We start from the raw sequence: 65,299 nt of genomic DNA on the forward strand, positions 1-65,299 counted from the left end.
CTGGGTGTGACAGGCCATGGACAGCGTCGAAAATCTGTCGTCTCCATCCTGTGGGAACGACTGGTCGTGTCTGGCCTGTGGAAACATCACATAGGAGTGTAGTGCCAGCAGTACCAAAAGCAACATCCTCCAACCTCAGTCCTGTCTCAGCCGTCCTCAGCGCCTGAACGTCTGGATCAGAAATTTGATCTGCTGCCATGCCATCATAGTCCACACCAAATTGGACGGCTCCAGCAACCGCTCGGGAGAGGCAGTCAGCCAGCAGGTTGTGCTTGCCTGCCACATGTTGTATATCTGTGGTGAACTCCGATATGAAGGAAAGCTGGCACTGCTGGCGAGCAGACCACGGCTCTGCCACTTTAACCATGGCGAAAGTCAACGGCTTGTGGTCCACGTACGCTGTGAAACTTCGGCCCTCTAACAGGAAACGAAAGTGTCGGATGGCGAGATAGAGGCCTAGCAGCTCCCTATCGAAGGTACTGTAAATCCGCTCATTGGGGCGCAGCTGTCTGCTGAAAAAGGCGAGCGGCTGCCAGGCCCCATTGACCCACTGCTCATGCACCGCTCCAACTGCATAGTCAGAAGCATCACTAGTGATGGATATCGGAACATTGGGTGCGGGGTGTGCCAGCATCGTTGCATTAGCCAAAGCTGCCTTGGCATCATCAAATGCTTTATTCCTATCATCAGTCCAAATCACTGCGTGCCTGGCCGCTTTACCCTTCAGGGCCTCATAAAGGGGTCGCATTAGCTGTGCTACCTGCGGAAGAAAGCGGTGGTAAAAGTTCACCATGCCCAAAAACTCCTGCAGAGACTTCACTGAGAGTGGGCGTGGGAAATTTGTGACAGCGTCCACCTTTGAAGGGAGAGGAACTGCACCGTCCTTAGTAATGCGGTGTCCCAAGAAGTCAATAGCCATCAGCCCAAACTGACATTTGGCTGGATTTATAATCAGGCCATGCTGACTGAGTCGCTCAAAGAGTGTCAATAGGTGAGACGTGTGTTCTGTCTTAGAAGTACTAGCCACCAGTATATCATCCAGATAAACAAATAAAAAAGGTAGGTCCCTCAGTACTGTATCCATCAGTCGCTGGAAAGTCTGTGCTGCATTTTTAAGACCGAATGGCATCCGAAGGAATTCAAAAAGGCCAAATGGTGTGATACCCGCTGTCTTGGGTACGTCCAGTGGGTGCACAGGCACCTGGTGATAGCCACGGACTAGGTCCACCTTGGAAAATATGACTTTACCAGCCAGACGGGCAGAAAAGTCCTGGATGTGTGGGACAGGTTAACGATCGGGTGCCATCCACCGCCTTGCTTTGCCACAATATGCAGCGGTGAAGACCATGGGCTACTGGAACAACGAATAATTCCAAGGCGCTCCATGTTCTCAAACTCAGCCTTAGCAATAACCAGCTTTACCGGGTCTAGGCGCCGGCTCCGGGCGTGAACTGGTGGGCCTGCTGTAGACATATGATGTTCCACACCATGTTTGGTGGTCTTGGATGAGAAAGTGGGCTTTGTTAAACTTGGAAACTGTACTAGGAGGCGGTGGAACTCATCCGTGGCCGGTACAATGCTGGACAGTCCCACAAAGTCTGATACTCCGAGTGAGCAGGCATATGAACAAAAAGTCACTGCATCAATTAGGCGGTGGCCCTTGATATCCACTAACAACCCATAAGCACACAGGAAATCTGCCCCTAGCAGGGGAACAGTAACTTTTGCCGTTATAAAGTCCCAGCTGAAACGTTGGTCCCCAAAACACAGCTCCACGTACCTTATTCCGTAAGTGCGGATGGGGCTGCCGTTGGCAGCTTGCAGCGGGGGCCGTGCCTGTCAGTCAGCATGTCCACTCTTGATGCAGGCAAAACGCTCTTCTGCGCCCCCGTGTCGAACAGAAAGCGCCGCCCAGATACTGTATCCTGAATAAACAGCAGCCTGCATGTCCGGCCGGCGCTCATGGCAGCTAGTGGGCGCCGGCCGAGCCGTTTCCCGTCCTGTTGAAACTGCATGGTGGGCAACACCTTTTAGCTTTCAAACCAAATCGTGCATGGTAAAAACACAGGTGGGAGCTTTGTTGCCGCTTAACCGCTGCAAGCTGACAACGGCCATCTCCCCCTGCCGCCATGGACAGTCGCAGGGTGAGTCCCACGCAGCCGTGCAGCTCTGTTGCCCTGCCAGGAAAAACCTATCAGCTTCCTCAGCCAATGCCCGGCAATCCGTGATGATACTGTTGGCCAAAGCAGACCGTACCTGAGTCGGCAGCTGCTGCAGGAACAGCTCCGTGAACAGAAGATCCGGCTTGTGGCTTCCCAGGAGAGACAGCATCTTATCCATTAATTCTGAAGGCTTGCAGTCGCCGAGACCGTTTAGCGACAGAAGCCGGCGTGCACGCTCGGAGTCAGAAAGCCCAAAAGCCTTCAATAGGTGAGCCTTCAACGCACCATATTTATCTTGCTCCGGAGGATTCTCCAGCATGCTCACCACTCTGCCCGCTGTCGCGCTATTGAGAGCCGCAACGACATAATAATACTTCGTGGCATCTGCTGTTATGTCTCTCAGGGCAAACTGCACCTCCGTCTGAGCAAACCATGCCGATGCTTGCGTTTCCCAAAACTCCGGGAGTTTAAGCGATACTGAGTGCGTCGCCATGTCCGTCTCTGGATACGTCCAGAGAATGTCAAGGTCACCAATGTAGGAGTCGATGGGATGAAGTAGTCCGGAGATCTCTCGTTTTATGCACCTCTCGGCGTGCGTTTTATTTCACAAACATTTCAACAATACAGAGCACTCACGGGTGTCACCCAACATCCGCTTTTAACCATTCCCAGTGCCCTTGTTACCTTGGTAACCCCACAGCGTGCAAACCGCATAGTGCAATCAATTAGTGTAAACCAATGTCACAGCCTTTGGTGAATTCTGTCTTATCACGTGTCCACTACAGTTGCTTTAAACCCATAATTTTGTACAAAAACTGCTGTGGACTCTCCCCGTCTTGCTGTTTAGTATTACTTAAGTCTTGGAAAAGCTCAGTACTGTTTTTGTCCCTGATGTGGGCGCGGAGAAACCGCTTTAACTCATCAACAGTTAAATCACTTTTGTTAGTTAACATATCTCTGAATGAACCAGGTTTTATGATCTTAATCACAGTGCGGATTACCTCTGACTCTGTAAAACCTTCTTGTACACCTTCATCCACTTGTTTACAAAGACTACTATATGACATGTCAGAACCAACATCAGAAATTTGTCCACCATGTAACAAACTCTCTGCGAGGAAGCAGAGCTGCAACATCATTAACCCTTAGTACCTGATCTCCCATACTAGTGGATAGACTCACTCTACCAGGAAGAGCACCACCAACACCGGTGGAGAGTGACTTGGCCAGCATTGAAGTGGTGAGGTTCTCAGCTGGCATACCAGTGTCTCTTCTCGTGGGCGATGTACGTCGGTGAATGTCTCTGTCCATGTGTGGTGGATGTGTGGAACTGTATGTGGTCGGTGGAGATGGATAACCGTCTAGATCAGGGGTGGGCAAACTTTTTGACTCGCGGGCCACAATGGGTTCTAAAATTTGACAGAGGGGCCGGGCCAGGAACAGATGGATGGAGTGTTTGTGTGAACTAATATAAATGACATGTAAAAATCATTACATGAAAGGATTTGGCCTTTAACAGGTAGCAAAGCATTTATTTGCATGAACAATACAAAAAAATGTCGTAACGTGACTGATCAAACATCATGAAAACATCTGAGGCCTGCGCCCAAACCAATTACCTCACTTGAACTTCTTTATTATCGACATTAACAGGTTAGAGCAGCCACGCAGGCTGTGTGTCGGAGATTTGGCTCCAACCTCGCTGCAGCAACACATCATCACTTTCAGTTTCAGTGGGAACAGTGTTGTTGATCTCCCATTTTTGCCAGTGCATCCAAGTCTGGAGTTATTTTGGTTGTGGCAATTCTCAGGATAGATCTGAGGTGCTGATCCGTTAACTTTGATCTGTGACAGGCTTTGTTAGCGTTCATGATGCTGAATGTCTGCTCACACACATAAGTCGAGCCAAACAAAGTCAGCATCTTCTATGCAGTCCTCCGGAGGTTTGGAAATGTGGCTCTGTTAAGTGAAGCATAAAAGTCATTCAGTTTAACAGAGTTGAACTTCTCCTTTAGGATGGAGTCAGACTGAAGATCTATCAGTTCCAACTGCAGCTCCTGTGGTGCTTTTTCAGGGTCTTGTGACAGGGGACAGGACACCAGCTGAAGGGCTCACAGGGCAAAGCGAAAAAGTGAAGGGAGCACCGTATCTAACTCAGCAATGTAAACAAACCCTGAAAATGGCGCTGACGGCCCACAATGCATTGCGAGATCATGTGCCCTTTCGAGCCCTATACACCACACTCCCGGTCAAAGTGCACCATCTAATGGGGAAATGGGGGCATTACAGGAGAAAGGTAAAATTTTATTTAATAATAATAATAATATTTGGACAAGTTCGGCGGGCCGGATTAAAAAGCCCAACAGGCCGTATACGGCCCGGGGGCCGTACTTTGCCCATGTCTGGTCTAGATGGTTGTGGTCAGGATGAGGGGGAGTGGAGCTCCCCTGCTGGTGGCTTGTTGAATCTCAGATCTTAACTTCACCCACTCCGGGGTCCGTGGCCAGCAGGTCACTCAACATGTCGTCGAAGGCAAGGAGTTGGGCCATGCCTTCATCCTCCAGGGCGGTCAATTCTTCACCTCTTATATAGTCAACAATCAGGTCATACAGTTCTGGTTCACTCAGCTCGTCAACTCTGCTAGTTGTATCGATGTAACTTACAACTCTCCGTAACTGGCTTGCACTCAAATCAGACAGTCTCTTCTGGATCTCGAAGACCAGCGTCCGCCGGGGGGTGACAGTGGCCATGATGACGTTACACAGGTGGCCTCTGCTCTCTGGATGACTCACTTGACTGCAGCCTTCCCTGAAGCACTGGACACAGGTTCACGCTGTCTTGGCACCCACTTCACCAGGCGTTGTCGCTAGATCATCCCGGACGAGCCCCCAATTGTTACCGGCGCCAGACCTAGGGGAAATCTGGACCGGCAGCAAGGGTTACACAGGCTAGGGAGCGCTGCGTAACCAATAGATACATAGATATAGTCTCTGTGGATTTAAGAAGGGAGGAGACTAAGTTTAGCGTCTTGCTCAGACTGAACTCATTTATTATCAAATATCACAACTTATAGATCTTCACACATCATTCATCTCAATTCTCCATTCAGTCTCACTCTCTTGTTAAAATGCGTTCTGTTATCATTATACCCAAAATAATACAAAAATGAAATGACAAATACATAAAAACTAATTAACAAGACTGAAACACATTCACTTAACATAAATTCCTACACTGGCTCATACACACACTACTCTGATTACACACAGACACACACACAATGAATCTCTCTCATACACACACATAACATAAACCAATTCCTGTTTTTAGCACTTTCTTCAATCATACATATCACCATTTTACACTCTGCACACACACACTTCACTCATCAGCGGCATCTAACAAAATGGCGTGACCAGGCTGTGACCGGTAAAGTGAAGCTAGTTAGCATATAACATTTCACTTGTGAACATGCGCCAAGAGCTGGCCACAAATACTTTTAGCACATTTTAGAACAAATGTTACATTACAGAACCGGAATATCTGTTACACGGACTTATTACACCAGTGGTTGAAACTTAAGTTCAAAGAAAAAGTACGTGCACCCGCCATGACGAAGCACGTCAGGACGACGAGTAACCAAACTATATATTTTTGTACTTTAACCACACTTCTCACTATCATCATCACTCATCTAACAGCCAACATAACATCCACACTTGACTCTGAAACTAAATTAAGTTATAAAACTGAGTTTTGTATTACCTGTGGATTTAAGAAGGGAGGAGACTAAGTTTAGCGTCTTGCTCAGACTGAACTCATTTATTATGAGCTGCGCATGCGCTGAGCTTGTGCTTACGGTCTCCCTTCAGGATCCACCGCTGTACCAACAGCACCACCTACTGACGTGGAGTATAATTGTCATGTGAAACTGTTAGAATAGTTCAGTTGTCTTTCAAAAAATAGGGGGGGGGTATCTGTTAAAATAAAATCTAAATGCATAGTATTTTCAACCTATTACACTCTCCCCTGCTTTAAGAGATGTCTCCGGGCATCTAGAACCAAACTAACAGAAGTAAGGTGCACCTGTCAAAAGTCTAGAAAGTCTGATTGTCAATGGTCAGTCTGTCGCAGTGTCAAAAATGTAAATTAAGTCACAGTATGTCGTCACCTGACTAGTATGTCCATATTGGTGCAGGGTAGTAACAGGGTTCAGGGATAGCTGGGTAACACGACATGGAGTAAGGAATGCAGGCAACCATCATGTTTACTCCTGGCCTCCAGGGCTGGTATGAAGGCTGTCCAAAATGGTTGTATGTGAGCATCTCGCGAGGTTTCATTGCTCAGGTTGACCTCCTCACCGATGGCATTTCCTCCTCTAGCAGCTCTGTGACAGGTTCACAGTCTCCTTGCTCCTCTACCACTGCCTCCATAATATCATCCCTCACTTGTCCCTCAGCTGGTGGTGTAGTGGCCGGTATTGCTATCTGTACTGACCCTGGCACTGGAACCGGATCAAGTTCATGTGGCTGTTGCATTTGAACTGTCTCAGTCACTCGTCTCACTGGCTGAAATTCAGGAGCTACAGCTCTGAGTTCATTCCCTAGTTCGGACCGGGCACTGACTTTTCTCATTTCATACGCAGGTATTGACCTTAGACAATAAGTGTACTCTTCCTCATCATCTGAATGTTCAGACTCCCTGTCAACTGTTTCACTGGGATGAACCTGACTGTTTCTCTGTTTCTGTCTTTTCTCGGGAGCATGCTGACTCTGTTCCAAGGGTAAGTCATTAACAGGTAACAGAAGGTTGCGATGCACGACACGAAGCGTTCGCTCTCCTGTTTCTGGCTGAACTCTATACACAGGTCCATCTCCAATCTTTTCAACAACCCGATGAATTTTCTTTTCCCAGTAAGAGCGAAGTTTACCTGGCCCACCCCTCTCTGACAGATTTCTGACAAGCACCCTGTCTCCAGGCTGCAGCACCATGCCTTTAACATGCCGATCATAGTACTTCTTCCCTTTAGCTGAGCTCTTTCCACTGTTCTCTGAAGCAATCTTATATGCCTCTTGCATGCGAGATGCCCATTTCTGTGCATACTCCTGTCTAGACTGGGACTCTTGTTCAGGTTTTAAATCAAAGAGTAAATCAACAGGCAAGCGTGGGGTTCTGCCATACAATAGAAAGAATGGTGAATAGCCCGTTCCCTCATGTCTGGTACAGTTATACGCGTGAACTATATGAGGTAGATGGGTTTTCCACTCAGCCTTTTTCTCTTCCTGCAGAGTGCGAAGCATCTGCAGTAGTGTCCTATTTAGACGCTCGACAGGATTCCCCTGTGGATGATAGGGCGTAGTTCGAGAATGAGATATTCCTGCTAGTTGTTGGAGTCTCTGGAAAAGATTGTTCTCAAACTCTCGGCCTTGATCATGATGCAACTTTTCAGGATACCCGAAGCGTGGGATAAAGTCAAAGAAGATTTTCTCAGCTGCTGTCCTGCCTGACTTGTTCTTGGTTGGGTAGGCTTATGCAAAGCGAGTAAAATGATCTACTAGGACTAAAATGTACTCATAACCACCTTTACTCTTTTCAAGATGGAGATAGTCAACAGAGATGAGCTCAAAGGGGGCACTGGTTGTTATTGAACCCATAGGTGCCCTCTCTGGAATGTCTGGCTGCTTCTGTTTAATACACTGGCACTGGCGAATGACGTAATCTTCGATTTCACGCTGCATAAAGGGCCAATAAAACCTCTCCCTCACCAAGTGGATGACTTTATCTGCGCCAACATGTCCCATATCATCATGAAGATGTTTTAGTACAGTAGATTTAAGCTTACTGGGGAGAACCAACTGTTTCCTTTGCCCTATCTGCCTGTACAATATTCCCTTGTCAAGTGTAAGTCTGTTCCACTCGTGGACTAGCCTGCGTGTCTCTCTACCCATTTGTCGCTTGTCTTTGTCGTTAGGATTCCATCCTCATTTTTTCATGTTTATCACCTCACAGATGGGAGCATCTTCCTTCTGAGCAGCATTGATGCTTTCAGAAGTGATAACTGGAATGCCTTCATGAGGTTGTTCATCCTCAACCGGATTCATCTGCAGTGCGGCCACCAGGGTACATCACTGTCTTCGGCAGCTTTGTCCCCCTGCCAGATGGCAGAGATTACATCTGGGGGCATTGTCTCTGTGTACTCTTTAAGGTGGTTGTGAAGTGGCACTGAATATCTTGACAGGGTGTCAGCGTCTGCGTTTGACTTGCCTGGCCGATATCTAATGGTGGGGTTCTGTTAATCCTAAAGAGGGATAGCTGTTCATGTCCTCCCACCGAGCAGGCCAACCACAGAGGGAATCAAACACCGCCCTGGTTTACACAGCTGGGGACGAGCCATGGTTTTGCTGATAACCTGTTACCCCTGACAGAGCAAACAGCATCTGTCAGAGCTTATCTCTTACTTGTGGTTGTCTGATAAATATTTGTTTCACCCACCCAGCGGTGTCCTACAGCGTTCAACTTGGCGGTGCTCAGGATGTAAGTAAGGGGGTTATTATCCGTATATACGGTGAAGGTGGGGGCATAATAAAGATAATCTCTAAATTTATCACAAATTGCCCACTTCAGCGCCAGGAACTCGAGCTTGCCTGAGTGAAAGTGATAGTTCTTTTCAGCCGGCGTGAGGGTCCTGGACCCGTAAGCAATGACACAGAGTTTCTTTCCCTGTTGTTGATAGAGCACAGCTCCCAGACCTTCATTTGATGCGTCAGTGTGGAGGACAAAGGGCAAATTAAAGTCTGGGTAGGCCAATATGGGTGGACTGATGAGCATGTCAACAAGGCGCGACACCACAGCACTGTGTTCTGGTGTCCACTGGACAGGGGTCTTGGATGATAACTGACCACTTTGTAACACCATTGGCTTGGTCTTGTTAGATCTAACTGAGCTGGCTGTCTGGCTAGACTCACTTTTACTGTCTATGAGTTTAAACAGTGGCCTGGCTATCCGGGAAACGTCCTGTATGAAGGTTCGATAATAGCCTAGAAAACCTAGAAGAGCTCTGACCTCGCCTACATTTTTTGGCTCTCTATCCTTCAAATGTTGAACTGCCTCAAGATGTTTAGGGTCTAGGCTCTGGATACCTTCACTGGTCACTAGGCGCCCTACATACCTGACCTGACTTTTAAACAGCTCACATTTGTTTGGGCGTAGTTTAACACCATGCTCTCGCAGGCGGCACAGCACCTGCCTCAGGTCATCAACGTGGTCACGAAAGGTCTTAGAAAACCAAAGAACGTCATCCAAGTATGGAGAGCAGCACTCATCTCTTAGACCATCGAGCACTCCCTCCATGCACCTTTGAAATGTGGCTGGGGCGTTGGTAAGGCCAAATGGAAGGCGGATCCACTCGTACAGGCCCCAAGGCGTTCTGAAGGCAGTCAGATGTCTGGAGCTCTCATCAACAAAACCTTGATGGTAAGCACTGCCTTGGTCGAGTATTGAGAACCAGGAGTAGCCCCCCAGGTTATCTAACAGATCTTGGATGCGTGGAAAAGGGTGGCGGTCCGTGACAGTTTTGCGGTTCAAGCCCCGAAAGTCAACACACAGACGTAAACTTTTGTCCTTTTTTCTGACACAGACCACAGGAGATGAGTAGGGTGAGGTGGACTTTCTGATCCAGCCATGGTCGAGCAGGTTTTGGACATAGTCCTTTACCTCTTTGTACAGGGGTTTGGGAACTGAGTTGTAGGACGCTTGGACTGGTGTTTTGTCCTTCAGGTGAATTTTCAGTCGTAAGTTTGGGATGCAACCAATCTTCTTTAGCAAACACATCTGACTCTTCATACAACAGGTCTCTGACCATCTTTTGCTCATCCTCTTCAAGATGTGACACATCTACCTGAGGGTGCCATCTCTGTTTTGTCATGTCCGGTGTTTCATGTCTCTCACTCGCTTCTCGCTGCTCATCTGTTTTTAGCTGAGCTGAGTAGACATTAACAGTTGGATGTGGCTTTGAACCACCTAAAAAACGGTTAACTGGTGTCACTGCAGTAACTTCCTCCAATGTGCCTAGAACTGTTCTCTTTGTGAGGTAAATATCATGTTTAGTGGGGTTCTGAATGGAGATTTTAACAGCTTTTGTGGACCCACTTGGAACATCTACCAAAGCTGGCAACAGCTCTAACCTTTCAGGACAGTTACTCACTAGGTTAGGTTGAAAGAACATAGTCCCGCCCCTTGGCCACTCTCTGACTCTACACTTAAGCTCACAAATCTGCCCCGCAGGAATGTTTAGACCTCTCTTCCCTGTTCCCATGCAGTACTCATAGGCTATTGCATCAGGAGTAAGAATCTGGAGGTTAGAAACTAGCGCTTCCACTGCACTATCACTGATACTTAAAGCTTCCTTAAGCAAAGCGGAAATATCTGTCTCATCTTGATTTGTTTCGATTATCTCAGCTATAACATTACTGCCTAACAGAGGACAGTTCAGGCTGTTGCTGCTGATTAACAGTGGCACTTGTATTTTGACCTGTCCATAATTCTCACTACAGACCTGAAGTTCAACATCTACCCAGCCATCAAAAGGAACGTCTGTGCCATTAGCTGCAGTGATCTCCAAAGGCTGCTCGGAAAAGAGGGATTCAAGTGGCTGGATTCGAACATTGGGGAGTTCTTTGTCTATCCATGCTCTCTCTACCATAGTCACATGGGACCCTGAGTCAAGCAACATTTCTAGAGGGACTCCATTGATAGCACATGAGACCATACATTGCTTTCCTATGAGATGTGCTAGGCGCTTTCTTAGTGGTGGTTGGGACGGTGTTGGCACTTCCCTACGGCTGGCTGTTTTAGAATTACTGGCTTGTGCTGTGGGCTCCTCAGCTGTCACGGTCACTGGCTGCCCCTCTCCAGTGACCTCATCCCGTTTCCCGACACCTTTCTCTGCAGACAGCCGATGGCACGATGACCAGCTTGGCCACAAAAAAAACAGTGAGGGCAGCTCACCTTGCTCTGCTGTATACAGTTACTGCATCTGCCCCTGGTCTCAGATGATGGAAGCTGAGGACGGGCTGCTGGTGGGCAGGGGTCCGCAGGTGTCACACTGTCAGAAGGTTTTGCAATCTGGGCGAGATGTTTTGTCAGTGCAGTCAGTTCTCTAATAGCGGTTAGCCTGTAACTCAGTGTCAACTTTCACTTGTTTGTCTGAGTCACTACTGTCAAGCTGAGCTGTACTTACAGTCACTGGTCGAGGTTTTGCTAGCGCCCAGGCGCTTTAGTCTTTCTGCCTCTTCACTCGTAGACTTAGTGATTTGATCTAAGAGGAAGTCATCACTAACCTGTAGGTCCGTGAGAAAGGGTTTGAGGTCATGTCAAATATGGCTGTTTTTCTCATTTAACCCCTGGTATAGTGTGTGCAGAAAGGTACCCTGAACCAGCCTTTTGTCATAGCTAAACTCTGCACCAGGCTGTTGTGACTCAAATAGAACACGTTGTGTAGGAGTCGATGGGATGAAGTAGTCCGGAGATCTCTCGTTTTATGCACCTCTCGGCGTGCGTTTTATTTCACAAACATTTCAACAATACAGAGCACTCACGGGTGTCACCCAACATCCGCTTTTAACCACTCCCAGTGCCCTTGTGACCTTGGTAACCCCACAGCGTGCAAACCGCATAGTGCAATCAATTAGTGTAAACCAATGTCACAGCCTTTGGTGAATTCTGTCTTATCACGTGTCCACTACATACGTCCCCCCAGAATTCACACACAAAGTTAACGTGTTGGGGCTCGAATCACCCGACCTGCACGGCTCCGTAAAACATGAGCAGGGGATGAAGTCGGGGGTTTAACTGGAGGAACACGAAGGGCTGTGCGGTGGCCCGGGGGGTGAGCAGGAGGGCGCCCCCGCCGTGGAGGCTTAACTACCTCAGAAGGTTGAGTTAGGTCCAAGTGGGCAGGTTTCAGCCGGTCCACCGATACCTGTTCTGGTTTACCGCCAATGTCCACGATAAAAGTTTTGGTCCCAGCCTCAATGACACGAAATGGACCGTCATAGGGACGTTGAAAGGGCCCGCGATGAGCATCCTGACGAATGAACACATATCCCGCAGAATGAAGTTTGACAGGGATATGAGAACGAGGGATGCTGTGTTGCGATGTGGGAACTGGTGCGAAAATATTGGCATTGTCCAGGAGCGTAGCTCGTTGTTGTGCTGCTGACCAAGAAACTGTAGTGTCAGGAACAAAGTCCCCAGGGACTCTCAATGGCTGGCCATAAACCAACTCGGCAGATGAAGCTTGTAGGTCTTCCTTAGGGCCGGTCCTAAGCCCCAACATGACCCATGGAAGCCTGTCGACCCAGTTACCGTCCTTGAGGCTGGCGCGTAGAGCAGCTTTCATAGTACGGTGGAACTGCTCGCACAGCCCGTTAGCCTGCGGATGGTATGCTGTGGTGCGGTGGAGCTTCGTCCCCAGGCTCTCTGCCACAGTGTTCCAGAGCCCAGATGTAAACTGCGGGCCCCGGTCAGAAGAAATGTCAGATGGAACGCCGAACCGAGCGACCCAGGTGATGATAAATGCCCGAGCCACATCAGCTACTGCTGTTGAAACCAACGGGACAGCTTCTGGCCGACGAGTGGTTCTGTCCACCATGGTGAGAAGGTGTGTGAACCCCTGAGGAGGTGGGCAGGGGCCCAACCAGGTCCAGGTTAACATGGTCGAACCTTCTTTTGGGTACTAAGAATTGTGCCAGGGGAGCCTTAGTGTGGCGGTGGACTTTAGAGCGCTGGCACACCACACATGTTTCAGCCCACTTCCGCACATCCTTTTTAAGACCATGCCAGACAAACTTTGCTGCTACCAACTTCTGTGAAGGCCTTTTTCCTGGGTGTGACAGGCCATGGACAGCGTCGAAAATCTGTCGTCTCCATCCTGTGGGAACGACTGGTCGTGTCTGGCCTGTGGAAACATCACATAGGAGTGTAGTGCCAGCAGTACCAAAAGCAACATCCTCCAACCTCAGTCCTGTCTCAGCCGTCCTCAGCGCCTGAACGTCTGGATCAGAAATTTGATCTGCTGCCATGCCATCATAGTCCACACCAAATTGGACGGCTCCAGCAACCGCTCGGGAGAGGCAGTCAGCCAGCAGGTTGTGCTTGCCTGCCACATGTTGTATATCTGTGGTGAACTCCGATATGAAGGAAAGCTGGCACTGCTGGCGAGCAGACCACGGCTCTGCCACTTTAACCATGGCGAAAGTCAACGGCTTGTGGTCCACGTACGCTGTGAAACTTCGGCCCTCTAACAGGAAACGAAAGTGTCGGATGGCGAGATAGAGGCCTAGCAGCTCCCTATCGAAGGTACTGTAAATCCGCTCATTGGGGCGCAGCTGTCTGCTGAAAAAGGCGAGCGGCTGCCAGGCCCCATTGACCCACTGCTCATGCACCGCTCCAACTGCATAGTCAGAAGCATCACTAGTGATGGATATCGGAACATTGGGTGCGGGGTGTGCCAGCATCGTTGCATTAGCCAAAGCTGCCTTGGCATCATCAAATGCTTTATTCCTATCATCAGTCCAAATCACTGCGTGCCTGGCCGCTTTACCCTTCAGGGCCTCATAAAGGGGTCGCATTAGCTGTGCTACCTGCGGAAGAAAGCGGTGGTAAAAGTTCACCATGCCCAAAAACTCCTGCAGAGACTTCACTGAGAGTGGGCGTGGGAAATTTGTGACAGCGTCCACCTTTGAAGGGAGAGGAACTGCACCGTCCTTAGTAATGCGGTGTCCCAAGAAGTCAATAGCCATCAGCCCAAACTGACATTTGGCTGGATTTATAATCAGGCCATGCTGACTGAGTCGCTCAAAGAGTGTCAATAGGTGAGACGTGTGTTCTGTCTTAGAAGTACTAGCCACCAGTATATCATCCAGATAAACAAATAAAAAAGGTAGGTCCCTCAGTACTGTATCCATCAGTCGCTGGAAAGTCTGTGCTGCATTTTTAAGACCGAATGGCATCCGAAGGAATTCAAAAAGGCCAAATGGTGTGATACCCGCTGTCTTGGGTACGTCCAGTGGGTGCACAGGCACCTGGTGATAGCCACGGACTAGGTCCACCTTGGAAAATATGACTTTACCAGCCAGACGGGCAGAAAAGTCCTGGATGTGTGGGACAGGTTAACGATCGGGTGCCATCCACCGCCTTGCTTTGCCACAATATGCAGCGGTGAAGACCATGGGCTACTGGAACGACGAATAATTCCAAGGCGCTCCATGTTCTCAAACTCAGCCTTAGCAATAACCAGCTTTACCGGGTCTAGGCGCCGGCTCCGGGCGTGAACTGGTGGGCCTGCTGTAGACATATGATGTTCCACGCCATGTTTGGTGGTCTTGGATGAGAAAGTGGGCTTTGTTAAACTTGGAAACTGTACTAGGAGGCGGTGGAACTCATCCGTGGCCGGTACAATGCTGGACAGTCCCACAAAGTCTGATACTCCGAGTGAGCAGGCATATGAACAAAAAGTCACTGCATCAATTAGGCGGTGGCCCTTGATATCCACTAACAACCCATAAGCACACAGGAAATCTGCCCCTAGCAGGGGAACAGTAACTTTTGCCGTTATAAAGTCCCAGCTGAAACGTTGGTCCCCAAAACACAGCTCCACGTACCTTATTCCGTAAGTGCGGATGGGGCTGCCGTTGGCAGCTTGCAGCGGGGGCCGTGCCTGTCAGTCAGCATGTCCACTCTTGATGCAGGCAAAACGCTCTTCTGCGCCCCCGTGTCGCACAGAAAGCGCCGCCCAGATATTGTATCCTGAATAAACAGCAGCCTGCATGTCCGGCCGGCGCTCATGGCAGCTAGTGGGCGCCGGCCGAGCCGTTTCCCGTCCTGTTGAAACTGCATGGTGGGCAACACCTTTTAGCTTTCAAACCAAATCGTGCATGGTAAAAACACAGGTGGGAGCTTTGTTGCCGCTTAACCGCTGCAAGCTGACAACGGCCATCTCCCCCTGCCGCCATGGACAGTCGCAGGGTGAGTCCCACGCAGCCGTGCAGCTCTGTTGCCCTGCCAGGAAAAACCTATCAGCTTCCTCAGCCAATGCCCGGCAATCCGTGATGATACTGTTGGCCAAAGCAGACCGTACCTGAGTCGGCAGCTGCTGCAGGAACAGCTCCGTGAACAGAAGATCCGGCTTGTGGCTTCCCAGGAGAGACAGCATCTTATCCATTAATTCTGAAGGCTTGCAGTCGCCGAGACCGTTTAGCGACAGAAGCCGGCGTGCACGCTCGGAGTCAGAAAGCCCAAAAGCCTTCAATAGGTGAGCCTTCAACGCACCATATTTATCTTGCTCCGGAGGATTCTCCAGCATGCTCACCACTCTGCCCGCTGTCGCGCTATTGAGAGCCGCAACGACATAATAATACTTCGTGGCATCTGCTGTTATGTCTCTCAGGGCAAACTGCACCTCCGTCTGAGCAAACCATGCCGATGCTTGCGTTTCCCAAAACTCCGGGAGTTTAAGCGATACTGAGTGCGTCGCCATGTCCGTCTCTGGATACGTCCAGAGAATGTCAAGGTCACCAATGTAGGAGTCGATGGGATGAAGTAGTCCGGAGATCTCTCGTTTTATGCACCTCTCGGCGTGCGTTTTATTTCACAAACATTTCAACAATACAGAGCACTCACGGGTGTCACCCAACATCCGCTTTTAACCATTCCCAGTGCCCTTGTTACCTTGGTAACCCCACAGCGTGCAAACCGCATAGTGCAATCAATTAGTGTAAACCAATGTCACAGCCTTTGGTGAATTCTGTCTTATCACGTGTCCACTACAGTTGCTTTAAACCCATAATTTTGTACAAAAACTGCTGTGGACTCTCCCCGTCTTGCTGTTTAGTATTACTTAAGTCTTGGAAAAGCTCAGTACTGTTTTTGTCCCTGATGTGGGCGCGGAGAAACCGCTTTAACTCATCAACAGTTAAATCACTTTTGTTAGTTAACATATCTCTGAATGAACCAGGTTTTATGATCTTAATCACAGTGCGGATTACCTCTGACTCTGTAAAACCTTCTTGTACACCTTCATCCACTTGTTTACAAAGACTACTATATGACATGTCAGAACCAACATCAGAAATTTGTCCACCATGTAACAAACTCTCTGCGAGGAAGCAGAGCTGCAACATCATTAACCCTTAGTACCTGATCTCCCATACTAGTGGATAGACTCACTCTACCAGGAAGAGCACCACCAACACCGGTGGAGAGTGACTTGGCCAGCATTGAAGTGGTGAGGTTCTCAGCTGGCATACCAGTGTCTCTTCTCGTGGGCGATGTACGTCGGTGAATGTCTCTGTCCATGTGTGGTGGATGTGTGGAACTGTATGTGGTCGGTGGAGATGGATAACCGTCTAGATCAGGGGTGGGCAAACTTTTTGACTCGCGGGCCACAATGGGTTCTAAAATTTGACAGAGGGGCCGGGCCAGGAACAGATGGATGGAGTGTTTGTGTGAACTAATATAAATGACATGTAAAAATCATTACATGAAAGGATTTGGCCTTTAACAGGTAGCAAAGCATTTATTTGCATGAACAATACAAAAAAATGTCGTAACGTGACTGATCAAACATCATGAAAACATCTGAGGCCTGCGCCCAAACCAATTACCTCACTTGAACTTCTTTATTATCGACATTAACAGGTTAGAGCAGCCACGCAGGCTGTGTGTCGGAGATTTGGCTCCAACCCGCTGCAGCAACACATCATCACTTTCAGTTTCAGTGGGAACAGTGTTGTTGATCTCCCATTTTTGCCAGTGCATCCAAGTCTGGAGTTATTTTGGTTGTGGCAATTCTCAGGATAGATCTGAGGTGCTGATCCGTTAACTTTGATCTGTGACAGGCTTTGTTAGCGTTCATGATGCTGAATGTCTGCTCACACACATAAGTCGAGCCAAACAAAGTCAGCATCTTCTATGCAGTCCTCCGGAGGTTTGGAAATGTGGCTCTGTTAAGTGAAGCATAAAAGTCATTCAGTTTAACAGAGTTGAACTTCTCCTTTAGGATGGAGTCAGACTGAAGATCTATCAGTTCCAACTGCAGCTCCTGTGGTGCTTTTTCAGGGTCTTGTGACAGGGGACAGGACACCAGCTGAAGGGCTCACAGGGCAAAGCGAAAAAGTGAAGGGAGCACCGTATCTAACTCAGCAATGTAAACAAACCCTGAAAATGGCGCTGACGGCCCACAATGCATTGCGAGATCATGTGCCCTTTCGAGCCCTATACACCACACTCCCGGTCAAAGTGCACCATCTAATGGGGAAATGGGGGCATTACAGGAGAAAGGTAAAATTTTATTTAATAATAATAATAATATTTGGACAAGTTCGGCGGGCCGGATTAAAAAGCCCAACAGGCCGTATACGGCCCGGGGGCCGTACTTTGCCCATGTCTGGTCTAGATGGTTGTGGTCAGGATGAGGGGGAGTGGAGCTCCCCTGCTGGTGGCTTGTTGAATCTCCGATCTTAACTTCACCCACTCCGGGGTCCGTGGCCAGCAGGTCACTCAACATGTCGTCGAAGGCAAGGAGTTGGGCCATGCCTTCATCCTCCAGGGCGGTCAATTCTTCACCTCTTATATAGTCAACAATCAGGTCATACAGTTCTGGTTCACTCAGCTCGTCAACTCTGCTAGTTGTATCGATGTAACTTACAACTCTCCGTAACTGGCTTGCACTCAAATCAGACAGTCTCTTCTGGATCTCGAAGACCAGCGTCCGCCGGGGGGTGACAGTGGCCATGATGACGTTACACAGGTGGCCTCTGCTCTCTGGATGACTCACTTGACTGCAGCCTTCCCTGAAGCACTGGACACAGGTTCACGCTGTCTTGGCACCCACTTCACCAGGCGTTGTCGCTAGATCATCCCGGACGAGCCCCCAATTGTTACCGGCGCCAGACCTAGGGGAAATCTGGACCAGCAGCAAGGGTTACACAGGCTAGGGAGCGCTGCGTAACCAATAGATACATAGATATAGTCTCTGTGGATTTAAGAAGGGAGGAGACTAAGTTTAGCGTCTTGCTCAGACTGAACTCATTTATTATCAAATATCACAACTTATAGATCTTCACACATCATTCATCTCAATTCTCCATTCAGTCTCACTCTCTTGTTAAAATGCGTTCTGTTATCATTATACCCAAAATAATACAAAAATGAAATGACAAATACATAAAAACTAATTAACAAGACTGAAACACATTCACTTAACATAAATTCCTACACTGGCTCATACACACACTACTCTGATTACACACAGACACACACACAATGAATCTCTCTCATACACACACATAACATAAACCAATTCCTGTTTTTAGCACTTTCTTCAATCATACATATCACCATTTTACACTCTGCACACACACACTTCACTCATCAGCGGCATCTAACAAAATGGCGTGACCAGGCTGTGACCGGTAAAGTGAAGCTAGTTAGCATATAACATTTCACTTGTGAACATGCGCCAAGAGCTGGCCACAAATACTTTTAGCACATTTTAGAACAAATGTTACATTACAGAACCGGAATATCTGTTACACGGACTTATTACACCAGTGGTTGAAACTTAAGTTCAAAGAAAAAGTACGTGCACCCGCCATGACGAAGCACGTCAGGACGACGAGTAACCAAACTATATATTTTTGTACTTTAACCACACTTCTCACTATCATCATCACTCATCTAACAGCCAACATAACATCCACACTTGACTCTGAAACTAAATTAAGTTATAAAACTGAGTTTTGTATTACCTGTGGATTTAAGAAGGGAGGAGACTAAGTTTAGCGTCTTGCTCAGACTGAACTCATTTATTATGAGCTGCGCATGCGCTGAGCTTGTGCTTACGGTCTCCCTTCAGGATCCACCGCTGTACCAACAGCACCACCTACTGACGTGGAGTATAATTGTCATGTGAAACTGTTAGAATAGTTCAGTTGTCTTTCAAAAAATAGGGGGGGGGTATCTGTTAAAATAAAATCTAAATGCATAGTATTTTCAACCTATTACACTCTCCCCTGCTTTAAGAGATGTCTCCGGGCATCTAGAACCAAACTAACAGAAGTAAGGTGCACCTGTCAAAAGTCTAGAAAGTCTGATTGTCAATGGTCAGTCTGTCGCAGTGTCAAAAATGTAAATTAAGTCACAGTATGTCGTCACCTGACTAGTATGTCCATATTGGTGCAGGGTAGTAACAGGGTTCAGGGATAGCTGGGTAACACGACATGGAGTAAGGAATGCAGGCAACCATCATGTTTACTCCTGGCCTCCAGGGCTGGTATGAAGGCTGTCCAAAATGGTTGTATGTGAGCATCTCGCGAGGTTTCATTGCTCAGGTTGACCTCCTCACCGATGGCATTTCCTCCTCTAGCAGCTCTGTGACAGGTTCACAGTCTCCTTGCTCCTCTACCACTGCCTCCATAATATCATCCCTCACTTGTCCCTCAGCTGGTGGTGTAGTGGCCGGTATTGCTATCTGTACTGACCCTGGCACTGGAACCGGATCAAGTTCATGTGGCTGTTGCATTTGAACTGTCTCAGTCACTCGTCTCACTGGCTGAAATTCAGGAGCTACAGCTCTGAGTTCATTCCCTAGTTCGGACCGGGCACTGACTTTTCTCATTTCATACGCAGGTATTGACCTTAGACAATAAGTGTACTCTTCCTCATCATCTGAATGTTCAGACTCCCTGTCAACTGTTTCACTGGGATGAACCTGACTGTTTCTCTGTTTCTGTCTTTTCTCGGGAGCATGCTGACTCTGTTCCAAGGGTAAGTCATTAACAGGTAACAGAAGGTTGCGATGCACGACACGAAGCGTTCGCTCTCCTGTTTCTGGCTGAACTCTATACACAGGTCCATCTCCAATCTTTTCAACAACCCGATGAATTTTCTTTTCCCAGTAAGAGCGAAGTTTACCTGGCCCACCCCTCTCTGACAGATTTCTGACAAGCACCCTGTCTCCAGGCTGCAGCACCATGCCTTTAACATGCCGATCATAGTACTTCTTCCCTTTAGCTGAGCTCTTTCCACTGTTCTCTGAAGCAATCTTATATGCCTCTTGCATGCGAGATGCCCATTTCTGTGCATACTCCTGTCTAGACTGGGACTCTTGTTCAGGTTTTAAATCAAAGAGTAAATCAACAGGCAAGCGTGGGGTTCTGCCATACAATAGAAAGAATGGTGAATAGCCCGTTCCCTCATGTCTGGTACAGTAATACGCGTGAACTATATGAGGTAGATGGGTTTTCCACTCAGCCTTTTTCTCTTCCTGCAGAGTGCGAAGCATCTGCAGTAGTGTCCTATTTAGACGCTCGACAGGATTCCCCTGTGGATGATAGGGCGTAGTTCGAGAATGAGATATTCCTGCTAGTTGTTGGAGTCTCTGGAAAAGATTGTTCTCAAACTCTCGGCCTTGATCATGATGCAACTTTTCAGGATACCCGAAGCGTGGGATAAAGTCAAAGAAGATTTTCTCAGCTGCTGTCCTGCCTGACTTGTTCTTGGTTGGGTAGGCTTATGCAAAGCGAGTAAAATGATCTACTAGGACTAAAATGTACTCATAACCACCTTTACTCTTTTCAAGATGGAGATAGTCAACAGAGATGAGCTCAAAGGGGGCACTGGTTGTTATTGAACCCATAGGTGCCCTCTCTGGAATGCCTGGCTGCTTCTGTTTAATACACTGGCACTGGCGAATGACGTAATCTTCGATTTCACGCTGCATAAAGGGCCAATAAAACCTCTCCCTCACCAAGTGGATGACTTTATCTGCGCCAACATGTCCCATATCATCATGAAGATGTTTTAGTACAGTAGATTTAAGCTTACTGGGGAGAACCAACTGTTTCCTTTGCCCTATCTGCCTGTACAATATTCCCTTGTCAAGTGTAAGTCTGTTCCACTCGTGGACTAGCCTGCGTGTCTCTCTACCCATTTGTCGCTTGTCTTTGTCGTTAGGATTCCATCCTCTTTTTTTCAGGTTTATCACCTCACAGATGGGAGCATCTTCCTTCTGAGCAGCTTTGATGCTTTCAGAAGTGATAACTGGAATGCCTTCATGAGGTGGTTCATCCTCAACCGGATTCATCTGCAGTGCGGCCACCCAGGGTACATCACTGTCTTCGGCAGCTTTGTCCCCCTGCCAGATGGCAGAGATTACATCTGGGGGCATTGTCTCTGTGTACTCTTTAAGGTGGTCGTGAAGTGGCACTGGATATCTTGACAGGGTGTCAGCGTCTGCGTTTGACTTGCCTGGCCGATATCTAATGGTGAAATGGAAGTCGGCTAACTCACCCACCCAGCGGTGTCCTACAGCGTTCAACTTGGCGGTGCTCAGGATGTAAGTAAGGGGGTTATTATCCGTATATACGGTGAAGGTGGGGGCATAATAAAGATAATCTCTAAATTCATCACATATTGACCACTTCAGCGCCAGGAACTCGAGCTTGCCTGAGTGAAAGTGATAGTTCTTTTCAGCCGGCGTGAGGGTCCTGGACCCGTAAGCAATGACACAGAGTTTCTTTCCCTGTTGTTGATAGAGCACAGCTCCCAGACCTTCATTTGATGCGTCAGTGTGGAGGACAAAGGGCAAATTAAAGGGCGCCAGACCTAGGGGAAATCTGGACCAGCAGCAAGGGTTACACAGGCTAGGGAGCGCTGCGTAACCAATAGATACATAGAACATGCCGTTTGGGAAGAGAATGGGCTCTAGAAAGAAGAACTGGGACCTTTACCCGTCCTGTTGAGAGAAATGGCCCGTGTGTGCCGACCTGGCACAGGCAAGGCTGTCCTGTTGACGCAGGACAAGAAATGCTTTTCCAAGGCTGTTTCCAGGATGGGAGGACTGTGGAGGAAGCTGCACACTGTTTGGGTCAATGTCGGGGGTTTACACGCCGGAGTCTACCTCCTCAAGCGGACCGTGGCCGTGTTTGGTCAAACTCCTGAGGATATCTATGAACCACGAGGAACGGTTAATACGCAGGATGACAAGGAGGAGAACAAGGAGGAGGACAAGGAGCTCTCTTAATCAAATCACCTCCTGCATTTGAATTCAGAATTTATATTTTGAGGCCATGTAGGATTGTTGCTATTTATTTTATTTTTGAAGATTTATTTTATTTTTGAAGATTTGATCTCTGTTACACGGACTTATTACACCAGTGGTTGAAACTTAAGTTAAAAGAAAAAGCACGTGCACCCGCCATGACGAAGCACGTCAGTACGATGAGTAACCAAACTATATATTTTTGTACTTTAACCACACTTCTCACTATCATCATCACTCATCTAACAACCAACATAACATCCACACTTGACTCTGAAACTAAATTAAGTTATAAAACTGAGTTTTGTATTACCTGTGGATTTAAGAAGGGAGGAGACTAAGTTTAGCGTCTTGCTCAGACTGAACTCATTTATTATGAGCTGCGCATGCGCTGAGCCTGTGCTTACGGTCTCCCTTCAGGATCCACCGCTGTACCAACAGCACCACCTACTGACGTGGAGTATAATTGTCATGTGAAACTGTTAGAATAGTTCAGTTGTCTTTCAAAAAATAGGGGGGGTATCTGTTAAAATAAAAACTAAATGCTAACCTATTACAGTCACATAATACATTTTTTCCCAAATATCACTGGGGGCTCAGTAACAAACAGTCTCCTTCCTGCATTTAGCAGCTGTAACTGTGTTTTTTTAAGTTGTGTGTTTTTTTTAAAAATGTGTTTGGACTCCTCACTCCAACATCTCACGCTGATGTTCTTGTAGCTGTACAATTCTTCGTAATTGACTATTACTTTTTTCGGTCATGTCTGACACTTCCTTCAGTCTGCAGGCTTCAGTTAAAGAGAATGAGAAACTCAGGGTTAGTTGAAGAAAACCTGCCAGCGAGCAGGTTAGCTTCATGGAGTATGTTGCCATAGTAAGGGACTCAGAGATAAACTGAAGTGGCTTTGTGAAACCGAAATCCCAGAGTTTCCTTCAACTCTGAGTCAACTTACTCTGAGTTTTCACTAAACCCTCTTTCTGAAACTGAAAAACAAAGCAGGCAGAGACAAAGCAGAACTGAGGAATAGGCTTCAATACCAACTGAACTAACGACAAACTACAAACAGGTGACACAGGACAATCAGGTGAACCAAATCAGGGTGGGGTAAACAATCAAAAATGGAAGGGAAACATAAAAGGCAGGAGGTCAAATGATCAGAGACACATCTGGAAGATAAGAACTACAAAATAAAACAGGAAACACTGAACTTAAAGCAGACACAGTGTAAATACAATGGCCAATGTATGTCCATGTTTTTGTCCGCACACCGTTAAAGGTATAGTAATAATTAAAAAGTCTGTAGTGGTATTGTAAAGCGCTTTGAGGGGTCATCAAGACTAGAAAGCGCTATATAAATACAGCATTCTGCATTCTGAAGTGTCCTTTGGCAAGATACTAAAACCCAAAGTGTCCATGACGGCTGTGCCAACAGTGTATGAAGGTGAGAGAAAAAGGGCTGGTTACAGAGGCACTGTATGAATGTGTGTGTGTGAATGTGATTTGTAGTGTAGAGCGTTCTGAGTCTATTAGACAGCAAAAGCTCCATATTAATACTGTCCATGTCCAATAACATTTAATATATCATTCTAAGTGAATTGTATTGGGAGCTGTTGTTGGTGCATCAGTCCAAATCTAGATATTCAATATTTCTATGTGGGATCTGCACATTTCAGTCAACATATATATGTGATATAATTACAGAAATATCAAAACACTGCAAAGCGCCACTAGGAAGATAGATGGGAGTTGCATGTTGTACAGCTTTTACTAGACTGTCAACCCAGAAGGAGCAGAAGGGAGGGCAGGGTGGCAGTCAGCAGTCACCCTGTCTGGATCACCCCAAAGGTCAGTGATAAAGCACAAGGACTCTTGGGAAGAAGTCAAGTCAGTAACATGTGTTGATGAGAAATGAATGTGATGAAGAGGAAAAGGAGGAAAGAGAAGCTCTGTGTGTCATGTGTCCCCTGACATTCTAGACCTATAGCAGCTTAACTAAGAACAGGTCTAAGACAAGCCTGGACCAGCTCTAACTATAAGCTTTATCGTAAAGGAAGGTTTTAATCCTACTCTTAAACGTACAGATGGTGTCTGCCTCCTGAACTGAAAGTGGGAGTTGATTCCACAGGAGAGGAGCTTGATAGCTGAAGGCTATGGCTCCTACTCTACTTTTAGAGACTTTAGGGACGAGAACTATAAATTCTATACAGCATTTTGGACAAGCTTGCAGAGTCTTTAAAGACTTAATGGTGGAGTCTGATAATTAGGAATTACAACAATTGTCATTTTCAGCATCTTTTTGAGACAGGATATGGCTGAATTTTGAAATGTTATGTAGGTGAAAGGCGTTCCTTGAAATTTGTTTTAAATGTGAATCAAAGGAGAAGTCTGGAGTACAGGTAAGACTGCTGATACCTTTGCTGGAAGCAAGGAGGAAGCCATCCAGAGGAGCTACATCATTAGATAATGCATCTCTTCAGTTTTGTCAATGATTTAATAAAAGAAAATTGTCCAAAAGGTTACATGCAATGAACAGTATCACATTACCTCTAATTAACAGTTTGGACCGAATCTAATTAACATTTATGATAGTAATATAAAGTTAACTATATTAGTGTGATCTCAACATCAGATAACTGATTACCTTTACTTTAGTTTGAATTTGCTTCTGCGTTTCACATGAACCTACCTCCATCAGCTGCTGCCAGGGCTGAGAGGCTCTGCTGTATTAGCAGAGGATCAGACAATTACAGGCTAGGGATGGGTGGGTCTTCTTCTGTCTTGAGTATAATGTTTTACATCTTGGCTAGTCAGCTTGAGTATAAATGCAGGATCAAAGTTTCACAAATAGATTGTTTGTGTGTTTTTCTCTCAGACTCAGATCTCTCAGAAAAAATACCTGCACTAATTTTGATTACACAAAATATTTCTAAAATCTTTTTGAATGTGGATTTAGTTTCTGTGTGCAAAAACCTTTTTCACACATGTACATAATATTTCTACAGCAACCAAACTTTATTACACATTCACAAACTTTACTTAGTGAGATTTTTATTTTACAAATTCACACATTCCAATAAAAGAAAGCATTATTTTTACCTGCAGACAAAAGTGATATACAAACTGCAGGCTGTAAAATTATTTCAATTATTTCATTATAAATTTCACAAGCTTAAGATATTAATTACCATCATTTGACATATCTTATTCGATCACACTGTAGGCACTTTTAAGGAAAGATTTACTGCCCATTAACCAAACATGTCTTAGCAAACATTTATACAGCAATGTGTCAGTTCTGCATTGCCTGTACTAGTTACTTTGCAGGAGAATACCTCTCAAAGATCTGGATAAGACAAAATTATTAAATTGCTAGTATGAGAGTTAAATAAATTATAAATAAAAATAAAATTTCAGATTAATCACATTGATTTAAGAAAAAGGTGACACTGACCACTGGAAACATTCCAAACTTTCATATTTATGCAATATCACGTTACTCATTGTATGTTTCCTCGACAGCACCCCACTTACAATGACAGTAACTTGTTAAACTGGATGAGATCATGAAGTTAAGTATGGTCTGCCAGCTATCCTTGTCACTTTGTAAGTGTTGAGGCCTGGGGAATCGAATCCTGGTGACACACCTTTTTTGTTGAAGACATAAAAGTTAAAGATCTGCCTGTCCTGTGCCTCAAGGGACACTGAGGCACTGTTAAACTTTAGTTTGCAAGGGTATGGGCTCTCAAACACTACCCTGAACACCCTGTCCTGCAGGTAATCCAAGCGAATAGTTCGGTACTTGGACGGCACAGTTGTGTCAACCTGTGGTCCAAACTGCTGCATCACTAACACTCCATCTGAATCCACTTTGATTTCATAGAAAGTCATATTCCTAAAAGTAAAAAAACCAATATAAGGAGCTGGGTCAGGTGGTGGTTTGAGCATTTGTTGAGTGTCTCTGAAAGCGTTCACCACCACAGGGATGAGATAGCTGTAGGCCTGGCTCACAATGTCCTGGTCTGCAGGCCGAACCCCAGCCATCAGGACTACCAGTCCTAACTTTAGCCTTGGTACTAGGGAGAGGGTGGCCGCATAACCATCCAGGTCGCCGTCCTTCCTCACCACATCATAGCCAAACTGCTCATTGATCTCCCATGGTGTACCGGTGGAGTTGGCGAAGTAGCCATTATGGCATCGTAAGACCGGGGTCAGCATGGTGTTCAGGGTGTCCTGGCGGAGCAGGGTCCCAACATGTACACCTAGAAGAGCCATCATGAGCTTGGCCATGTCAGCAGTAGTGGAATACATCTGACCTGCAGGTCGGTACCAGCCAAGGTTGTAGAGTGGAGCCAGCTGGCCATTGCTGTACACACCCAAAGCCATCTGCCTCTGAATGTCTGGAGTTAAGCTGAATCCAGTTTGCTCCATTCTGAGCTTTTCCAGAATGTTCTCTGATACCCAGCTCTCAAAGTCTGTGCCAGTCACCTTCTGGGCCAAGATATTGGCCAATAAGGAAAAAGCAACATTGCTGTAGTGGCATCTTAGGGGAAGAGAGAAAGTAATGTCACAAATGTTTGCAAGTTGCCTCGATGCAAAATACCAAATAGCAGCTCTCTCTTGAAATTCACATCAAGGCATCAGAGTCAAAAATAGAGCAACAAAGAAAGGAAGCCAAGTCTTACCTGGTGCCTGGGTCTGCCACAAGGACATCATCCTGCAACAAAATCAGAGCTGACTGTGTGTCTCCACTCCAGAGGAGATTAGTGGGACCTTAATCTTCTGGGTAACCCTGTAAAAATATTAGACAACCTTAATGGGCAAAATTGATACGTATATCTGTGAGCTGTATGTATTAAAACGGGGCATGTCAACCCTGTTGTTTGCAGAAAGAGTTGCTCTTAAAGAACAGAGTCACAAGGGGCTCATGCTTACAGCCAGGTTGATCTATGATTCCTCCCAGAGGAGCTGCACTTGAAAGCTCAGCTTGCTTGGTGGTGTCAGTCAGTGTCAGTCACTATTTTAATTTTGTGGCTCTTTTTAATGGAGTGAATAGACCACCAGCATAGTGTACGTCAGTAACTTAAATCTGCAGTCTCAGTATTATTCTACAAAATATGGTTTGTGAAAATCTACATGAAGACTTTCCACACTGGTCAGTTTAGTGATCCTGATCTAATGCAATCATGCTTTGGTTGCACATAAGTGTGTGTTAGCATGAGACCTAATTTCCTTCAATTCCTCCAGTATCCAGCAGCTTGTGTCATTGTTTGAGTCAGTGATAGGAAATCCCCACCCTCTGTTAATCCCTCCTTTTAATTCTTAGAGCACAGAGCTGATTAGCTCTATCTCTGGACACAGGTCAGTGTTAATATAGCTCCTCTCTCTGTTCATGTGTGACCAAGTAGGTGCTGTAGTGGGTGGTACAGATGTGTCCTCAACAGTTTGAGGCTGTAGACCAACATTTAGACCAATGAGCCAGTTTCAGTTCCTCTTGTAGTCCCTGCCAGGGATTCTACACATGGTGGACACAATAACAGAGACCAACCTCAGCCCTTAACCTAACTGTAGGTACTTGTGTTTTACAAACTGCAGTGATGTGAGTATTGTTCACATACTTTCTTGTTTTGTTTTTACTCTCAGGATTAATCCTCTGAGGGTCATATTGCAGGAAAAATCTCCCCTATCAAACTCTAAAGTGACAATTCATAAATCAACTCAGACCATGTATTTTACACAAAACATGATAAGTATACCACTAGTCTTATTGACCATTACAAGCGCTTTACAGTATAGGCCACATTCACACACACATACTTACAGCATTACTATATGCTGCTCTTTTTACAGTATCTAGGATCGAATCACTGACCTTCTGGAGTGGACGAGCTACTCTAACCCCTGAACGACAGCCGCCCTGTACGTTCACATAAGTGTTGACACTCAATGAGATTGATATATTGATGATATGATTGTGGTACACAAACTGGTGTTGCCATATCCAATTACTTTCTGTTTGTTCCAGTGTCATTGTCATTCGTACAGGAGCTGCTGCTACTGACCATAGTTCACATCATGACTTTCCATGTGCTCAATTGTTAATTTCTGTGGACATGCACAAACTAACTGTCCACAGCCCAGAATTATTAAACGGAATTATCTGCATCTATATTGGATGTTTCTGCACCTCAAACTTATCTCTAATGCCAAGTTTAGTGCAAATGCAGGAAATTGTGTGTCACAAAATTAAGGTGTGGAGGTCAGTATGGAGGGTGAGGGTGTGGTGAACTGGACTGATACCACATGCCTGACAGCATGATACCAGCAAGTGCAGTTTAAAATAAATGGGGAATGTTAGAGTAGAGTAAGGACTGGAGTCTTCTCACAGTGGAAACTGCACATTGATTTCTTCTTTATAACTGAACCCTGGCTGCAGCAAGAATAATTTGTTGGTATAAATTAATCTACAACCCCCTACTCATTAATCTCACATTCCTCAATGACTGTAAAGTTTCAACCTCACCATATAAAGTGCCTTCAGATAATGAATGTCCTGATCTGGCAATATACAAATCTAATCTAATTAAATAAAATTTAAATTAACTCTACATCCTATCCTCAGAAATACACCATACCATATTTTAAGGCAATTATATGAGTGGTTGTTGAAAAAAATCAAAGACAGAGAGACAGACAGACAGAAAGAAAGAAAGACAGCAATTTCTGGATTAATAAAAACAAATAGCCCCATGTCCTTAAAACAGATGAGTGCAATTACCAGAGACCTGGCTGGCCATCCTGCGCAGACTGAGTGCTGGAGAGCGGCTCCTGAGGGTCCTGACTGACGAGGATGCTGGTCCCTCACTTTTCCCGAGTGGGTTCTTGATGGTGAAATTATTTGCGTACTTCTCCAAAGGGTCATCCAGAGAGTCTACCAGGCCATCCTCCCACAGCTTGTACAGCATCAGTGTGGGGAAGATTTTAGAGAGGCTTGCAATTCTGAAATTACAGTGATTAAAGTTAATTCCATTTGATTGAACTGTTACAACCTGTATGACGCGAGTGGCTCTATCGCATTTATAATTGTAAGCATGACTTTTAATAATGTCGTCATCAAAGGGTTTGTGCCTCAACTTAAAGGTTGACATGTTCACCATTGATTAATCTCAATTGTTGCACTTTCTAGGGTCCTCAACAATACACATTCCATCACAACACACCGGCCATGTATAGGTTTATCAGAAGAACAGTTGTTGAGAAAATCTTAGGACAGATACCCATTTATGAATAAATGTATCCTGATTTAATAATACAGCATTCCCACTGCTGCACAGATCTAAGCACTTAATTTGGTGAATGGTTTAGTCCCTTCAATAACAGCTCCTTTATGAAGCTTACTTAGTACAGTGTAGGACTAATCTTAACCTCTAATTCTAACTCTAAACCTCAAATCAAATACAATATCCCACAGAAGAATTAGACTGCATGTTGAATCATGGGTGGTAATGATTATTATTCTGAAGGAGCTGCTAATATTATGGGTTGGCTGAGAAGCTTTTGACTGGATCATTGTAATATGGAAGTGTTTGGCATTTAGATAAATCACCCCTTCCTCTTTGTCATACCTCTCTCATAATTTTTGTTAGTCTCTTCTACACTTGTTCTACATAGCGTGAATGACTATAAATCTCACCTGTACACTGTGTACTCATTGGGTGCAGATGAGGAAGGATCAGTTATGTTTTTCTTTCCAAAGTGTCCGTTCCACAGAACAGAGTCATTTAAAACCACGATGGCTGATATCGCTGGTAACTTGGTGGTGTGAACACTTGACCTCAGGAGTACGTCTATCTGTTTGGAGAAACTTCAGTAAAACTAACTGTAACCACATCAAGAATATCCAAATGATAAAACATGAATGAAAAAATATAATTAAAAGAGATTCACCTTTTCTAAGGCCACCCTCAGTGATGTGATGGGATGCTTGAGGGGCACGGGCTCAGGAAAACGAGGGCACATCTCCTCTACTGTCACTTTTTTTACAATCACTGCTGCGGAAAATGGGAAAAGGATAGTTTCATCATATCGGAAACATGCAGACACAACGTATCTATGTGTCATGGTAAAATACAGACCCCAGCCGCACAAACCAGAGCAACACCTTAAGGCAATTCCTGTATGTGACTGTGGATAACACTCTGACTTGATAGCAGAAAGTTATCAAATATGTCTGCTAAAGTTTTTTAAACTTTAGGAAATCAGAGCTAGTTCTTGTTCAATATCTGGGATGAACGACACATGCTTTAACTCCTGTCCTGTGAACCTGAACAAAACAGTTTCTAGTTGAAAAAAAGAATGTAAACTAGCTTTTGGGTAGTTTAATGATTTCACTGTTTGTGTGGGGTGAATGACCACACCAGGCTTATATTAGATAGGATTTGTAAAGTGAAGGGAGTCTTGTACTGTACCATTCCTTGTGAATAAGGGGGATTAAAACAAAGATTATAGGAGCAGTGGTAATGAATAAAAGGGAAAACATTTTGTTACAGCATAAATCAGCATAAACACAGTAACCATAAACAATAATGACTGTGCAGTAAGTGCTGTAAATATGTCATTCTGCTTGTATGTTCCCAGCAGGGAGAGGGATATAAAGGTGAGTTGCACACAGGAAACCTTGAACAGTGAGCTGTGTCATACACAAAGCATGAGCAATAACTGTTGTCATTCTATCCAGAAACCAGTACTCAGCAGGAAGCCTTTTGTCTCTCAGCAGGATTTAAGGTCTGCTTTAAACTGGGAGCTAATCCTATTGCAGCTATTTCCAGTTCTGTGTAATCTTGCTGCAGCAGCTACAAATGAACAGTTACACCAAAGAGGCTAAGACAGGCCCACATAGGTTAAACACTCAACAAACACTCAACAAAATGTTGTAAAAGTCTATTTGTGGGTCTGCTCAGGTTGTACATCTATGGAGGCCACATAAACGTTACCTGTCCTTCAGCTTTGGCATCCTGTACTGCCATAATGAAACAGCACGTCATGACCACAGAGAGCAGAAAGAAGACGACCATGCCCAGCATGGTCCACTTCACCTTCATGTTGTTCAGTGGTTGTTGTTGGGCAGCTGACTCACTAACAGAAAAATGAAAATAGTGACGAATAAATGAACCTTGACATTACACACAATTGTATTATGACAATGTGAAATGTAAGTTCGATTTTCCAGAAAAGGAACCAAACTAATATAATTTCATACAAAGCAGCTTAATTTACTGAAGGATGGAAAACTAACCTCAAATTTCTCTTTTATCTCGAGTCATTCTTCATCCTCAAGCACAAAAATCCACAAATTAACTTCCTGCAGGTGAAAAGGGAAAAGCCAGAAGAACTGCATGGCTTCCAGCTCCACTGCTCCTGAGCATTGACTGTGACCACCACCCACATGCACTTAATCCTGACGTGATCCCTGGCTCCAGATGAAGGGCTGATTCTATTCCCACTCTGCTGTGAGATCATAATCTGCTGGGAGAATCAGCCACAGAGCCAAATGTATGGAGGAGTGTGAAATGGAAATCTGCTAAGCACTCAGGCATCAAACCATCTTACAAACTCTGGGGTTAATTCTACGCATGCAACACTCATCTACTGCTGAACGCTCTCCATCACAACTATCAGGAGGACAGGGCAGGGTTCACAACTATGAAAAATTATAAACATTTATAAGATTTGAATGAACACAGGTCTAATGACAGCATGGAGAGAAGACAGTTTATTTTTTTCAATCTTTAGCTTCTTTAATAGCTGTTTGAATGTGATACTCTATTATATGTTTGGGCTTCTGTAAGGGTATCATTTTCCAAAGCACAACCACCAAAGTTCAATAGTTGATCATGATAGACCAAACTCCATTGGCTGAGAAAGGCTGTTCCCGCTACTGCTTGTTACCTCTGAATGATGAATTTGCATGCAGTGGCCACTCCAATCACTAGAGGGCAGTGTAGACTTAAATCGGCTTGTTACAACATGCAGTTTCTCAGTCCCTGGACCATAACCATGTCTTTTCATTGTTTTTTTTTTGTTGTTTTCATGGATCATGGATTAAAACACAGAAGTCCTCTTACAATTCAATTTTATTTCTGACACTATATTACAACATACATTATCTCAAGCCACTTTCCACAGTAAAGTCCAGACCAACAGTTCACACAATGAGCAAACACTTGGTCATGTGGAGAGATAAACTGTTGCTGCTGGAACACTGTATGCAAGTTTATTCAATGTTTAATAATCCATATTCTACACCCTGACTATACACATGTCAAGTGTTGAAGCACATTAGATGAACAGTTTTCAAGATATACAAGCCAACAGTCCAGAACAGACAGAAAGACAGAACCAGACACACAAACAGACATACAGACAGAACCAGACACACACACGCACACACACACATAGACAGACAATTACATTACATTACATTTAGCTGATGCTTTTATCCAAAGTGTCAGGGGGTACAAACCCAGACAACAAGAATCAAGAAAGTACAATTTTCTTCAGAAAACCAAACTAAAAAGTGCTCTATGTAAGTGCAATATAAGTGCTACTAAAGTGCTACCAAGTGCTTTATCCAAGTTATAGTCGGAAGAGATGTGTTTTTAGTCTGCGGCGGAAGGTGTGTAGACTTTCTGCTGTCCTGATGTCAATGGGGGAGCTCGTTCCACCATTTAGGAGCCAGGACAGCAAACAGTCCTGATATTGTTGAGTGTTTAGCTCGCAGTGAGGGAGCAACAAGCCGATTGGCAGATGCAGAGCGGAGTGAACAGGCTGGGGTGTAACGTTTGACCTGAGGCCATTTGCAGCACTCATTTTCAGGTGGTGTGAGGACATCCACTGAGAGGTGTCAGTCAGACAGGCAGAGATTCGTGCTGCTACCTGTGTTTCAGATTGGGGAAAAGAGAGGATTAGTTGGGTGTCATCAGTGTAGCTGTGGTAGGAAAAGCCATGTGAGTGAAGACACCCAGATCCTGAATGGGGGAAATAAGGATCTGGTGGTTCACCGTGTCAAATGCAGCCGAAAGGTCTGGAAGGATAAGGACAGAGGAGAGAGAGGCTGCTCTAGCAGTGTGAAGTTGCTCAGAAGACAGCAAGGAGGGCAGTCTCAGTTGAGTGGCCTGCCTTGAAACCAGACTGGTGAGGGTCAAGAAGGTTGTTATGGTGAAGACAGGAGGAGAGTTGATTAAAGACAGACAGATCAGACACAGCAGGCAGCACAGACAGACAGACACACACACACAACAGACACACGCACACAGAACCAGACACACAGACACTGACACACAGTCACACAGACAGGGCACAGAAGACAGACAGACACACAGACAGAACCAACAGACACACACAGAGAGAGGGACAAACACACATACGACACCCCACACAGCCATCCACACACAGGCACACAGACGACATAGACACACCACAAACACACAGATCAGATAGACAGACAGAACCAGACACACAGGCAGCGACCAGACAGATAGACACACACACAGACAGAACCAGACACACACAGACACATGCACAAAGACATAGAGACATATGATTTGTAAAGTATGATGGCCGGCCTTTATAAAAAACTAATTTGCAACCATTACAAATACTAATTTATTTCACTATTATTCTTGATTTCCTCTCGTCTAATTCAGATAGGCTGTGACATGCCCACTGGGGACACAGGAGCTGTCACAGCCCACATAGAAGCACAAACACAAAATGTCTTTGCTGGTGACATTTCTACCTCCACCACAACACGAATGGTTTATTGTGTATAGTTTTATAGACTTTTTATCAGTGTTTTAGTGCGCTGGTATTATTTTTCCCCTGTGTTTTGTGTGTGTGGGAGTGTGTGTGTGTTTGTTATGACAAAATGTGGCCCTAAAGAAACCTATGAAAGCAGGAGCTACCACAGAAGTAATTTTGAGGTGTTTATATGTCTGTGAACAAATGGTTTATCAATGTGTACAACTGCACCAGATGTACACACAAAACTTTACAGATGTGTAATTAAGACCAAAATGAAGATTGAGTTCAAAGATGGGTGTGGTCTGAATGAGGGCACAGGAAGAATTGGGCAGGAAGTAGCTGCTCTCATTCTACATTCACAAGTAACCATGTTTAATATTGTTCTTTAAGGATAAATAGTATAGATAATGGATGGACATATAGAATATGTGTCAATACTGACAGAGGTTAAAAGTTGACCATGCAAGGATGCTTAGGCATATTGAAAAGATCTGGCACATCTTCACCTGTTTAATTAAACGTACTTCTCTCATTTCATATGTTGGGTTTAATATTTGGATCAAGTCATTTTGAGGCAGTAACACCATGTTAGTCACAAGGTAGAGGCTGTGAGAAACAGGTGTTATAAGCTATGAACTGCAGTCACACTGATTGAAAATTAGCATTTTATGTCACCTTAAAGATATTTATAGTGGTAGAAAGGATCTGATATAGTTATAGGGCAAAATAATAGTAAGGAGGATAATTTCTTTATTTATGTATACAATCCTTCCTTAAATCATGTTGTCTAGCTTCAAAATACAAACAAGGGTAATAGACATAACTACCTAACATATGCACATCAGACATAATATTACTTACAATCATTAAGTCTAAACGTCATGCCTATTTACGCCCAAAAAACCTTCTTTGGCTGTGAATATTCAATTACAAGAAACTTTGAAATATCACATAGAAAAACCCTACAATTACCTGGGACATAAAGGGAAGTGTGTGTCAAGGTTATGACTGTTTGAGTTATGTCCACTGGCTGCTCACTATGAAGAGAACACCTCCTCCAGATTAAGGCTTCACCCCTGAAGTTGAGGGTGTTCCACAAAATTAAGTTTCTATAAGAACCAAAGACTTGAGCAAACTGTCAACAGGTAAAAGAAATCTGAATCTATATTTCTCGTTTTTTTGCTGTTTTGATTTGAGCATCTCAAGTCCATGCTCCTTTAAAATAACGTACCCAATGTACCCGAAATGATTTAGGAATATATGTGCATATATATACGTACATGTGCTAAAAACATCTCTTCTTTGTACATGAACATTTTATCTTTTATTTTATGTTTACGTTCTCAACGAGTTCCTGTATGTTTGTTCTAAATAAAAAAGGAAGACAAAAATGTAAAGAATAGAAATACAACCTCCTGAACTAGACTGTTTTTACAGCTGAACATTACAACTTTAAAAGGTAAGTGGACATGTGAAAATACAAAACTGTCAGATCAAATACAGCTCATCCTCTTTAGAGAGAAATAAACAGCAGATTTGAATTTCTTAGAATAAGAACGCGAGCTAGTGTTATTGAAGCCTTCAGCCAATCAATTATGTCATCACAGAGGTGGTTCCCATGGTGATGCAGCAGGAGAACTTCACATTTTAAAGATGAGAATTACAACATTGACTTCTTTATAAACTTAATGATTCTATAAAGGTAAATTTCACATCCATAAATGTAGAATGACAAACAAAATCCCAAATTTCACAGGATTTCTTTGTCAATTTGAACAATAAAGACTACAACTTATAGACACTAAAGAAGTAATGAAACTGTCAAAAAGTACAATTAACTTTTCAATGAGTATTAAGAAAAAATGTCCCTCATTTTCCTTATCTTGTCTCTCCTTTACATTTATGTTAAAGATCAGTTTTTGACATCTACCATTTTATTTGTTGTCTACATGACGTTTATTAAACTGTACTGTGACCAGCTGGATATTTTGTTGGCGACACTGCAGTGCTGGGAAAAATTACAAATTCTTCCCAGCATGCATCACGTTAAGTCACCCTTTGCAACCACTCGATGTCTGGATTTACTTGTTCCAGAATTTTTTCTGTTCCTGTTGGTTTGTTACCAAACTAAGGTCAATGGTTGACCACCTTCCAACTTATCAACATAATGTCATTAAAACACAGAGACACAGTGGAAATCTAAATATTTATTTATTTTGTATTATTTTGTATTCAGATAATAAAAAAAAATGACAACTCCATTTTCACTGTTTTCTAGTCTATTAAGTGATAATACAAACACCTATAGTAAAACCTGTCAAAGTTAAAATTAAAGTAACCTGCATCTGGTGGTTCTCAGAGCCAACCTAAAAGCAGTCAACATGATGTAGTGAATGATGGCTTACTGAAAGGAAACCTGGCGCTATGTTCTCTCCACATTCAGTCTGGAACGCTTGACTTTGTGTAACTGTAAAAACACTGTCCCATCTTCAAACATGTCATCAGCTACACAGCAACAGGACAAATGAACCAATCCAATAATGTAACATTTTAATGATTCAAGGTCCAAGTCATATATATGTCCTGTGTGGTCTACTACAAAAGCAGAGCTATCCAAGCTGATCGTCCCTATGCCACTGGTAACCAAAGGATGTAGCATTTGTGATTACCTGCTAACGCCCCCAGCAAGTGAGAGGGAGAGTGTAGGTTGTTTTTGCAAGTGCTTCATTAACTGTTCATTCTATAAAATGTTGGACAATAAGGACTTTGGGGACCCAAAGCATTTCCTAAGCCCACCCTGATGTGTTCAAACTGCCCCTTTTGTCTGATTGATAAGTAAACAAAACAAAGGTTTTCAAGCAATTATACAGCAAACACTTACACTGGAGAAGCAGTAAACAGACAGTTTTCAACATTGTTCTTGAGGAAATGTATCACAAATGGTAAGAGGATACTGCTTTCGGGTGAAGTGCTATGAGTGGGTATACGTAGGTCCAAATTGTTGTGTATATTCCAACAGGAAGCTGTGGAATACCGTTAGACTGAGGCCCCTATTCTTTAAACACAGTAAACATTCCAGACAGAAGAGGCAGAGACCGCTTAATAACACAACTAATGTGATGCGACACATAATGTGGCACTCGTTAAGCTAGACATTCTGATGTGAGCTACCCTAAGTAAAAACTATTGAGCTATCAAGTTCATGTGCTTGTTCTGACAAACATTACTATAGAGTCATTTTCTCTGCAGTTAGATGGACAGTCACCTGTCTCTTCTCTGAGGTAGTACATAAGTAGAAATATCATTAAAGGCAAGTACAGAGAACTATGTTTGACTCTGGAACACACTCAGATATAAGTGTGTACCCGGTCCGTCAAAGTAGATTTTTGAACATATCCCCCTTCACCAGTGGTAAAAACTGCCTAACTGTTACAGGTTAAAACTATTTCTAATGATTTTGTAGAAAGATATATGAAAAAGTAGAGGTAGAAAGTTTGACGGAATTATAATGTCAATGTCTGCCACTAGATAAAGAGTTTAGATTCATAAAATCTACCTTTATAGTTTCGATCTAACGGCACAAGAGCCAAACAAACTACACGCAAATAGAAATAACAGAAACCAACAGTTCTGCATGTTTGAGGTACAGATCAAATTAATCCTTTTTAAAATGTCATAAGTGCTTAAACCCAGTCAAGAGATTAGACACTCTTTTAGAGGCACAACAGTAGCATTTTAAGACATTGGTGCAACAATGAGGCTTGTTACAATTGAAATTGTAGAGGTCCTTCAATATACAGTTTGTGGAATTAAGGCAGAAGATAGAGCATCATCCCACCATTTCTCTCCCTAAATATCTTTTTCCGATATCACATCAATCACTCGCAACGTCCGGCTGGGGGGCTCCTACATCTCCACTACACGATCATTTTCATGAGTGGAGGATCCATTGGAAGGTTGCTGGTTCCAATATTCTTGCCATGCTACAGTGAGACTCTGTTAAAAGGAGACCTGTTTCTCAACAGACCAGCTGCTCCTTAACTGATGCTTCTCTGGCTTCTTGATCCTCTACAGCAAAGATGAGGCCAGGAAGAGTCACCTTTCAGTCTTAGTACATCAGAACCTCTTCGATCCAACAACCCAACCTTGGAGTAATGGGTGATTGGTGACATCAGAAAAGGTAAGAAAACAAGTGCTCTGGAAGAACTTTGTAGAATATATGCAGCTCTCTATAATAAAGTCAGAAATTCAAACCACGCAAAACCTGAGCAGAATTACAACCTGCTCCGATTAAGTGGTACACTTTGAAAAGAACGAAACAGGGAGAACATTGACACAATGCCCTTCCAATTACCCCAGCTTATGTACTGTCACTAGGGTTGCCTTCTTCCACTGTGAAAATTTGGAAATGTGGAACAGGGATGATCTCTGCCTCAGACACAAATACTGATACATATATCGCAAAGTGCGTTTACCTTCCTTACAATGACACAGGACTGAGCTCGGAATGTGCATGAAAACATGTTTTTATCTTATATTTGAGAAATGGTTTGCTTTGACTTTTGCATCTGTAATTCGTGCAATAGGAACTGGTAAAAGCGTGTCAAACAGATGCAGACACAAACCCACACATACCTCTATCTTTGTGAGGAAAGCTTTGACATTATATATGCCCTAACCCCTTAAAGGGATAGTTCATCTAAAAATTTTAATTCAATCATTATCCACTCACCACTATGCTGATGGAGGGGTGGGTGAAGTGTTTGAGTCCACAAAACACTTCTGGAGTCTCAGGGGCAAACTTTGTTAGAGCAGAATCCAATACAAGTGAAGTCAATAGTGAGTCCTTCTTCAGATGTAATAAAAACAGAAAAACCATAACACTTCCTGTGGACTTTAAGGCTTAAAACACAATGTTAATGACCTCATTTCGAGGTTGAATATGAATGTTGGGGCTTGCAGACACTTGGACACCACACGAGCAGTATGGAGGCATGTTATGGTTTTTCAGTTGTTTTATTACATCTGAAGATAGGTGACTAATCAGCTGCACTGCTTACCCCTGAAATTCCAAAAGTGTTTTGTGGACTCAAACACTTCACCCACCATCGGCATAGGGCTGAGTAGATGAGTGAATTTTCATTTCTGGGTGAACTATCCCTCTAACCTAACCTAAAACTGATTATAACCAAAACCTGTAACCAACTCTTAACCATCAAACAGCCATTTCAAGTTGTGGGGACCAGACAAAATGTTCTTACTCCAAAAATAACTCATTGGTCCTAGCAAAGCCCAACAATGGAAGTACGCAGACATACACAAGGGGTACCAAAACCCAGTAACACATGGGTTAAGAGATCCAGCAGGCTCACAGCTGTAGCTTCTTGGATACACAGGTGATTTTCTGACATAAACTCAATCTGCTGTAAAGACTCAAATATTTTTCTACTTAAGCTCAAGAGATGATCGTACTGAAGCCGTAATTACTTATTCCCAGGTTGCATGTGATAAAACATGCATGGCAAATGCTTGTGTGTTCCTTTAATACTTGTCTCTAGTACATTTCGATCTTCATTTGCCTTCTAGCCTGCATCCTGACAGGAAGTCAATCAACCAGTCAGACACATCTGCACGTGTTGCTGAGTTTTATGACTTTGCACATAAGCTCCTCTGCAACCTATGGTTACACCTTTCGCTGCAGAAAAGTGTAGAGATGTTTACATGTATCTTCTTAGTGTCTCAGGTCTGGAACATGGATACTCAGTCACTAAGGTGATCAATACAATTCTTTTGCTACTTTACACTAGCTTGACATACTTTTTCCTCACCCTACAAAGTTTCTACTAATGCCTACTGCCAAGAACGATAGTAATTTTAACATAACATTGAATGAGCACCTGAGTGTGGGTTGTGTGAGATGACATATGTAGGAAAATGGTGATTTATCTATTAAAAAGGGAAAGGCAGCAACCCTGAGACCAGTGACATAGTTGGCACAGTGTGTCAATAACTCAACATGTTTAGAGCGGTCGGATGTTTAAGGATCTTTACAGCTACTGCATCTCTCTGAGGCCCCACACGGGCAGAGAGGCACAAGAGAGGCAGAGGGCATCACAGGAGGAAAGAAATAGATGAGGATGTAAGCCACAGCAATTACAAAGCTGGCAGGAATTTCAAACAGGTTCACCCACTGGTTTCCAGTTGAAGTCTGTCAGTCTCAAAACCAGCACTATTCTAAGTCAGTTAATACAGTGTATGGGGTTCAGGAGCATTAACTCTACATAACACGTCTACCTGAATGGTACCTATTGTGTCACATGCTCTGTCTAAAAAAGTCAGAACTTGAAAAGGTATTAAAAAAAATCTAGACAGCAGCTTTCGGTCTTAAGTGACAGCTTTGACCTATAATGTGCACTGTTGAAAATGAAAGGTAAGTGCATTTCAATATAGTGATGCTACATAATATAGCAAAAATAATAAAGTATCTATGTCACATTAGAGTTTTTGTTATTATGCTGCTGTGACCTCAGATAGGCCTGTCACGATAATTACTATATCATCGTATAATACAATATATTAACATGTAGTCAATAGTTTTGCTGACCTTGATAAATTGCCCATTGTCTTTACATGCGTGTTTGTATACATAAGAATGTCTCCTCTCCCGTGACAGACACGGATGCCGCGCGCTGGCCCCACCCCCACTCACTCACACAGAGCGAAACGTACAGCGAACCAGACACGAGTTCAAGATAAAACATTTTGGGTTTGTTTAGAAACAGTGGCAACAAATGGGAATACAGGGTTTCCACTACGTTCATTATTACCGCCACTGCTTCAGGATTAGAGCTTTTGGGTTGTTGGAACCCACTACCCTGCTAGCCTGCGCTCACTTAGACTTGCTCACAATAAACATCAACACAAATTTAAAAGTTATTAGGAAACGTACAATTGAAATTTCCATTTGTTTGATTCGCACGAGAATTCATAAGGCATGCATTTAAACACTTTCAACAAAAGTCCCAAGATTTAGTGCGCACTCATTTGACCTGCGACACACAACACGATACGCACACAGCCACAACGATCCGGATTCCTGATCCAAAACCATCAATTAATAACTAAATAAATGTGACTATCAGTTTGTGTGTGAAGAGCAACAGAGACAAGGAGACAAACACACAATTCTAGAGGAAACGCTAGAATACTAACCTTAAACAATAGAAAAGCTCATCTAAATCATAACCCTCCCATCCAGTTAACCAAGCTGGTAACACATATCCTGTGCCTAATGTTTATTCAAGAGCAATTTTTGTTAACAGAGCTCATTTTATTTATTTTGTTTTATCCATTTTATTTATTATGGGTATTTTAATATCTTTAATTCTCATTGAAAGGGTGTACTTGCATTATTATGCAATTATATTATCATTATATCAGTGGTATAAAAGGGTCTCAAAATTATGACAATAATATCAATTATTGCAATAATTTCTGAGACAATATATCATCCAACAAAATTTGTTATCATGACAGGCCTCACCTCAGATAACTCCATCTAATAACGCCCCTCAGGGCTTCAGATGTGAAATTCCAGCTGTAAGAGCCGCTCTGTTAGATTTTTTAAATATAGAGTAACTGATTTACAGTTACTGATAACTGCCACCATAGTGACTGCATTCACTGATACATGGCCTCATACTAATTTAAATATTAAATTTATGCCACTTGAAATAATGGTTGATCTGCTGATGCACTTTGATGGTTGGTGTAATTCTGTAATTATTGGCTGGGAAGTGGTTTTTGCATATCTTATAATCATATGCAAACAGTGCTCCGGAATTTACTTTAAATGAGAACTTCTAACACAAATTTGTCTCTCCACCTAAGGCTATCTATACCGCAATCTACAATATTGGAAAATCTCAAATCAGCTTCAATAAAGGTAGGACATTTTCTTAAACATAAATTGGTTAAAATATTTCTTAGCATCACCTATTTTTTTGATAATCTAAAACTGAACAATTTAGCACTGTGCAGCACCTGTAACAAGCGTTTCAAGTGCTCCACTGTTGGTAATAGGTCTGACCAAGAGAGGTTCTCCGTTTTGGTTGTAGTGAGACCATCACATTTCTTCAAACGTTCAAGCTTCCTTTTAAATAATGAGGTAATACTGACGAGGTGATTTGTTGTGTTCAACAAAAAAAACTACAAAGATTAGCATCATAAGCACTGACAGATGAAAGTTTCACATGTGTTTTACAATAAAGATGCTGATCTCATGTTTTACCCTTTTCATGAAAAGTCCATGAGCATGACAAAGGCAACGTTTGTGGGGACAGAGCTGCTTACTGCTGAAAGGCCTGGTAGTAGTGAGGTAGGGAGCTTGAAGTGCTCATAGTAGGACTACTGTATGCCTGAGGTAGTTGGCTGTGGTTGTGGGCTCCAGGGCCCTGGGGTACATGAGCCTGGGGAGGCTGGAAGAAGGAGAAAGGCCCTGGGGCCTGTGAGGACAGCCCAGTGGAAGAGGATGGAGAGGAAGTGGTTGTGGTGGCAGGTGGATAGCTCATCACTAACCCTCCCATCCCCATGTGAGGGCTGTAGGGCGGCAGGCTGAAAGGCAAAAACCCCAGCAGAGGCCCGAGGTCCATGTTGGTGGTACAGGACAACTCGGCTGAAGACACAGCAGGGCTCCGGCACAGCAGGTGTGGGTCGCCACCAGAGGCCACCCCTTCACCCAGCACCTCCCTCTGGGGTGAGGCAGAAGTAGAGGTAGAGGAGTTGACTGCACTCAGGTGTGGTGGTGGGACACTCTGCAGATCCAGCAGGAAACTGTCCACGTCGGCACGAGGATATGAGGTAGATCCAAGCTGGTACCTGGCCATGTTGCTGTAGGGCTGCTGCTGTGGAGCTGCAGGGGGCTGCAGGTGATGGAGGTGGGAGTGTGAAGACTGGGGGGGAATGTGGCGCCCCACACCCATGCTTGAGGATAAGGAACCCTGCATGAGGCTATGAGGGTGGCCCATCCCGGGGAGAGCATTGGTCATAGGATAAGAGTTGTACATGTCCCTGGGGAAAGTCTCCATGGGCTCCTTGGAGATGGATCCCATCTCAGAGGTCACAGGGCTGGGCTCCTTCAATGGGCACTGGGTGGCAGCAGTGGGTGTAGCCACAGGAGTACTCGGAGTACATGATGGCATCAACCCTGAGTCCTGGGCATGGCTTTTCTTCAAGTGGCGGGTCAGGTGGTCTCTGCGGCCAAAGCGTTGTTCACAGCGTGGGCAGAGGAAATCACGGCGCCCAGTGTGCACCACAGCATGACGTCGTACATCTTTACGAGTATAAAACCGACGGTCACATCGCTCACACGAGTACTTCCTCTCTCTCACTGGCACAGCAGCATTAGTGTTACCCTCTGAGGGTGGAGGCCTGTCTGTATGGCCGCCTAGGTGCTCGAGGAGGGACGGTGCCCCCTCCGGACAGGGCAGGCCTGTTGCAGCACTGTGGGCTGCCACCAGGTGGCGTCGATAACCCAGCTGAGTGTTGTACTGCTTCCCACACTCCTGGCAGTGAAAGAGCTGCCTGCTGGCTGGGTGGCTTTCCTGCAGATGGCTCTTCAGATTGTCCTGCTGGTGGAACATGGTCTAGGAACAGTACTGGCTCTGCTGCTGCACAGGGACTCTTGCCATGAGCCTGAACAGACACAGACAAGACTCATGAGGATTCGCCACACAGCTGACCATCAGCCTGCAGACCTCTGGTTGCTTTGTTAACTTGGAGTGCTAGAGTTAATGCTAAGTGCTGTTTGTTGACTGTTTGATGTTTTTTTGCGGCAATGACTAGTGGTCTGTCCTGCCCTGCTGAGGAAAGCCTGTGTCCAGCACTTGGTTTCTGTGACAGCAGCTGCCATAGCAACCCCAAAAGGGCTGCGGTGATGAGGAGCTTTGGAAGCTCTGGCTGGATTGTTGTTTCCTGAGTAGAGCTGTTGTGTTGGCCCAGTCTGTTTTAGTATTCAGCAGCCTTGAACACCACGATCACAGCAGCTGAATCACAGAGGCCGCTCAACATCTCTGCAGACCTGCAAACCAGAAAACAGGGTCACTTTTTGCAGATGAAACCTATTGTGCATGGTAGAAGCATGAACAATGTATAAGAAATATGCAACCAAAATTGCCAATAACTCTACAAGTTCACGTAACATACAATATAATTGGTTTTCTGTGAATCTTATTTTCTGTATTTCACTAAAAACTCCTCACTTTTTGAACCCTTATAATTTGTACTGCTTTCTGTAGTGCTGACAAGTTATCACAGCATTTTCTTTGAGTTGTTTAATATCTCCCATTCTGTCTTTTATCAGAGAACATTGTTAATATTAACGTTATCATTAGGTGTAAACACCAACTAATTTGTGCTTAAAATATTAAAGCTCTTGTTGATGAATGATTCATGTTGAGAAAGAGAATTTGTTGAGATCTGTCCACTTGCATAGGATATATTTTAGTATTCCTACATCGATGACAATATCTATTGTTTTGATTGTAATGGGCTATTGTATTGTTGTATAAAATATTAGAATTAATGTATTATTGGCAAAATAAATGACTGCACCATTCATTGTGTAGCTGGTTCTCATGTGACAACTGGATTTGTTTGGCCCCCAAATCATCTCCTGCAAGCAAGTGAGAATAAAATATAAAATACATTGCTCAAAAAATTTAAGGGAACACTTAATCCTCAGTTTAACACCAAGTCAGTTCAACTTCAGGGATATCAATCAGTCCATTTAGTGAAGTGATTGTGAATCAATTTCACCTGCTTTGGTGCAAATGACAGTGACAACAGGTGCAATGGAGAGGCAAGAGCAAGACACCCCCCCCCAAAAAAAAAAGATAATGGTTTTGCATGTGGTGGCCAGACAGCTGCTCTCTCCTTATCCTTCCTGACTGATTCTTCTCTAGTTTTGTGTTCTGCTAGTGACCTCGTCACTACTGGTAGCATGAGGCGGTAAATGCAGCCCAATCAGGTTGCACAACTAGTCTCTCACAAGGTTTGCAGTGTCTCTCAGAACAGTCTAAAGAGCATGGAGGAGATACCAGGAGACAGACGTTAAAAAAGGAGAGCTGGACAGGAGGGTAGAAGGGCATCAACCCAGCAGCAGGACCGGTATCTGCTCCTTTGTGCGAGGAGGAACAGGAGGAGCACCACCAGAGCCCTACAAAATGACCTCCAGCAGGCTACTGGTGGGCTTGTTTCTGACCAAATTGTCAGAAACAGACTCCATGCGGGTGGCATGAGGGCCTGACATCCTCTCGCGCAGTGATTCTCAACTGGTGGGCCCGTTTTCAGTGGGTCGCGGGCCTTTGCAAAAACATTCTGTGCTTTTATTTTGAATGAGATTTTTTATGTAGCGGAGTGCCGTCTATTCACACTCCTTAACAGTATTTGGCATTAATGCCTTGTAATTGTAATAGACACCCGCCATTTCACAGCATAGAAGAATACCCGCAAAGTTAGTTTTCATATGGTAATTGAGTCTTTTTGAAACTACTTCTCAGTAGTTGGACTTTTTTATTTCATGTTTGTGCATGAAAGCACTGTTGAGTCTGTTAAAAAAGGCTGAAGTTACTGAATTGTTATGTATGTTGTATTACCTTGTGTCCCTAAGAGGCACTTTGGTTGTTAATTCAAATGCAGCTAATTGAGTGTAAAAGGGAATATTTCCCTCTCTAGCATCGCCACCGGCTGGTCGTTTTGGTTTATCATTAAACTTGTTTTTTTGTGTTGGCATACTGTGATATTCTGTACTATCTCAGGTTCAAACTGCACCATCTTTCATTAAATAAATTTGAGAAGTTGAAAATTTTCCTCGATTTGGGTCGCGGATTGTCATTAAGGGGTGACGGTGGGTCCAGAAGCCAGACCAGTTGAGAACCACTGCTCTAGCGGAACCTGTGCTCACAGCCCAGCACCATGCAGATATTATTGGCATTCAACAGAGAACACCAGAATAGGCAAGTACTCCACAGGCGCCCCATTCTCTTTACAGATTAGAGTAGGGCTGCTTGATTAATGCAAAAATTATAATCACTATTATTTTGGTCAATATTGTAATTAGTATTTAGCACAATAACTCTGACTTTGGAAACATCACGCACTTATTGAATTTAAAAGAACAATAATTTTGGCACCCATGTTAACAGATTAGAGTGACTACACTGTCTGAGTGAGCTGGGTGGCTCAGTCGCAGCGTGACTCTGATGAATTCATATTTGTGTTCATAAACGGGGTGTTGCTTTGTCTGCTACAATGAGGTCAAAACACAACGTTGCACCATAATCTGCCAGAAAATTTCTCTCCTGTCTACAGGTGTGTGTTTCCGCCGCTCTTCAAACACAGAAAATCACAGGTATTTAGTTATTCGCATCACATCTCAGGTCTCCAGACTAACTTTTTCCTTGGTTGCACTGGTGCGCCTAACTTTTTCATTTAGGTGCACCACCGCATATATATTAGGTGTACCCAATATTTTATTTTTCAGCTTTGCTTCCCATAGACATAGGTAATCCATATCTAATTATGTAAATTATTGTAAACAGGAGTAAAGGCGTAGACATTCTTTTTTATTTTTAAATCAGAGCACTCAACAAAAAATTGTGATGATAAAACAAACTTAAAGTGCTGGTTTTAAGTGCTTGAAAAGCTCAAATAAATAGATAAACCAAACAAATATAACAAACAAAAGGAGCAGTAGACGATTTCACACTCTTTCCTGAATATGTCTATGTCTCCATCAATCATAAATGAAATGTACATGGAATCCGCGATCTTGAGACGTCTTTTTTTAATGAGTCAGCGATCACTCCGATGAACTGTGCTGTGCTGGCAGTGTCGTTGGCATACGCCGGGTTGACATTTAACCTGTTCTTTTTCATGAGGACTATCAGAGATTTGAATTTAGTGAAGGGCAACTCCTCTTTTGCTATATTGTAAGCAGTGTTAAATTTGATTGTCATTTCTGATTCCTCACTTGTTTGATTTGCCACTGCCTGGCGCTGAAACGCTGCTGTGAGAGGAGCTGCTCTACCAGCAACGCACCTGTCACGGTACAAGATGTGCTTTTTAGACAAGTTGTGCTTTTTTAGGGTTTCAATTCTGAATTCTGATGTCGAAACAGCAAAACCACTTTTCCCCGCAATGATTTGGCCGCACTCTTTGCAGTAAATGCAATGAATCGAGTTGGTCGCTTTTATTAATAGCGCAGCTATGTTTTAGTAGGTTCTGGATGTTGATCTGGCTCTGAATCGGATGAAGCCATCTTCACGTTAGATGGTAAATCCGGATTCGGAGCGGGGGCAGGTGTAACAACTGGAACGACACGCGTCGCTGATGTGGGTCTGCGATGGGCATTTCAACCTCGGGGACAGGTGCACCGGGCACCGCAGCATTTTTCTCGGCGACAAAAGAATCAATTGTTCTCTTCATTGTGAATATATACCCTCTTTTTTACGTTTGTCCTCTCGTTTTGTGTTCTGTTTGCCTACATGGAATAAGGGTGAAGTCGACAAACCGTGCTCTCAACCCTTTAGTAACGCACATTGCGCATGTGCTCACATTAAGCGCGCAAAGCCTGTCTGAGTGTGTACATAAAATCCCCGCTATACGCTGACAGAATAATCATTATTTATCAATCACTTTAATGTTTGTCAAAGGCAAATGTCCATACACCCAGTTGTATTTTATTAAAACATTTTTGGAGACAAGATAAATTTCAGGCCCACTGGTGCAACCAATTCAAATATTTAGTAGCACTGTGGGACTAAAATGGTCGCACTCTGGAGCCCTGCATCTCATCTTGTGTTGTGTGTGGCAGGTGACTTTTTATTCAATGTGTTAAAATGCGCGTCTCAAACTCTAGCGAGAATCAAACAAACGCCAATATAGTTTCCTGGCATTTAGTTTGGTACAAAGCCTGACTTTTATTGGAGGGAATACATTGCAGCTCTGGTGCAGACACGCAGCAGAAACGCTGCCTATGAGAGACTCAGTGCAAAATTAATAATAGTTTAATATCGCTTACTTTGTTTTCCTAATCGTTGGAAGCCAAGATGAGATCAGGTTTACTCTGAGCACAGGTGACAGACGTGAAAGAGTCTGGAGACACGGTGGTGTATCCTTGGAGGATTGCACAGACCTCCATGTCATAGCTAACAGTACACTGACTGCTGTTATCCTCCAGCGATTGTCAGACCATACGCTTGTGCAGTGGGCCCTGGGTTCCTCCTGGTGCAGGAAAATGCCCGGCCCCATGTGGCAAGTGTGTAGGCAGTTCCTGGATGACGAAGGCATTGATGCCATTGACAGGCCCTCACGTCCATGATCTAAATCCAATTGAGCACCTATAGGAGGTTATCTATCTGTGTATCAGACGCCACCAAGTACTGCCACAGACTGTCCAGGAGCTCACTGCTGCCCTGATCCAGTTCTGGGAGGAGATTCCCCAGGACACCATCTGCTGACTCATCAGGAGCATGCCCAGATATTGTAGGGAGTGCATACAGGCATGTGGGGGCCAAAGAAACAACTGAGTCACATAAGTTGCTGCGATGAAATTCACGCAAATTTGTTCAGCCTGGGATTTCTATTTTTTAACTTAGATTTTTGGTGTGGTTTTGAATCCAGCCCTCAATTGGTTGTTGATTTTGACTGTTGTTACCTCATTTAGTTCCAAACTAATTATATAATGTACATCAGTAAAGATTTTCAACTTAAATAATTCCTTCATCAAGATCTGATATTTTCCCTTAATTTTTTTGAGCAGTGTATAATAAGTGCCAGCTCCTAGGGTTCTCAAGGAGGGAGATCATCATGGTAACGATCAAGCAAAAATTATATGACAAAGTTGCTGAAACAATCACCAATAGACAATATGTTCGTCCAATCGCCCAACCCTTTTGTGTAAATTAAAATTGTTTTATTGGATAACAAAATTTTGGCAAGTGGCTATGGTACAAGCATGGATATGTTCCATTATTATCCTCAGGTATTCAGGGCATTACAGGGCAAGTATTATATTTACAATTGCCCAAAAAAATTGATGTGTGAGAACAGGAAAAATATTGAGGAGCCTAGAGTGAGTAAAGCTTACAACAATAAGACTATAAGAAATGCTGGAGGGCGTTTCATTTGACAAAAGTGTTTTGATAGCCTATTACAGGGTGAATCAACTAGTGGGGCCTTTTTGCCCCCTTTTGAATTTTTCTATTACGTGTGAGTGAGGAACGTTGGACTACGTCCCTGGACCACAACATATTTATTATTAAAATATTTTGAAAATTAAAAGCATACTCTCTTAAAAAGGATGCGGAGCAACTAGTCCATGTAGACTGGATTATTGTAATTATTTAATATCAGAATTAGGGCTGCACGATATTAGGAAAACATGCGATAACGTTTAATATCGCGAAGATGATATAACTTGCGATAAATAAACAAACAGTCCCTGGCTACGGAGGCAGAGACCACGGACAGCTCCACAGTCAGGGGAAGGAGCACAGCCTGGCTGCAGACACCAAGTCCGAGGCAGACACAATGGGAGTCATTCACAGCTCCACTTAGTGTTCATTTAGTCTTTTCATCCATGTTTGGACCATGAAGATTTTTTGTTTTTTTTTACAGTTTTTAGCAGCCATCAGTAATTTACTGCTCTTCTCTTCCTTCGGCTCTACATACAAGGAGGCGGAGCAAGATTTGACAGAGTCGCCTCGTTCCGTCAAATCTCTGTTTTCTCTCTATTCTCTACTTATCTACTTCCGACAATGATTCATTTACGAAAAAGCTGTCAAATCTTTTGCGATACGTCCATCGCACACGTTGATATCGCGATGACGATATAACGCGTACACATTCTTTGTCCCAGTAACTCAAAATGCTGCAGCACGAGCACTGACAGGAACTAGAAGAAGAGAATATATTACGTTCGTCTTCCATGCATTGGCTCCCTGTAAATTTCAAAATAGAATTCAAAGGGCTGGCTCGGGTGAGCCCTGAATCATCCCCGTTGGTATAAACTGGGTGTTTATTGTGTAAACTATGTGTACACAAGACGGCTGCTTCATGTATCCTCCATCTGTTTAGTGTGTAAATTTTGCACATCCTCAGAAATTAACGTTATACATATGTGACATGCACACAAGATGCAATACCCACATAAAGGTTGAGGCAGAAGGGAGTCCTTGACAGGTCAGCTGGTCAACAAGGATTTCTCAATGTGAACTCCTGTGATGGCGTGTTTTGGCCCGCGTTGGTGGAAATAAGGCTGTTATGTCAGTTCCCTGTTCTCAACTGACGTTTCAATTAAGTGGTTCACACACACACACACACATTTCGCAGCACAGCGCACGCACAAACATCGTGACTCGCAAGAGATTTCACTGCACGGCCGGACACAAATTAAATGGTAAAATCGGTTAATTTCAGGAGTTTCAGGGGTAAACAGCATTGCAGCCAAATCCAATACAATTAAAGTTACTGGCGACCACTTCTTCAAATGTAAAAAAACAGAAACAAACATCATAAAATGCCTTCATACTGCTTGTGTGCTCACAGCCAAGTGTCCGTAAGCCCTGACATTCAAATTACACTGGAAACAGCATCATTTACAGCATGTTTTTAGCCTAAATGTCCTCTGTCCTCCCCTGGAGCCGCGTTTGCACGCGCACACTGCACGCAAGCTCTCGCCCAAGGGTACGTGCAGTGTGCGCAGTAGCATCGCTAGTTCCGTTAGTGGACATTTAGGCTAAAAACATGGTATTTTGAATATCGGGGCTTACGGACACTTGGATGACACCGCAGGAGCAGTATGGAGGCATTTTAGGGATTTATCCTGTTGGTTTTAATGTTTAAAGTAGGGCTGTTAAAATTAACGCATTACCGCGGGATGAATAATTTGTGTAATTAACGCGTACCATTTTTTTACGCATTAACGCATGCGCAGAATGACCCGCTCCTAGTACCCATACCCGCCCCCACTCATTGCTCAGAGCGACACACGCAGTGAGATCAGAGCTCGTTCACGTGAAGCAGCCGGTCAGTGACTTTGTAGAAGAACAGTGAAACACAGAGTTTCTCTGGTCTCAGCTGCTCAGTGATCAGAGCAGAAGCTGCAGTTGGTTTGTACCGAGCTGGAGTTTCTGTGTCCTCCTCCACTCTGACCTGCTCTCACTTGAACTAATAAATACTCATCACTAGTTATCAGGAGCTGATCAGTACATGAAGTAAATTAGTGTTTGTTTGATTCACTCCAGAGTTTATGAGGCTGCATTTAAACATCATGAAAATGACTCGTCAACATTTTGTGCTCAGTACAACAGGAGACGTGACGCTCACAGTCAGGCCTCAGTGTTAAAATGAGCGGCACGACACACAGACATGATCCGACACCATCGATTCATAACCAAACACATGACCGTACGTTTGTCACCTAAATCATCCCAATAAAAAAAATGAACGTGAACTAGTTCATTTTAATCTGCATGAACTGAACTTGGAACTTGTTCCTTTTAAGTGTGAACTGGCACAACACTTCTTCTACAGATGGGCTCAGATTCAAATTTAATTCTGTAAAGGTTTGGTTGTTTGTTTGATTTAAAAATTGTTTAGGATAAAGGTTATCTTTGAGTTTGATAAAATACATTTTTTTTCTAAACAACATTATCCTATGTTTGCTCATAGGCATAGCAAAGAGAGCCACATTTAATTATGGTGTGGTATGTTTTAGTTAGATTTTATTTTTCAATCTTGATAACTATCATTTGGAGTTATCAATAAAAAAAACAAATGTTACATGTATATATCCCCCTTCTGTCATTTATCTTTCTGTTCCAACAACAATATACATAGAAAATGGGGAATTTTCAGGCATTTAGAAATGGGGATTAATCTGATTAAATAGTTTTATCGTTTGACAGCCCTAGCTTAAAGACATGGTCCAGTTACTTTGATTGTATTGGATTTGGCTGCAACGTATAGTGTGTTTATTGGGGGACTACGATTGAGATTTCTTGAAAATACAAAATAAAAAAAATAACTACTTATTCTACAGTTTAACTTAAAATTAATAATACATTTTAAAACAAACGTTCTATTTAAGACAACAGATATTAAATTTCAAAATACAACCAAAGCTAATACCAGCTCAAAGTATACATACATTTAGTATATAGACGTGCCAGGAACTGTGCCCCTACTTGCATCAACCATGTTGTATCACTCAGCAGAGGACCATGCTTCACAATAAGAACCTTTACAAGGACAGATGTTGACAGTACCATCAGTTCACTAAAGTAATGTGCATGAATCTCTCCTTCTATTGTAGATTCACTAATTTCACTCAGGCAGATAGTTGACACACATTGGTTGTTCAACAGTAGGCAGAGAAAAGGTTGCTGGAAAGACTCCATGAGCACTGTGAGTGAGCAAGGGGGTGAGGGAGCAGCTAGCGCCATCTTGTGGAGCTGCCGTTAAGCTTTAAGCTTGACACTTATTCTGCTTACACTCTCTTTTAAAAGTAACCCAGCGGGGGGAATTCTTAATTTTAAATTAAGGAAAGAATCGGGGAAAACTTGAAGCATGGCTCACAAGAGCTCGACTGAAGTCTCGAAGTGTAAAGTGGTGGACTGGGTTAGTACCAGACCGGAGCTAAACTTCACTGCTACTCCGCCTGCGTCCACAAAACTCGGCAGGAGAAGAAACGGTGTTTAGTGTTTACTGGTTTGGTTTTGTTACACTGGTTTTCCATCGAGCAAACCCACCGACTGGTGTTAGTATGGCTGAGGGTGACCTCGAGCCAGCATGCGGGTTAAAAAACAAAAGATGAGCGGTTCACAAAGTTGTATTGGAGTTTGTCTTGCGGGAGCTAACTCCTCTACATTTCACCGAGCATGGTCACACTACAGCCCGGCTCAGCACACACGGACAGAGGGCTACATACCGATTGTGCCTCGGTCCGGCTCTTCATCCAGCCTCCATTCCGCCTCGCCTTCGACATTTTGGAGCAAGTTTTACAGATATTTATTAGAGTCCGGGCCTGGACTGCTGGGCGCCGCGCTGGAAGCCATGCATTCTGGGAGAATGACGTCACACCCCGGGCTCAGAGGAACTCCAGCAGCAGAGCTCACAGGATTGGTCCATGTGAGAAGTGATCTGCTGTAAGAAGAGGGAGTTAAACAATATGTAAAATTAACTAATACAATCAAGAATAGCTTTACTTCTCCTACTGTGATAATTAACGGGCACTAAAAGTTGTATCTCTTAGAACTACAGCAATGAGTTTCTCCTTGGAAACTGAGCAGCTGGAAATGAAGCTGTAGTGCGTCCATTTACTCCTAAATTTGTATCATATAAAAGGTGATTCAGCACGAGACTGTAAGGGAAAATAATGTGTACACGTTAAGCCAAAGCAGATTTTTTTTCATTCATTGTGAAAATATGAAAATACAAACAGATGCACAAAATACACAATACATAATAAAAAATTATATACATAATAAAAAATCACCAAGGAAACCCACCAACTCTTAAGAAATATCCTTGCAAAACGTTTTTGAGGTTTATTGAGAGACAAACGTCTATAATGAGCTAAGAGTTTCAGATTGTTTCACTCTGAATAAAGCCCGAAACCTGTGGGGAATAAAATATGCTGGATGTGGGGGATGGTTTTAATCAAGCTGTGACTCTCGTAAAGCCACATTTATTACAAGCCTCTGTAACTAACTCCTTCACTGCATGGACGCGAGCAGTCGACAACTCACGAATGTAAAAATATCCAGATACGACCGAAGCATGAAAAGATAGGGATTTGCGAGGCTTCCAACGCACGGCAACTGATTTTTATATCAGCCCTCTAAGCTAGCCCTTTTTCACCAAGGTCTATGTGTTATGTGTCTATCCTAATGTTATAATGTAAAGAAAAAAAATTCCGCCCCCTTTATCAAATCCATTCCAAAAGGTACTGGGTTCTTCATTGGCCCCTACCCCACCCTTTAACAAAATTTAAATAAAATCGGTTTGTGTTTGAGTAATCCTGCCAAGAGACAGACAAACATCAATGAAAACATAACCTTCGTAATAATGTAGCAAATAACTGGGTTGAAATATGAATAACGATTTTATTCATGCATTTAGAAGTGCAATTCCCACTTCTATTTGCATTTACATTTCCCCACTGTTTTCTTTTCCGATTAGCTATTCTATTTGCTTCATTATATTAGCCTTTTCAGCAGACACTTTATCCAATGTGACCTTCAACTATAGGGGCCAACACAAAGCTTCAGTACAGCACACTCTAAGAAAAAATGATTCTTCACAAGTACTCTGAAGCACTTTGAGTGCTCTGGGGAACCTTTTCTCGCTGAAGAACCTTTTTTTTGTTTTTTATGGTTCTTTGGGGAACTGGATTCAAAAGAAGAGTTGTTCAAAGCACACCTGACTGCACTTTTGATGCTTTGAAGAACCATTTAAACATATGTTGGGAGAACAGCAAATGCATATTCTATTATAATTACATTATTTCTAATGTTATACTTTACAATTATATTTTTTATAATAATTATCAGTGTGATTTCTTGCCAGATTTGCTCAAAGTGTGTAATGAACTAGTCCGGAAGTTGAAACTACCACTGCAGATCACGGAGGAGCGTGAAGCTCTGACCTTCTGTCTGACCTGCAGTCTGGACAGCTACATCAGTTAACATGGGGGTGTAAGTAATCATTTGAAACCAAAATATATATTTATGAATTAAAATTTGAAATTCGAACTTTACCATGTTCCATGTCCTGTGTTATTGAGAATATTAACTAGTCTTTACAATGTATTTGCTTTTTTCAGGCCAGATTGTCAATGCTGCAGTACTCCTACTACCATCAGTCTTCAAAGGGGATGCACAACAGCTGTCTATTATTGATAAGAGTCTAATAAAATTATTCTGTCTAACGTTCTGTAATTATTTTGAGTATTGTGTTTGTTGTAAGAATTATAAGAATTATTCAAACATAACATTTATTCTACTTTGAGGTTTCAAATTCATGTTTTAAAAGCTATAGATGATGTGCTTAACAATAGTTGTGTTTTTGAATTCATCAGAGTATGATCAATCCTCTTAGAATTAACCGTTGGTGTTTTTTGTTGTTGTTGTTTTTGAGTATTTATGCATTTTTCCCCAGTCTCCTTGCCCAACTATTGGGAAAGGTTTATTGTGCTTTCTTAAAAGCATCTTGCTTATTTCCAAATAAACAAGACAGATGAAATTGCAAAAAATAGGCTGGGACCATTAAAGTTAATCCTATTTTATACTACATATCATGTAGAGTCATTAGGGCCTGAGCACCGATGGTGCTGGGGATGGAACGGTCCATAGCACTCAAAGTGCAGGAGACATATTGTTTGTGTGGAGATTACTTTGCTGTGGAAAAGCATTTTAGAGGACCTTAAGATGCTTAAAAAACTTAACACATTCATTTAGAGAGAGTCAATTTGATTCCTCTATGATCCTTTTGGCAGTGGGGGCAGGCCGACCAGCTTAAACTTTAAATAAGGCAGGCAGTATGTTGCGTTTACATATGGTGTGATGAAAGCTAAAACTGTTATTGAATAAAATGCTGTTCTCTATTTTCATTGTGAGGTTAAACTACTCAAATGTTACTCTTAAAAATAAAACACTGGACTGAATTGCTTTCTCAATTTCATTTGTTCAAATAATTTTTATATTTTAATTATACGGTAAGTTGCAAATTTTAAGTTATTCTTTGATTTGCCTTACCATGTCAGAGCTTGATGAGATCATGCAGAAAACATGCAAAATTTCTGCTATTTGACTGTCAAAAAAACCAAAAAAAAACAATCAAAGACCAGTATGTGTGTGCAGGGGAGTCACCTGTTGTGACAACTGGCCTCACGGCCAACCCTCTGTGTGAGAGTCAAATCCAAATTAATCCATCTGAATCAAAACTGAATGAGCAGAAATGAAAGGAAGTGAACTGAGCTGTAGTGAAAATTGGATTTTGTAAATTTATAATGTCATAATGCACTGTACAAGAGTGCTAAGTCTGTACTAATTCTGTTTACCAGTGGTTGTTTGGTTTCTGGGGCGACTTCGGGTCGTGCCTGACACAGGCACCTGGTTACACCCTGACTTTGGTGTAATCTGCAGTTTGGCAGTGAGTCTGTGTCCAAGATTTTTTTTAAAAGACTGTAGTGTGTTAATTGAACCCCACAGCCCCCAAAAAGGAGGGGGTGTTTTGCGGGGCGGTTTCAGACCCACCTGAGGTTTAAACTATAGAAAAGACGTTTTTTAAGTAGTGTTTAAATCAATAACGGGGATTATCTACTCTGTGTCCTTTGGTAAAAGTGGAGGCTCCGTTCGGATTTCTGATCCCGGAGTCGAGGCGCCAATAGTTTTAAGAGAGTTTTAAGGCTAAATACTTTCTGAGTTTTCCTTTAAAATCCTTTAAGTTTGCCACCACTGATGTGAATGTTTTTTATTTTTCAAATTGATGTGAATATGCCAACAAGGGAAACAATCAGTCCACAGCCGAGGTAAAAAGTAAACTGTGAAAAATTTGTTTAAAAATAAAATAAGGCAATTCGGAAGGCAAAGCAAAAGTGTCATGTAAATAAAATCAGTCCACCGGTGATAAACAGGCAAAACCAGGTGCCTGGTCCGAAGCAGTGTTTTGCTCCAGAATGCCAGATGGAGTAATAGGCAGATAAAAAGATGGACTTAGAGAATGTTGTGTCTTTAACTGCGCTCATGTGTGAGTGGACTGATGGTGAATTGTTGGTTGCTGGGTCATTTGACCCAGAAAGTCAAAATAGGTCATGACTGATCAAAATCAGAGGAGATTAAAGAAACTAGAACAGATGAAGCATTATGCTCCAAGATCCACAAATATCAGTGATAAAATGCTCCTGATAAATGTTGATGAATTAAAGTACAAATGCTTCAAAAGAAAACATGATGATAAAATAAGCAATGATTTTTTACAAATACCTACAAGATTACTGTGCTAAATAGGAAGGAAAGTCTGATGTGTATGTGTAGGTGCTGACATTTCTGTATTTTAAAGAATTCACTACTGACAGCTGAAATGATCACTGTTTCACTGAGACTGAGCTTAGTCTCTTGACCAAATGAATAACAAATCCATTAAGGATTTCAAATACATTTGATAATCAATCAATCAATAAAATTGTATTTGTATAGCCCATATTCACAAATCACAATTTGTCTCATAGGGCTTTAACATAAGGCCCTTAACCCTCAACAAGAGTAAGGAAAAACTACAAAAAAACCTTTTAACAGGGTAAAAAGAACGTAGAAACCTCAGAGAGAGCCACATGTGAGGGATCTCTCTCCCAGGACGGACAGAAGTGCAATAGATGTCACGTGTAAAGGAGAACATCAGAAAGATAAGGGTATTTGTAGCATTGATTAGAATAAACACTTTGTAGCATAACTGAAGGTCAATGAGTTGATGGATTATTGTCAGTAATGGTAGAGTATCTGAGGAGACATATTGTATATCAAGCAGTCTTGTTGTAATCATAGTCTATGGTCATCAGCCACCATGATCATGATCCACCATCAAGATCGGATGCCACTATAGTCCACAGTCATTGTCCACTGCCGCCATCAGGATCCACCATCAGCTGCCACCTCGATCGTGGTCCACCCCCATTATCAGATGCCAACACGATACAGGATCCGCCATTATTATCACGATCAGCCAGCACGATACAGAATCCGCCATACAGGATCCACCATTACGATCACGATCTCTGATACGCGATCCACAGATAATAATCCACGAAGAAGTCAAGTCAGTAACATGTATTGATGAGATATTAATTTCTTTGATGTGATAAGAAAGGAGAAGAGGAAGGAGAAGCTGGGAAGAGAAGCTCCGTGTGTCATGTGTCCCCCGACCTTCTAGATCTATAGCAGCATAACTAGGAGCAGGTCTAAGACAAACCTGGACCGGCTCTAACTATAAGCTTTATCGTAAAGGAAGGTTTTAAGCTACTCTTAAATGTACAGATGGTGTCTGCCTCCCGAACTGAAAGTGGGAGATGATTCCACAGGAGAGGAGCTTGATAGCTGAAAGCTCTGGCTCCGACTCTACTTTCAGAGACTTTAGGGACGACAAGTAAGCCTGAATTCTGGGAGCGCAGTGCTCTAGTGGGTTGATATGGTACTATCAGCTCTTTAAGGTATAATGGTGCCATATTATTAAGGGCCTTGAAGGTGAGGAGGAGAATTTCAAATTCTAGATTTAACCGGAAGCCAGTGTAGCGAAGCTAATACTGGAGAAATGTGGTCTCTTTTCTTGGTTCTTGTCAGGACACGTGCTGCAGCATTTTGGACAAGCTGCAGAGTCTTTAACGACTTACTGCTGGAGCCTGATAATAAGGAATTACAATAATCAAGTCTGGATGTAACAAAGGCGTGGACTAGTTTTTCTGCATCTTTTTGAGAAAGGACATGTCTGATTTTTGAGATATTACGCAAGTGGAAGAAGGCGGTCCTAAAAATTTGTTTTAAGTGAGAATTAAAGGACAAATCGGGATCGAAGATCACTCCCAAGTTCCTGACTGTTTCATTGGAAGCAAGGGCAATGTCTTCTAGCGCAGCTATATCATTAGATAATGTATCTCTAAGATGTTTAGGGCCAAGTATTAGAACCTCTGTTTTATCTGAGTTTAATAAGAGAAAATTGAGGTCATCCAGGTTTTTATGTCCTTGAGACATGCTTGGAGTTTAGTTAATTGATTACATTGTTCAGGTTTTATTGACAAGTATAACTGGGTGTCATCCGCATAGCAGTGGAAATTTACCGAGTGTGTCCTGATAATGTTTCCTAGTGGAAGCATATATAATGAGAATAAAATTGGGCCGAGCACAGAGCCCTGTGGAACACCGTGGTTAACTTTGGTGTGCAGATGACTCATCATTAATTTGCACGAATTGGAATCGATTTGAAAAATATGATTTAAACCAGTTCAGGGCGGTTCCTTCTGTTCTAGTCTCTGTAGTCAAATTTGATGGTCAATAGTGTCGAATGCTGCACTAAGATCTAACAGAATGAGGACAGACACAAACCCCTGATGTGAAGCTATTAGAAGGTCATTAGTGACTTTTGCCAAGGCTGTCTCTGTGTTTTTCAAGGATTTTAGACAGGAAGGGGAGGTTGGATATCGGTCTGTAATTGGCTAAAACCTCCGGATCTAGGGTGGGTTTTTTGAGAAGGGGTTTGATTACAGCTATTTTAAAGGACTGTGGTACATATCCTGATGATAATGACAGATTGATTGTGTTCAGTAACGTACTATAAATTAGGGGCAGAATTTCTTTAAGTAATTTTGTAGGGATGGGATCTAAAATACAAGTTGTTGGTTTAGAACATGAGATTATTTTTGTCAGCTGATCAAGGGTGATCAGAGAGAAGCTGTCTAAATAATTGGTAAGATTCTTCGCTGTTTCTGAGATTTCTATTCTTGATAGTGTGTTAGTGCCAATTGAGGGCAGGAGATGGTTGATTTTATTTCTAATAGTTAGAATTTTATCATTAAAGAAGTTCATAAAGATATTGCTATTTAGGTATCGAGGAATACTGGGTTCGGTGGAGCGCCACTTCCTTTCTAGTTTTCTTGACGTTTGTTTTAATTCATGTGTCTTGGAATTATACCACGGAGCTAATTTACTATGTTTTACATGTTTCTATTTTAGAGGCCCTATTGAGTCTAATGTTAATCGTATTGACTTTACAGAGCTATCGACAAGATGGTCAATCTCAGTGGAGCTAGGGTTTTTAAAGAATTTGTTGGTTATATCGACGGATAATACGGGTTTAAATGTAATTGGAATTATTTCCTTAAATTTAGCTACAGCACTATCAAGTAGACATCAGAAAAGGAGTTTTTTATTAGTGGCATATATTCTGATAATGAAAAATCGAAGGTTATTAAATTATGGTCTGATAGAATTGGATTACGTGGAAGTACTATTAGATGTTCAATTTTGACACCGTATGATAATACAAGGTCAAGTGTGTGGTTACAACAATAATGTGTGATATGCTTTCGGAAATCGTGCTATGAAGTGTTGAATTAAGTACTTAGATATTTTAAATTAGTAAAAGTACATAAGCATCAACGAAGTCTAAGTGTATGTATATTAATTGTGTAAAAAAACTATGAAATAAATGTAGTTGAATGAATGTAGAATAATGAAAATGGAAATACTCTATAGTAACTGTACTGAACTACTTTACCACTCAGATAGTTTAGTTAAGTTTATTGTATCAAAATACTATACTGCAAAAAAGATGCAGAAAGAAACACCTTCGTGTTCAGATCCAGAGGAGAGCAGGGAGGGACAGTCTCTGTACTCTCCTCTTCTATTTGGGACATATGATGAAAATAGAGAATAATAATCACTGCTGTTCAAAATCAGCAAAATGTAAAAGACACATTAAGACATGAAATATAAAATAAATAATCAAAATTGATTTAAAGTAACGCAGATGAACGAGCACTCACTGGAGGTTGCTGTGCCTCATGTTCTGTTGTATGAAAGGTTTAAAGCCATTAACTAACAAGTTAGTCTGACTGTGTTCTGTATGATACTGATAAAACGGAACCACTTTCAATGGGCGGTACTAAAGCGAACACTGTCCATGTAGATTTCTTCTCACAAATGCAGAACAATTGTGACACTATTGTTAAAATAATAATCATCAGATGTTGACATCATGTCAGAGATAAGAGGAGGAGTTATTGAATGAAAATTTTGAACTGAGCCAAGTTGTTTCTTTCTAAAATGCAGACTATTCAGAATGAAACTAGAGGAATGTTGTCAATGAGATGGAACAAAAAAGAAAGAAAGAAGGCAATTTGCTTGCCATAAACTGTATTTACTAAAAGAACAACAAAAGTCAGTGTAAGATTTGCATCTGAGAAAAAAAAAGATTTTCAAATCAATCACAATTGAATTTGTATGAATCACTTAAGTTATCAACAACTAAACCTAAAGTTTGGTTTACGCTCATCATTTAAAATAAAACAATTTTAAATTTCACTGTGCTGTCTAAAAAATAGATGCAATCCTACATTTATCTTACATAACTCTGAAAATTCAACGTCAACACTATTTAAATTGGAGAATTACAAATTTGACCATATCTCTCTTTACACAAAATTTTTCGTTGTTTTTGCCTTTCAATTTTTGTTTGTATTGTTTCTCCATCACCCTAATACAAACATTACTTGAGCGGGATTGATGTTTGCAATGAGACCTTTCTTGCAGTGTTACTTACTTATTTCTACAAATACAATACAATAAGCCAATGCGTTTGTATACAAAAACCATTGTTTAAATATGAACACATTTTGTTGGTCCACAATGGTGCATCTTGCCAATTCAACAGTCAAAGTAATTTTTACACAGTAGGTGACACACGTCCACATGTTGCTGTGGTTGTGACGTGTTAAAACACATTGAAGCGATGGTGGCTACATGCCAGCCAAAGAGAGAAGCTGTATGCAGCCTCTGCATTCACACCCAACCATACCACGTCTTTTAGCCAAGATCTCTACATAGTGCATTTTAATGTTGAATTTTCACGCCTCACAGATTTTTATGCTACAACAGCCACCCCATCCAATTAAATATGGATCGCCCTCAGACGTTTCTGAAGTTCCTATCATCTTAAAGGTAAAGCAAAAAAGGAAGAAAAAAAAATCATGTGGGACTTGTGAAGTCCGAGCCACCTCACAAAAGTTAAAGCTAATGCTAAGCTAACTACAATTAGATTGTATCCCTTGCCTCCCAGAGTGATAACAGGCATGATTTAATCTCTGCTGGACTGAGGTGTGTTGGTAGAAACCACCAGTCCTTTCAATACTCACATCTTGCCGAATCCAAAAACCAAACCGAACTGATGAGCGGAGATTTGTTCAGGATTTGCAAACTAGTAATGATATCCATTGTTCAGATACCAATATGATTTTGGCTTCATTGCTGCCAGATTCAAAGTATTATACAGTTGTTGATTTGAGCACAGATTTCTCTTAATTCCACCCAGACAGCCTATTTTTGTATTTGTTCAGGGAAGGTCTGGTGGTGTGTGCAACAGTGGTAAAGCGTGACCTGATGACCTGCGCCTGCCCAGTGGAAGTACACTCCTGCTGTATGCTGATGTCCTGTTGAAAGTCTCCCTGTCGAAGGACACTTGTCGCTCTTACTCTATTTTGCTGTTGCAGAGACTTCCTGAATGTTGTCACAGAGCATCCGTCGCTAAGCTACAGATCTGCTCGCCAGACGTTACATATCTTGAAAACATGCTGAGAGATGGACAGCGCCTTTTGTTGCCTGAGAGAGTATGAGTCTTGAACAATGTGCCTCCACCTAAGACAAAAAAGGAAATGCTCTCTTTCTTGGGAATGGTGAACTATTCTAGACACTGAATCTACAAGTAAGCTGCCATGGACTCCATCGTGTGCACTGCCACACTGCAGGTTGTGCCGACTACAGCACAATGGTCAGAGGAGATGGACAAGGCTTTTTATGACCTCAAAAGGGCTCTCTCCAGTGCCCCTGCCTGGGATTCCCTGACTACAGGCAGCGATTTTGCCTGTAGGTTTGTTTCTCCTTTAAGCAACAGCACAGACAGAACAAAACACAGCAGGAAAGACAGACCCAATGCAAAAGATGTGGAGATGCAAGAGGCAACAGTCTGCAGCAATGTCCAGCAAGGGAGGCAACGTGCAACCACAGCAGAAAAAAAAGAACAGTATCCCAGAGTGTGCAGGACAAGGAAAAAGCATGACGTGAATGTTGCAACAGTGACTGGGGACACAGAGGATGAAGTTGCATTCCTGGGCTCACTGTCAGGTAATGCAGAGAGAAATCCATGGATGACAGACATAAATGTGGATAGCTACAAGAAAATGTTCAAAATCGACACTGGAGCAGATGTTACCACAGTCCCACATACACTGTACACTCACGGCCAGTACTATAGACTGGTGAGGCCAACAAAAATTCTGCAGGGGCCAGGAAAGGAGCCTCTGAAGGTGAAAGGCAAGTTCACAGCCACTCTGAGTAAAAACAATCAGAGCACCAAAGAGGATGTATATGTTGTTGAAGGGTTGGCCATACCGCTGCTAAGTGGGCCGGCTTCTATGGCACTACAGTTGGTTGCCAGACTGAATAACCTCAGTTTAGATTGTAAAGAGACAGTAAAACAGGAGTTTCCAAAGCTTTTCTCTGGCCTAGGAAAACTGGAGGGAGAGTACAACATTGTTCTGCAGCCGGAGGCACAGCCTGCTTTACCTTTCAACGCCAAGGCGCATCTCTCTCCCACTCCTTCCTAAGGTTAAAGAGGAGCTAAATCGCATGGAGCAGCAAGGAGTTATCTCAAAGGCGGAGGAGCCCACGGAGTGGTGTGCACCCATGGTGGGTGCCCAAGCGCACAGGCAGGGGGAGAATATACAACGACCTCACTGAGCTTAAAAAATTAGTGTTGAGAGAGAAGCCTCCACTCCCTTCAGTAGAACACACCTTAGGACAGCTTGCTGGAGCTAAAGTGTTTTCAAAGCTAGACGCCAACGCAGGATCTTTGCAGATTCCACTGTCCAAAGAGTCTTCTCTGCTAACTACTTTCGTAACGCCGTTCGGGCGGTATTGCTACAACCGTCTGTGCTTCGGAATATCATCAGCACCAGAACACTTCCAGAAACGCATGTCACGCATCCTGGAGGACCTGGAAGGTGACCTTTGTCAGATGGATAATGTGCTCATCTGGGGAGCACCACAGAAGGAGCATGATGAGAGGCTGCGGACAACGCTGTCACGACTGCAGGAAGCAGTGACACTAAACGACAAGTGTGAGTTCTCAAAAAGCTGAAGATGAAGTTCCTGGGGCAGGTCATAGAAGCATCGGGGGTCAGTGCAGACCCGGATAAGGTTAGTGCAGTGAAAGCCGTGACAGAGGCCAGAAATGTCAGTGAGGTGAGACGCTTTCTGGGGATGATAGACACCTCCAGCGCTAGCACTGTATGATCGTCTCTGCTGATTCATCCTCATGTGGGATGGGCGCCATGCTTCTCTGGCGACGAGCAGGTACAGAATGGAAACCGATGGCATACGCTTGGAGAGCACTCAGCAGCACTGATAAAAACTTTTCACAGTCAGTATGTGAAGTGGCTAGAAGGGCAGAAGGAGCAGGGTTTATAAGTCTATTGATGATTTAAAAAAGATTCTGGGATTATGGTGATTACTGGTGATTAGACTGGAGTAATATTTTGCTCTTGCAGTTTTAGTTTTGTTATTATAGGAATTCAGGAGGTCTTTCATATAAAAATAGTGGACATGCAGTTTAGTATTTTTCCACTTCCGTTCTGTTTTTCGGCACAGCCCTTTGAGTTCTCGTAGCCATCGGTAGTCATCAACCCATGGAAAGGTGTTAACAGGTGATTTCATTCTTGTTTTAATAGGGGCTATGATATCTAATGTGGTTTGACAGGTATCATTGAAGCCATTGAGTAAAATATTCGGATCGGATGACTCGTAAGGGTTATGGTCAAGAAGACCTGTGGAAAAGTTAGATGAGAATTTTGAGGCACTATGTTCATTTAAAATGCATGAGCTTTTGAGTGGTTTTGATATTTTTTTGGGCTACATGGAACAGGGAGTCAAACTTAACGCAGAGATGGTGAGAGACAAATATGTCCTCTAAGGTCAAGGAATTGATGCTCAGACCGAGGGTAAAGACTAGATCTAATGTGTGGCCGCGGTTATGAGTTGGACCAGTCACATGTTGAACTAGATTAAAAGTTCAACATGTTAAACTCTGTAATGTTTAAAAATTCTGTTGCAAAACCATTGGTTGAGTCATCAATGTGGATGATGGCTCTATCATAGTTTAAAACAATGAAAGATAAATGTTCAGAAAATTTGGGGGCAAAATTAACATTTGGTTTAGTGTAATAGATTACTAGATCAATTGGACCAGAGTGGTGCTGCAAGTTTTGAACATAGTCTCGAAACAAAAAAATGTCTCTATGGTAATGGGGCAGCAAGTGAAGCATTTTTTTAAAACAACAGCTAGGCCACCTCCCCGGCCATTATCCCTGGGAGTGCTTAAATATTCAAAGTTTGTTGGGCAAAGCTCTAGCAGC

At 43.1% G+C, this 65,299-nt stretch overlaps 1 protein-coding gene and 1 pseudogene across 1 annotated transcript; both read right to left on the reverse strand.

The window, feature by feature from the left end:
• Positions 1-25,232: 25,232 nt before the first annotated feature.
• On the reverse strand, positions 25,233-32,027 carry LOC117765179 (annotated as a pseudogene).
• Positions 32,028-39,655: 7,628 nt separating this feature from the next.
• Positions 39,656-53,177, reverse strand: LOC117765146 (zinc finger protein PLAGL2-like). Its single transcript, XM_034591467.1, has 2 exons — positions 53,054-53,177; positions 39,656-44,140 (listed from the first exon to the last, which is right to left on the reverse strand). The coding sequence occupies exon 2, from the start codon at positions 43,701-43,703 to the stop codon at positions 42,411-42,413; it is 1,293 nt and encodes a 430-aa protein (XP_034447358.1). The 5' UTR covers positions 43,704-44,140; positions 53,054-53,177; the 3' UTR covers positions 39,656-42,410.
• Positions 53,178-65,299: the final 12,122 nt, after the last annotated feature.

Source organism: Hippoglossus hippoglossus, chromosome 7 (genome assembly GCF_009819705.1).
Source record: "Hippoglossus hippoglossus isolate fHipHip1 chromosome 7, fHipHip1.pri, whole genome shotgun sequence".
In the NCBI taxonomy this organism is placed as follows: Eukaryota; Metazoa; Chordata; class Actinopteri; order Pleuronectiformes; family Pleuronectidae; genus Hippoglossus; species Hippoglossus hippoglossus.

Excerpts from the sequence above, each read along its gene's own strand:
- LOC117765146 (XM_034591467.1), bottom strand. The coding sequence starts at position 43,703 with ATGTTCCACCAGCAGGACAATCTGAAGAGCCATCTGCAGGAAAGCCAC.